At 45.3% G+C, this 72,089-nt stretch overlaps 1 protein-coding gene and 1 non-coding gene across 2 annotated transcripts; both read left to right on the top strand.

Annotated features, from left to right (window-relative positions):
- The first annotated feature begins 13,636 nt into the window (after positions 1 to 13,636).
- On the top strand, positions 13,637 to 45,101 carry LOC121835620 (leucine-rich repeat and immunoglobulin-like domain-containing nogo receptor-interacting protein 1). The gene is made up of 2 exons (XM_042290053.1): positions 13,637 to 14,585; positions 44,575 to 45,101. Exons 1-2 carry the CDS (start codon positions 13,637 to 13,639, stop codon positions 45,099 to 45,101), a joined length of 1,476 nt encoding a protein of 491 aa, XP_042145987.1.
- Positions 45,102 to 52,679: 7,578 nt separating this feature from the next.
- Positions 52,680 to 52,761, top strand: Trnal-aag. Its single transcript has one exon. It is a non-coding gene; the product is annotated as a tRNA-Leu (tRNA).
- The last annotated feature ends 19,328 nt before the right edge of the window (positions 52,762 to 72,089 follow it).

Genomic DNA, 72,089 nt, shown 5'->3' with positions numbered 1-72,089 from the left:
GAGCTGTCTCCGTAAGTTGCGGTGATTGGTTCTCCGAGTCTTGTGCGGGAAAGCAGATGCACGGGCTTTTTTTTTTAGAGTGCAGACAGGCGAGTACTTCGATGATCATGCACGCGAGCATGCCGCAGCCACGCAAGCAACCTCGCCGAGACACCGTGCCACTCACTGCAGTCGTTGCCCATGTGCCCCGTCATATAGCGGCCGGAGAGTTTTGGCTAGGTATCCAGATAGGTTTTCTAGACATCTACGTGAAGCTTTCGAAATTAAAGCAAAGGGTGATAAGTGTACAACTGACACGTAACTGACTTTATCCGCAAACGAGTATTATTGTTTTCTTGTTACGTGGTTTACACCGGAGTCAGCAGGGACTGTCTGTTTGGCCACGGCTATATATGAGCATCTTTTTAAGAAATAAACGTTAACTTCGAGTGCGACCTGTTTCATCTATTTCATTCTCCCTGTGCTTTTTAGTGCTTGGCTACGTGATTATGAACTGGCCCAAATAGGAACTTTAATTGAATGTTGTAATTGTTTTTCATTCCATTGTGTGCCATCCTTCAGATACTTGATTCGTAAATAAAACGGTTACGATACGGTCTAACTTAACCCAGTGGTCTAGTTAACAATTGAAAATTTGGCGCTCTCGTGCGAACAAAGCCCTGAACATCAGGCGCACGTATGATCCGAGTATGAAAAAGAATAGCCTATGCAGAAAGCTCCGCATACTCAAAGAAACGGCGCCGTCGACATGCGCCAATCCAAAACGCGGTTTGGGCTCGGCGAAAGAGCCGTTGCTACGACCCTAATGTTTTTTTGTTTTTTTTTGTTTTAACGATTGTGTTAACGACAGTTTTCGTGTTAACGATTTAGCAATTTTAGCGCTATCCCAGCTTTTTGATTTGACTTCGGGATATTTTCTAGTCCTCGGTCACTTCGGGCAGGTGAAATTTCTTCAAATGAATCCCACTGATTTATATATTATGTCTCGGTGAATTCAGCTAGCCGTTAGCGGGAGTATCTGGGCATTTACGGATAGTTAAGCGGACGACATTGGCCGAATGTGAATTGGGATACATGCAAAACACATTTGGCGAACCCCAACTCGCGGCAATTCCAAAGTATGGTCACTCTCTGCATTACGGCTGGGACGTAGGGTTATATGACGTGACGTCCGCTGCTTCTCATGGCAGAAACGATGTCTTCGTCCTTACGTTCGCTGCATAAAATGAGAGCTCGAGTGATGTGGTTGTTTCATTTCATACGCGAAGACATCACGGAATTCATGCGCGCGGCCAACTCATGGCATCTTTCGACTCTTCGGAGATCATTGTCGCTGACCGCGTGACGTTAGTTTTTCCCATTAAACACGGGAAAAAAAAAAAGAAGAAAAAAAGAAGCGAAGTCGCGTTTGTCGTTCCCTGCTCTCAGTGACTTGACAAAAAGTCAGTTCTTCAGTTATTTTCTATTTTTGCAATACTCCGTGTCAGACTAAGTCGGACCACACCCGACGCTACGATCCAATGAGGTCAATCAAGCAAACGCCAAAACTGCTTCGTCACACTTTGCTGTCGGTATCTGAACCAATCGCGCACAAAAAAAAAAAAAAAAGCGCAGGATTTTGGCGCAATCACTGCACGTGATCAGTTTATTCAATGGTAAAAGAAAAAAAAAGGCGATGGGTGACGTAACTATGGGCTTTTGACACCGCTTTATTGACCGCATCGGGTCGTAGCGTGGGCTGCTGTCGGACGTGAAACAGAGAATAGAAACATTCCAAGATGTATACATGTTTCCGAAGAAAATCCTTTGTGGAGAGCAAGTCGTCTGGTTCTTACGCAGGAGTTGCGGTAACGTCAGAACAATGCCGAGCTCTGATTGGCTTTGGTTGAAAGGATAGTGGGTAGACCTCAATGCTGGATGTCTCCAGGTTTGCCCACTATTCTTTTTTCAATCAGCCAATAAGAGCTCGGCGTTCTGACATCATCGCAACTCCCGTGCAAGAAGCAGACGAACTTTCGCTCGGCATAGGAACATGCCGGGCGTGGAAATGCTGCGTCTTAGATTATAAGAACGCCGAAAAAACGAACCACAAAGAAAGAAACGTGAACATAATAAGCCACGTCCCGCATTGCTTCGAGGGTAAATGACCGTATATGTAGTTCACCAGAAAAATGTTCCCGGGAAAGGCGGCAACGATATGTGGACGCATAAAATACATGCGTGTTACTCGGAACACAATCTGAAAAACAGCTGGCTCCCTTCCCGCCAGTCTTGTACACGTTACTAAAAAAAGTAATCGATTACAATTACTATTACTCTTGGCTAAAAAGTATTTGATTAGATTACTTGACTACTCGACGGCAAAAGTAATTGGACATTACTTAAAGAAGTAATCGTTACTTTTCCGATTACTTTATCGTGTGAAGACACATCTTTAGCGCTCATAACAATGAACTATACTTCCAACCTATATTTCACATTTGCACAAGTATTGAAGAAGAAAAACTGGCTCCCTCTTCGTGGTCGTTGCACCTTCACAATGCGGACACAAGCATAGAATTCGTTTGAAGACGTTTAATGATTTGGGCGTTCGCCAGTGTGTGTGTGTGTGGGGGGGGGGGGGGGGAGCGGAGGGGGTTCTAGATCTTGTTAAGCTTGAGCAAGGGTTGTCGCTCAAGGTTTGCGTCGCTCATTTTATTATTCACATGTGGATGAGCTCTCATGTTATACAAAAGAGCAGTAGCTCCAGGATTTGAAACGGATCATCTGTAGTATCCAATAGCGGAAAAGATCGCCACGACCACTTCTCAACTCGAAACATTGCTTGTCACAAAGACCACGTAGGGGAAATGGGGAAATATTTCAACTGCCTTTGTTATATTTTGCATCCGCTTTAGGCATTCTTCGGTTCTGGTTCTCCAACGGGCTGCGAGTAAATACCGTAAGCAGGATTTTTTTATTATTTTATTTCTGTGTGTGTGTGCGTGAGGGGGCTAGTTTGAACAAAGGACTCACAAAGCTACATTCTGCTTCCTCAAACTTCGCCCTGAATGGCCTTTGTCACGCACTGCGGCTTTCCTGGGGCTTCCCACTCCCAGTCCCAGCTGGAAAAAAAAAACGGACATTCCACAGAAACTGTACATAGAAAGAGATTGACCTCGTTGCCTACGGCTCCGCAAAAATCTTTTTTTTTTCCGTTCCAAAAAAAGAAGCAAATTTTATTTTTGTCATTTCATTAAAAAAAAGGCGTGTGCCCGGGGGGGGGGGGGGGGGGGCGTGGACAAAATGTAACGGTAACAAGTAATTTTATTACTTCAAAAAGTAATCATATTACTCTTGTGATTACTGCCTAATAAAAGCAATCGGCTGATTACAAAATTACTCCAAAAAGTAATCGATTACAAGTAATTTGATTACTTGTAATGCGTACGGTACAAGTCTGCTTCCCGCCAAGAAAAAAGAGAGCCAAGTGCTGCGATATACGAGGGGGGCACGGCAGCACTTGTCGAACGGCGTTTGTGCAGCTTTTTAGAGAGCAGCTCTTATAGGCGGCCGTTTCCGGCTTGAGCGGCGAAGCCGTCGTCATAACCATGCGTTGCGTTATGGGACGTTTCCCCATAATGACGTCACACGTGACGTCAGATGTGACGGCACGAGGACAAAATTTTCTGGCTAAATTTTTAGCGCTATTATCCGCTCAATTTAGCGGTACAAATTTTACCCTCGTAGCATCACACATGACGTCATGTGTGCCGTCACGTGACGACACACGTGACCCTCCCCTCCGTACTCTTTCTCTTCCCCCTCAAGAGCTGCGCTCTACTTCGACATTACAGGGAATTATAAACGTAAACGTATATATTCGTGAAGTTGACTGAAAATAAACATTATTATCATTGTAAGGCCGCTCGAGGCTGTCAGACACGTTCAGCCGTCAAATGCTCTTTGTACCTTCACACTGCATTACGTTCGACATGCTCGCGTGTCTTTCTCTGCTATTCCCCGAGCTCCATCGGCTGATCGCGGTAGCTCCACAGCCGATACGACTGCGGCCATTGCATAAAAGATCGTCGAAGAAACAATCACGTTGCAAGAAACTTGAACGTATGAAGCTGTTAGTGGCAATAGGTCGAGATACTCGCAGTTTGACGAAGACGTACTGCGGAAAGGACGCGAGTGAGATTTTTGCTGCCCCCAGGTGAACCTTCGCAAATCCTCCGCCCATCGTTGATTTACATTACTTTATTCTCGCTTTATCCTATTCCAAAAGTTTCTGGAGGATTACATAATATAGGGTGGAGTGAACAGCGGTTCGAATCGAATAGCACCGCGTCTTACATAGCCTTCACTGTACTGGGAAACCGATGAAATTTCATTGCAGTGATAAAGAAAAGAAGGACGCGATTCGAGTCGAACCCCTATTTGCCCACTCCCATTAAATACCGATTATTTGAAAGCAGAAAGAAAACTGGTAGTTTTGATTCGCGTAGGACCATTAGTAGGGCTTTGTCGGGAATGTTCCATCGAACACCGGCGGGTGACAGAACGCCAGTGCGGTGGGCGATCTAATCGGACGTCGTTCTGGCAGGCAATTACTCACCCCGAACAAAGAGAGAAAAAAAAAAAAAAAAAAACATCAACAAAAGCACCTGTGAAAATAACCTTATCACAAGGCCGGTCGGGTATTCTAACAAAGGTTAATATAGCCTTTAAGAGCTTAAGGGGTGTTCACACGGGAGAGAAATTCCTCCATTTGCTGCCCGGGATGCGCATCACGTGGTAACAACCTCACACCTTTGCGCGGAGCCTCGCTGACGTAGAGATCTCAGGGAAATGAGGGAGCTTTTGTTCGAGCTACACAAACGCCTTGGCTTGGGATCCCTTCGTAATTGGCGGTATTTTGTTCGCGTGTCTAGCAACTTTACAGATCTTGCTCGTGGTATACCGGCGGTGGCTTCGGGATCGCCTAACTTGTTGCAGCTGCTGCTGCTGCACTGTAAAAAAAAACAAGAGAAATAATGTAGCACCGGCGCGTTTTCCTCCGTTCTACTGACGCGTCCCCAAGCGGACACGAGAAGAAGGGAGGAACAAGACGTTTTTCTCCTCCAGGCAGACGGGAAGATAGTTCCGCCCTCCCGCCTCATCTTCTTACGGTTTCTTTTTCGTGCACGTAACGCGCATTGTTTAGTAAACGTTGTTGAGTTGGTTGAGCATTACCTTCAAATTCCCCGCTTCTGGGTTTTAATGACAAAAAGGCGTTTATCGCTTATGTCACTGAAACTGCCTCAGCAGTGAAGAACTGTACTGGCAGCCCGTTTTGGCCAAATGCATCAGATAAAACACACACCTTCTGCTCAGGGATCGCCGAACAGTACATGTTTTATCTGCCAACAGCAATGTTGGGCAAGATACTCTACAAATATATTTAAGATAAGTTACTAAATACCTCCTTCATAAATTATTTAGAGTACTACTCAGGTTATGCTCCTTGCAAAATGTCTTGAGTAGAGTCCAAATACTTAGAAATGTAATTCAATTACGGACGAAGTCACTTTCACATTACGTAATTTGTTTCGACTTCGAATTCTTTATTTCCAAGCAACAAATTCAAACGAAACAAAATTACAGTGAAATTATATGCAGCCCCAGTAGAGGAGTATTGTGATCACTGGTGCATGTTGCAAGATTCTATTTTTCAGACAAATGTGTAAAATAGGTTTTCTACCGGTGGAATTACTAAAAATCACAGATTCTGGCAGTTTTTCTTTTAAATTCACACATTGGAAGTACCGTTGCACTAGGCGCCGTAGTCGCTATACCCGAAGTGCACGCTAAAAAAAAACAAAAAGCAACAACATTATATACGCAAAATATGGAATTGTATAGCACGGCGGGCTCGGGTAAAGTAGGCGCGGCACTTGCCGTGCTTTCTTCAAGTAGGGCACACCAAACGCGGTATTCAGATATGAATAAACTCAACAAAGAAAGGTAGAATTGGACACAAAGAAGCACTGCTGCCTTTCTCGCGGTTGTCGACTTCTTCATTCCTTTCACCATACCGTGCTAAGGAGTCCGTTCAGAAAGGCGTATAACTTTGCGAGGACTATGCGTTTTGAGAGCTCATCTTGCTCGTAGCTATTTTCTACCTTGGTTTTGACAATCCTTTTCCCTATGAAAGGGTCGCGCTATCACGGTTCGCCCACAGACAGTTCCCTAAAGTAAGTGACAAAAAAAAAGTTAAGTCTTTTTCTGGTGCCCCTCCTCATTTCCTTCCAGATATTTTGTTCGTGGGATGTTGAGTCTGCATATTTTGTTGCTGGCTTGTTTCATGTTAAATTTTCGGTCGTTTCCGCTTCAAGTTTGCAATAGGTTTGACTCTGCGCTCGGGTATTCCCGTGCAATATTCTCGCAAAACATTTTTTTTTTGCAAATATTAAAAGTTACATTTGAGATAATGAGTACAATATACTGAGAAATGTAATTAAGATAGAGTAGCAAACACTCTCATTCAAATGTATTTGCAAGATACCATATTACTTCCAAAAGTAATTGAAATATAGTACATCGAGCAGAATATTGGAGATAGGCACAAGTCTGGTCAACAGTTAATAATATTTAAATCCACTTACCATTTAAATTATCCCATTAAAACTCCCCGCACCGTTACACTGTAAGAAAAATTAAAGAAAGTAGTCATAGTGGCCATCACTAGCTGTCAGCACTCCATATGCTTCAAAATTATTTTATTACAATGTTCGAAGTGTTTTTGCAAAGTACTCGATAAAAAATCTGTATGAACTATTCAGGAAGCGTGGTAAAAAATATGGCCTATCAATGAAAATTTTAAACAAAAAATAGTTTGGTACGAGTCTAACCATGCTTTGTCCATGTGAAGCGTCCTACCCAGTGCCATATCCCTGACTAAAGGGGAAAGTTTCTGAAGATATATACTAAACTAGGAGAACTTCCGCTACCAAATGGCCCTGGTAGTAGGAACCGGAGGGTTATTATAGCAGTGGCGGCAATATCTGATAGGAGACGTCAAGCCCAGTAGCGCGGTTCCAGATCTCCATGGCGATACCTTGCCGATTCGACCAAACTTTGTCGTGCCAGCGATCGCTCCGGTGTCTCTACAAAATACAGCTTGTAAACTAACGCTTCTACGAAAATAATTCCTTGAGAAGGGGAACAAGGTGGACAAAGGACAGACACAAATCTCCAAACACAGCTAGGTGACTGGTGCGTGACCGAAAAAATCCGCGTGGTCCTGGTATCGAACCATGGACCTCTCCATTTCTAGTGTAGTGCTGTACTAACTGAGCTTAAAGTTAGATGTCAGTAGAGCAAACGGGTTTTATCAGGTGCCTCGAGTCTGACACCAAAGAGGGTGAAAGGATTAAATTTTAAGAATATGATTATAATGCAATTACATGCAAAGGTGCAAGCGAGCTGGACAAGAATGACGAAAAAATGTCTGGAGAAGGGTAACAAGGGGGACGAAGGACAAACACAAATATCCACACAGAGCTAGATGACTGGTGCGTGGTGAAAAAATCCGCCTGGTCCTGGTAGCGAACCATGGACCTCTCCATTTCCATTGGGGTGCTCTTCCAACTTAGCTTAAGACCAGGAGTTAGACGTCAGTACAGCAGACGGGTTTTATCAGCTGCCACCAGTCTCACACCAACAAGGGTGAACGGCTTGCATTTTAAGGTTAATGATTTTAATGCAATTAAATGCAAATGTGCAATCGATCTGGACAAGAGTGACGAAAGTAATCCCTGGAGAAGGGGAACAAGGGGAGCAAATGAAAAACACAAGTCTTCAAGTACAGCTATAGGTGACTGATGCGAGACCGAAAAGATCCGCTTGGTCCTGGTATCGAGCCAGGGACTTCTTGTCCATCTCTCTTGCACCTTTCCATTTAATTGCATTTCAGTACTGGGGGATACCGCGACCCCCCGCTACGTCATCAAGTATTGCGAACGAGACATTGAAAGAAAACGCTCACTTTGCTCCTTGAAATTACACTGCAACAAAGAGGTAACTTGGACAATGGCGTTGCGTGCGAGTATACCTGGATTCCACTGGTGCCAATAAACTCGTGTAAAGTAAAAAAAAACAAAAAACATATCAAATGAATATCATTGCGCCACCCCTTTCAGGGTAAAAGGAGTATAGCCTGGTCTCAAACGCAGATGTCCACAAAACCTTCCGCGCAAAGGTATTGTATACTGTGGCCAAGAAACCGGAAAAATGTAGCTCATGTTTTTGCTGGGTCGTTGCGCAGGTTCGTCGTTTCGTTCTTCCAAATAGAAGCGCAAGATTACGGTCTTCATCAAAAAAAGGATGTTTGTTGACCCTGGGATACTCCAGGGCAAATTTGATTTTCCAGCAAAAGTTAAGGAATGCTCCGGGACCAAAGTGAAAGAAAACGCGACATTTTAGCATTCCAAGAAACATGTGCCTCTCCAGGTTTCTCGTCGGAAGGAAAACTCTCAAAAATGCACGACGGCTCTGCGTCGAGCGCATTTTATAGTCCTTGTTTAAGTGTGCGAGGCTTTAAGGGCGGAGGGCGAGGGAAAGATTCAAAGTTTTTTGGGGCTATTTAATGTCCTGCTTTTAACTCTTGCTATGGAACTGAAAGTCGTATGCCCACGAAGAAGAGCCGGCGAGGAACACCGATGTAACGAACCATTTAATGTGTTCCCATCTCTAAAACATGTGACGATAAACTTGTTGCGTTTTGAAAAGCCGGGCACCCGCCGAAACAACGCTGATGATGCTAAATGTAGATTCATTCATATTTTTAATTACAGGGATTCTGAACCACACATTTTAGTGTTCGTAATAAGTGGCGCACTATCTTTCCACGAATCAACAGCCGCGAGTGTGCGAGGGACACGCAACGAAATTCACATCATAATCCTCCATTCACGCTTAAAATGACAGTGAAATGTGGGGGCGCCGGGGAAACGGAGAATAGCGATAGGCTTTTCGTCTCCACCGTGGGGTCTGGTGTCAAAGGTAGATGATTAATTGGCGTAACAAGCACGTAACATTCACCTGTGGAGATGAAAAGCCTCTCTTTACTCTACTTTTCCCCGGAGCCCACACATTTCAGTCATCTTAAGCGTAAATGGAGGACTTTGACGTAAATATCGTTGCGTGTGCTCGCGCGCACCGGCGGCTCGTGGCTTGTGGAAAGATCGTGCACCTCTTTACATGAACACTAATACCCGTGCCACACGGGAAACTCGAATGTCATTTACAACGAATGACATTTGAACGATCGGCCAATCAGCGCGCGACACTCCGGGCGTGGCGCATTCCACGCGCGACAAATCGCGAGCCGATTCGTCGATCACACGAATGTCATTCGTTCTAAATGGCATTCAAGTTGCCCGTGTGGCACGGGTATAAAATGTTTGGTTTAGTATGCCTTTGAGCTAGATCAAGGCAAAACGATAAAAACTCCGCGGGAATCATTTCTTCTTCCATATCTCTCTCTTTCACCTTCCCCTCCCTCCCCTACTTTCAGTCAGTCGTTATTCTTCTGGGGAGGTTAAAGGGGCACTGACACCCCAAAGGTCGTATTTATTTTTATTGTCTAAAACGATGCAAGTTGCAGTCATAGACACGCAAAAAAAAACCGCATCGCGAAAAAAAAATTTCCCGCGCGCGCGCGCGCCTTTTTATTTTTGGCGTTTGATTTTCCCGCCTCTCGCCTCCTCGCTTCTTTTGATCGGTGACGTCAAAAATGAGGAAATTTAGAAGCTTTGTAGGCGACATCTCTATAACATTTAATTACGGCAATCCTAAAACATGTTTTTTAACGCAATTGCGAACGCACTACGGCCCTTCTTTTTGAAATACCAAAAATCGGGAGTTCGTTGTGGTGCCGTCTCCTGGATTTGTATCCTCCAACGGAAAACAGGCGACACCGCTCAAAACCGGTCCGCCGCAACGCCGCCGCTCACACCTTTCCTCCTCGCTTTGGGTCGCCATGGCAACAGCAGGGAGTGGTGAAAGAAAGTCGACTCTCAGGTCTCCGCAATTTTTGACGTCAAGGCACCGGCGCCGATCGCGCGGGAACTTCGAATTCGGCATTTGGAAATTGTTTTTTTACTTCACAAATACTCAATTCCCAAATTTCAAATTTTGAGGGTAATGTCCCAGCATCGTTTTCAATCGTTTCGGATAATAAAAAAAAATATGATATTGCTGTGACAGTGCCCCTTTAAAGGGATACTACAACGAAATTTCGGCGCTCATTTTTTGGTCTATATGTGTTCAAACGAGCAGTATCACATGGAACATACCAATATCTTGTTAAAAAGTCTCGAAAAGGAATTTTAAAACGAATTAAACGATTAGCAAAGAGCACCTGGTGGATGTCGCTAACGCCTCGTTTGTAATGCTCGTCTAGGAACCTTGACAGCTAGTGACGGAGGTTGTCTCGTCTCCGGCCACGACGAGAGAAGGGGGGAAGGAGGAACTCCCCTCTTCCCGAGAATCCCTTTTGCTCTTCCCGAGAATCCCTTTTGTGTGTCGCAGAAGTCGCTATTGTCCCCCTAGAAGATTATAGAAGATTAACCCGTCACTCAAAATTCGTACAAAAGCAGCCGCTTCGGTGGCTGGAACGACTAGGCGTCAGCCTCGCCGTAGCTTTGCTCGTCTTGAGACGACCTACGTCACGATTGCGTTGACTGTCACGTGCTCTAAGCTGAACCTTCTCCGAGCACTTGCCAGAGTGGGCCGTTTATAACGAAAAATACAGCCACCAGGCTCAAAATACAAACGTGCGATTGTCATTTACGGATATTGTGGATCATATTCAACCTATTTTTGAACACGACGGGAATATTTCAAATTTCGTTGAAGTATCCCTTTAAGTCGTCGGGAAGCCAGTGTGCTTTAAAATGGCGAGTAATGCATTTCTTCGAGATACGCAATTTGGACAGTGCTGCATACGACTGCTCATATGCTCACGCTCATATGTACTCTCTCGAACAATACCTACAGTGTTTTGTTGGCTTCCTGGTCTCACATAAAATCACTTTTACGTTCGCAGGCCAGCTCGTTTCTGTACGCATTCTAATCTCAAATAAAATGATTACGATGAATTATTGTCAATGGGGTCGTTAACGTGTACCATTGATCGGTGACTGTAGGAAACTAAACTGCGCGACACTGTTCACTTGAACACGACATCGACGTTTTCTTTTTGCTTGCTACTTAGTAAGAGTACTGACTAACATGAAACTGCAGGGCTTACCTTAGGTACCCGAATGAGCACTTTTCACCACACTACCAGCTTTGACGAGAGCTTTTAAAAATCACCTTTGAAAGGAATAGTAGTACCTGATTGTTTATAAGAGAATATACTCCAGGTCACACTTTTCGTTAAAAATGGTGCAATAAAAAAAAAAAAAAAACTTGCCGTGAGCCGTTTTTTTTTTTTTATATAATTCGCAGAACTTGATGTGTAGTTGGGTGATTTAAAGTACTTGCCTTTGTCGATTCTGCTCAAGTTATCAGGATGAAACCTTCACGAGACGCTTCATTTGGAGTTTACAAAGTGTGTAGTTAAGAAAATCCGCAATATTTTAGGTCGCAGTTTAAGAAGAAATAAAGCGGAGGATCAGCGTTTCCTACTGTGCCCCATGAAACGATGCCTTTGCGTCTACATTCCTGAAGAGCACGATAGTTGGCGTCAAAGTTTTGTGGCACTGACGTCAAAGCTATGGTAGCCCATGAACTCGCAGCTTGCACTCTTCACTGCTTCTGAAGTGTCACAATTAGTTGTTTCCAAAATATTTATGGAGGAAGCTCAGAGAATGCGAATGCCGGAAATACGTTTCGACTCATATGCCAAATCCACATACGCCGCGACACTGAGGCACAAACTCCTGGGAGTCGGTAGCATCTCGTGCCCTGTGTTGCATAGATTGATTAAGATTTCGGTAAATAAATATTTCTGACTGTGTCATTTGCCGCCTTTCCTCTTTAGATCAAATCGTTTGACTCTCTGAGATCTCTGCCGGTAGATATTGCTTTAAAGCCGTTCATATACCATATTACAGCACCCTCCAGAGCGGCTGGCGTTATTTGTTAAACTATAATAAAGTTTGTTATAGTTACCGACGCTTCAAGTACTGCTTCACTGCGTGAACATAGCACCCTTCATTTGTAGCAAGATAAATATTTTTTAGCAACGTTTATTGGCGTGTAGAGTGAAGTAACCTTTGCACCCTTCTAATGAATCCTCGCTGTGTCCTTCACTCTAATCCTTGCTCCGTTGTTACCATTTTATCTCGAAAATGACTCGCTAATTGCAAATCTGAAGGGGCTGCCTAATTTGTTCGAGATTTTGAGAAAAGTAGGTCGTCGAAAAGGAGGAAACACGAATAATTTAGTACGAAACCTGAACCTTAATAACAGGGTATTAGTAAGGATCGAACCAGCGAACAGTCTCTTGGTAAATCCTCTGAGCACCAATAAGGTTAATACTTTTCGCGAGCCTTCAACCACAAAAGCCGCAAGCTCCAAAAAGAACACTGGTATGTTACAGAAACCGAACGGTAACCTCGGAAAGTAAACCTTTCTATGACATAGAATTGACAGTAGCCGGAGTGGGGTTGCAATCACCGTGATTATTTTCGGACGAGACCATGCACAGCCAACATAACACTCCGAAGGCGCCAGAACTTCGCCGCAGTTTTCCCATCTAATTAGGCAAGACGGTGAGAAAATAGGCCATAAAACACGTCGGTTGTTGCCTCGTACTTTCCAATTAGCTTTCACATTCGATGCAGTTGGCCATCACACTTATTGCGGTCTTTTTCTGGAAGAAACTCCGAAGAAGGTCGTCCTCTTGGTACTATAGCTGAACAGTTGTAATGTTTCTGACTCTACGGGAATTTCAAGTACAGCCATCAAGTTAAAATGGGGCTCGAGCGGACGCTGTTCCCACCAAGTGCCGCCCGGTAATCATTTAAACCGCTGAGACTACAGTCGTGCTAAAACGTGGTTTCTTGGCAGCCCGCACTGTTTTGGTGAAACAGATGCAGGGTGCGAGCGTACCTCTAAAAACGCATCTAAATCGCAAACCTGCTCCATCAGCTCTGCATTTCATTGCACCTGTATTTCATAGTCCTCTTCATTATTGCTCGACATTTGCAAAGTTCCACCATAAATCGGAGCCATTAGCTCGCCACGTGATGTCGAGGGACGAACACTCTAAGAGGCTTCTGCATGTATATCGTACCGCGATGCACACGAGGCACAAATCTACCTCTAATTGGCTCAACCATTAAGAACTGCTATCCGTATAACACTCCAGTGGCTGGCGTCGGTGGAAAAATGAGAGAAGGTTCTTATGTAACTACGAGCTTAATGACCACAGGAGTGCCATTGACGACTGTGGTTTCGGATGCATCGTGGGTCAGGTTGCACTCAGGATGGTCTAAGAGTGTCAAAAAGAGCAGGGATATTTTCAACGTGTGTACGTATGATACGAATCCCACAGTTTGTTACGCCGATTCCTCGCAAATCCTTAGGCGGCGCAACACTGGTTCGCTTTTACAGGTTTCCGGTACTTTTCCTTTTGGGTCTGCTCACGGAGCCGCATACGATGACGGGAGCCACAGAAGAGCTGACCCCCAGTGTGTGCGAGCCCGCAGACCAGCCAATGTCCTGTCGCTGCGACGAAGTGCGGTACCCCGACATGGAGGGCGGCATGGAAGTGACGTGTTTCGTGGTCAGGACGTTGTCAGCCGACCATGCCGTCTTCAAGTCCCTGGAAAGGCTACAGTCGGTCGTGGCGGTCACCTTCACCGCTTTCGGAGAGAAGTACAAATTGGACTTCGTACCCAGTGTGTTCCTGCGTCGGAAACCGCTCCTCGAGCGCCTCAAATTCTCGCAGGCCGAGCTGGGCTCTCTGAAGAGTCACTCTTTCTACAACCTCTCCAAGCTCGCCGTTCTTTCTCTCGATTCCAACGGAATCACGCAGCTCCAGAAGGATTCTATCGCCCACTTACCACGGCTGAGGAAACTCGAATTGGGAGACAACAAACTCCAGCGGGTAACGACGCGCTCCTTCACCCACCTTCCCCTGCTGACCTACCTGTTCCTCGAACGGAACCAGATCGAGGTCATCGAGGATCTCGCCTTCGCGGGGCTCTCGAAGCTGAAAGAGCTCGACCTGAGCGACAACGCGATGACCAACCTGACCGAGCGCACGTTCGAGGGCCCCTCCCAGGTGAAGCGTCTGGACTTGTTCAGGAACAAGCTGCGGCGGCTGGACGCCCGGGTCTTCGGCGCCATGCCCCTCCTGTCCGAACTCGACCTCAAGTACAACGAGATCTCCGAGGTGGATCCGGTGGCCTTTGACGGACTCGCGCACCTGACGGTCCTGCACCTCTCCCACAACCGGCTGCGGGTCTTGCCTGCCAACATGTTCGTCGGGGCGCCCAATCTGGTGACCGTGGACCTTTCGCAGAACAGGCTGCTCACGCTTACCTGGAGGACAGTCGAGGACTTGAGGAAGATCGGCGCAGAGTCCTTCGACATGAGCCTCACTGGTGAGCACCTTTTAAGGAACCGTCAAGATATGTTGTATTTTGGTAGAACCATGAGAAGTAAGATCCAGAAACCGAACTGCGTTCGGTTTCTGGATGTACATATTATGTCTTGAAATATGGCGCTTATGGATACCTGTAATGTGAAATGAATAAAACATGTTAATTCATAAAAAGAAAAAAAATAACGTGCGTTACTTTTTATCGGTAACGTGAACGCGTCGCTTGTATATTAAGGTAACGTAGGTCGGTAACGCATTTCTTTTATTTGCAAGCAACAAGTAACGTATCCCAGGGGAAAAAAACAAAAAAAAACAAAAAAAAACAAAAAACAACTTCGAGACAAGAAACGAAAGAAAGGTGGTCAAACATAACATCGTCTCCATAATAACCCTGAGACGGAGGAAAAATAAAAAAACGGACAGTACAACGAAGTCTCTTTTAGAGACTTCGTTGTACTGTCCGTTTTTTTTATTTTTCCTTTGTCTCAGGCTTATTATGGATACCATTCACCAGCTCGCCTGTGTTTTGTACCTTTCTTCAATAACATCGTCTCTAGATTCCTTCGACATGAGCCTCACTGGTGAGCCCCTTTTAAAGCACCGTGAAGATATATTTTCTCTGGGCTAACTAGTGCTCAGAAGAGGCAGTTCACAAAGCGTAAAGCAGGAATCAGCGTTTGATGATTTGCACTGCCTTCTTTCTTTAAAAAAATGCATTTGTGAAATTCGCATTCGTTTTCCACTCCAACTTCAAATTTGTTTTGTCTCGACCCGGCAGTCTCGCAGTGTATTGAAAGTGAACAAGAGCATTATCTCCACTCTAGAACCATCAGCTTCGTCGGGCTTGCCAGAGGTTTAACACGACGAAGCCGTAAAAACTCAAAAATAGAAGAAAAGAAATAGAAAAACGTTGCAGCATACAGCCGCTTCGGACCATGAAGTGAGACAGGAAGGAGCCTTTGGCGCCTGTAACCACATAATACCGAACGGAAGAGAAGGGTCATCCGATTACCGGCCATCGGCTCCCGATTCGCGGACATTCTAAGTGTGTTTCGTTACTCGAACGCATCAAATAATTTGATTTTAACAGTCGCTATAAAGATTTTAAATTCTAGCTCTACGAGATTACAGTTCACGAACGTGACCGACACTGGTCGGTGTGATAAGTCGCACACTGGACGCCATACTAAAAAGTGAAAGCCGTTTATAACTCCCTGTAACGCCGAATTGGAGCGCAGCTCTTGAGGAGGAGGAGGGAAGGGTACTGAAGGGAGGGTAGTCCCCCCACGTGACCCCCTCCCCCCGAGGTCAGCTGACCCGAGGTCACCTGACCTCGGGGGGAGGGGGTCACGTGACCTCGGGGGTGGGGTTGTCGCGTGACTTCGGGGGGGGGGGGGGAGGGGGGGTCACGTGACCTCGAAGAGGGGGGCCACGTGACCTTTGGGGGTCACGTGACTTTGGGGCGTCACGTGGGGGTCCCCTTGGGGTCACGTGACCTTCGGGGTCACGTGGGGGTCACCTTGGGGGTCACGTGACCTTGAGGTGACCGTGGAAAGGGTCACGTGACCTTGGGAGGGGTCACGCGACCTCGGGGGTCACGCGACTTTGGGGTGACCTGGAGGTCACGTGACCTTGGGTGACCTTCGGAGGGGTCACGTGACCTGGGAGTTCAATTGGCCTGGGAGGGGTCACGTGGCCTTGGGGTGACCTTGGGGGTCACGTGACCTTGGGATAACCTTGGTTACGCCGACGGCGACGCCGCTCAAGCCGGAAACGGGCGCGTAAGAGTTGCGCTCTAAAACAAGAATCTATTGAAAGTCACAGTTGCATATATACTATCATATTTGCTACCAGGTCGTTGCAGGCCTCGTGACATGACAGTGCATTCCAAGGCCCTGTTATCACAGTAGAAAGAACCCTAAATAGAACTCTTAGAGGTCTCAGAGGCAGTGCATATGCTAAGGAAAGAAGTCTTACGTTTCTTATCAAAACGTCGGCTGCCACTCAGAGGCTTTTTGAAGTACTGTGTACGCCATTTTAGCTTCCACGCTACATTTAGCGATAATCTTCACGTCATGTGACATACGCCCCCATTCAGTTTCAGCCCTAAATTTAGGGGTAAACATCGATATCCCGTGATATGACGTCATAAGACATATGCACCAATCCAGTTTTCCTGCTAAATCTTGCAGAAAAATTCACGTCATGTGACCAAGGTCACGGCCGGAAGCCGTACACCAAATCAGTTTACCCGCTAGATTTGGCGGAGAAATTAATTTTACGCGACCAATGCACCCAAGTCAGTTTCCCCGCTGAAACTAGAGGGAAAATTTACATCACGTGACCCTGCTTCACATGAAATGTATAGACCAATTCCGTCTAGAAAATATGGCGAGACATTTGATGTCACATGACCAGTGCTGGCGGTAACGCGTTAGAGGTAACGGCGCTACCGATAACGAGTTCTTTTTCCTGTAACGTTGTAACGTACTCGCTGCATTTTTAAACCTTAACGGGTCACATACTTACGTTATTTATTTCGACCAATGTGTAATGTAGTTACGCTACCCGTTACACATTGATCCCAAGACTTGAAGTAATTTCACCATAAAAAATAAGGCAATTACCTTCATTCTCTGGATGTACATAACACTTCTTGAAATTTGGCGCTTATGCATATTTGTAATGTCTAGAGAGTGAAACGTGTTAATTTATAAATACAAAAAAGTAACGCTAAAGTAGCGTACACATCGCGACACTGTTAGCGCGAACACGACATCGGCGCATTTTCGCATTTTACTTCTAAATAGTATTAGCGAACACGAAATGTTTTCGCTTACATTATAGAACTAAATAAGCTCTTTCCGTAGCAATAATAACTTGGATGACATCCCTTGGTTTCAAAGAGAAAAATTGAAAAAAAACGGTGATCGCTTGTTCGCGCTAACAGTGTCGCGCTCTGTACGTTACTTCTTAACGGTAACGATAACGCGTTCCATTTATTTGAGCGAGTAACGTATTTCGCTACTTTTCTTCGGTAACGCCTAGAAAACTGCACATGACCTACGCAATATCAGTTCTCTGGTTAAATTTAGCGAGGATACTGATAAAGATATAGGTTATTTTTCACTCCTCGAAACGCCTGTTAAAGGTATTTAAAACAAATTTACGCGATCGCTGCTTCAAATGCTGCGTTTCACTCATTATCTTACTTTAGAGATAAATGTCACTGCCATTTCTTTTTACTATCTCAGTTTTTCGTTTCAAGTAGCACGTATATGAAAATATGATTCGATTTCTAAAGCTAAACGCAGGAACTTGCCACGGGAAGCCGGGTCTCGAGTCGCATCAGGGTCTGGAAACATCCAGCGGGTCATTGTATTCGTGAGCCTCTGTCTCGCTCCGAGCCGAACAAACGACTCTCTGGGGTTCGCTCAATGAGCCCGAACGATTTCAAGTGAGGCATGGCGGCGTTCTTTCGGGGCCTGATCGGTCCGACCTTGCGGACCCCTCCCCGAAATCTCTCGGGTCTTTCAACCAAACTCGAAAGGCGTCGTCGGCGCCCTCCCACTGGCCTCCCTCGGGGAGAGCTCCCGTGACGGAGTACTCGAACAACGGTGATCCACCTTCCACCTGGCGGAGCGGAATTTCTTCCGTATTCTGTGTTTCCGATAGAGAATACCAGCTTGTTATTGCTACGCGCTATACTGTCCGGAAAACAAAAGTTGACATTACTGCGAGTGTCACTGTCCTACCCGGAGATTTGTTATTTCAATTCGCAAGGGCCTGTACCGCGGTAGTTGTTATAGAAACCCATGAAATTAAGAAAAACTCATTAGTTCTCTGTAATCGTGAGTACATCCGCCTCAATATGACGTGGTAATTCGTGTCTCGTAAATATGGACTTTGATAGTGTGGAGAGCCAGTGATGCGGGAAAGACTGAGGGAGAGGAGATGATGCGAGCGCGCGGTGACCCGGAAAGCTGAGCTTTGGCTGGAATGATTAGTGAGTACATGTAAAGCTAGCTGCCCTTGTCTCTACTCACACTTCGAACGCATTCAAAGGTTGAGCAGATACAAAGGCAGCTGGCTTTGTGTCTACCCCTTAATCGTTTAACCAGAGCTCAGCGCTCTCGCGGCTTCGCGTACTATAATAATATCCACTCCCTCATTTCCTCCCCGTACATTGACGTATTTCTCGGGAACAAACTGGGAAAATGCATGGATTTTGTGTCTCAGTATTAAGGACGACTCATACTATGAATGATGTTTTGGGAACGGAGGTAGTCGAGACCGGTTATAACGAAGTCGGTTATAACAAAATAGGGGATATAGCGAAGTGATTTCCTATTCCTGTTGACTTCGTTATAACTGCTCTCGAGAACCTTATTAATGAAACATGACTCGAAGGCGAACGCTAAGCTAGTGTGTGCCAATCACCGGAACAGAGCGAAGCATGTTACAGCTCCCCACGGGAGTCTGGCTCGCTGACGCTACATCGTCACGTGCCTCGTTCCGGCGCTCTAATTGGCTCAGTACCTTTGGCCATTTGTCTTATACTGAAAGAAAGTATAGAACGTATTGAACTAGGAAGAGTGATTAATCACTGTCGGTTCTCCGAGGCGCGTCTTGTGAATAAGCAACACGCAACGACTGAGAGGCCACCCTTCGCATCTCCCTGCAGACAGGCATTTTGCTGGATGATATCGCAGAAATCAGCATGCAACAGTGCAGAAGAGCACGTTTACAATCACTAATTCAGAATTATTTCGTGCGTAATGAGCGTGAGTCACACTATAACAACGTGTAAAGCCGTGCCTTTTATCGTTCGACTATCAGGATTATTGACGCTTGAAACTGTGCCGTCACCACAATAATGCAACTGCACCCACATACATTTTTTTTTCAAATGCAGGTAACCAGGTTGAATTCTTTTAATACAAAACTTCCACCGAAGATAACTCTGATTTCTTCTTAAAATTTGAAGCACGTGTTACGGTCCAACGATGTTGGCCGGCTGCGAAATACCTGCGCCGCGATCTTCGCCGGCCGCTCGACGCAGGTGTAGTGAAAATTACAGGAGGACACTCAAGACTGCTTACCTGTAGGAATGCGAAAGCATTATAGTCTCGCGCGGTCGCATTACAGTCCACCACAGGAAGCACACAACGAGCACAGATGAAGTCCCAAGCGCATGCACCTTTCGCAGATGGCGCTCCGGCGGTGATATCACGAACCCCCATTGCGCAGGCGAGGCGCCTCGCCCTCTTCACCGCTTCTGTGACGAAACATCTGCGTTGTTGTGTTTTTCATTGTGTCTTATTTGTGAGGCGCGTCCGCTTTACTTTGAGCGGCACGTGCTCGATGACGTATTTTCATGTCAATCTTTCGGCCACAACGCCGACGTCACCTTTTCGTGTAACAGAACATATAAGGCCTTTCGCCTTAAAAAAAAAAAAAAGAAACAGAGGCAGAGTGGACTCGGAGATGCTTCGAGAATTCGCCAGCCGCAAAAGCTTCGAAAACAACAAGTTAACGGTCCAGAACGAGGACGTGGCGACCCCTGGCACAGCGTGGAAGGCTGAAACTGGAGTATATGTTATCGGCGTCCCTTGTAAAACGCGATTCTGCATATATTATGACGGCATTTTCGACACATTGAAATAAAACGGTAGTATTAATTTCACACATGGACAGGGTCACAATCTCTCTAGAAATGTCGGCTCTGTCACGTCACAAAATCTGGAATAATGAAGTGAAGACGTTCTTGCTACACTTTTGGAGACATCACCAATTGCGAGGGACGTGTGCCTCGGCGACTGAGGCAATAACTGGAGTGACTATCCGAATTACTAACCCCTGTAAGTGGCCTCAATCGTAGATACCCGTAGGCGTTAAACAAAAGGAAAGAGGGGCGCCAATTATGATCAGTGCTGATTGTTTACGTCACGACCGGAGTGGTCCGTCTTGTGTTTGGACGGGTCCGCCTCGCTCTCCCTTGAAGTCATAGGTTTCGTCTGGCAGAAGGTCTTGTTTATCGAGACGCACGTACTCAGGACCTCGTGCCCGTATGCCGCCTTGCGATGACCTCGGAACACCAATCACAGTTCTTCTTTTTCGGGGCCCATCGATTATCTATCTGTTTTTTTTTCTTTATTTGTGTGTGAGGGAAAGGGGGGTGGGTGGGCGGGGGATGGTTATTTTTATCTAATTTGATCTCGTTGCGATTTTTTGATAGTTTGTTGTATTGTCGGTTTATCGGTGTATTGCTAAATTCTGCTATAGCCCCAATGAGATAGATAGGTCTATCTAGAACTATTTATCTAAAAAAAGGGATTTCTATAAATATAGAAATCCCATTTTTTCTTTCGCTAACGCTGGGACCTATTTCTTAATATAATAATAATAATAATAATAAAAATAACTCTATTCACAGCATGTATACCCGTTGCTTCTGCGAATATTTACAAATATTCTGAAAATCGTGTGGTTGAGAAAAGAGAAATTCTTTTCGGGAACAAACTGCCAGTTTTGGCGGATCCAAAAAATTGCAAAAAAAATAATAATAATTTAAATAATTACCTAAAATGAGATAATTAGCTGTTGAATGAGGGCAAATAAACATATGGTTCCTGTTAGAAACTTGCTGAGCGTCATCGAAAATTCCCATAACAGTAAATTTTCGAAGTCGCAAGGCCGTACTTGCGCTTGCTGCACGAGTGGTACATGTAGCGTCCCTTCGCGCTTCTCCAGTCCTTCTAGTCGTTCTACAGTTGTTCGATATAGGGGATTTCGACGACACTCGAAACATTTCCAATTGGAACCATCTGTTTATTTTCCCAATTAAAAAATAAATAATTTTGCCGATTAGAATGCCCTTTGCAATCGTCCGCCGTGGTTTGCAGTTTGTTCCCGAAAAGTTTTTTATCTTCTCGAACACCCTATTTTTAGGGATGTTTGTAAGTCCTCGCAAAAATGTCCGGTATATACATATACGAAGATATGCATATGGCACAAAGCTGCACAGGCAACTTGACTGGTCCCCAGCGCTCTTGTAGAGACAGAGCGGTGCAAAAAATAATTTATATAAATATTCTTTGAAAAACGCAACAGCAATCAAAAAAAATATCAAGAAACAATAAGAGAGGAAAAAAACTTTGAGTGGCCATTACCTTTCATACGGATAAAAGAGTAACATACAAATGCCATAGAAGTTTATTGAATTTATCATAACTTCGAAGTGAAGGAAGCTAAGCAAGAAAAAGCAACACATCTTTATTTTGAAAGATGGCATTCACGAAGTTCACGTGAGCTAGAAGGTATCTTCTAAAAAAACGTAACATACATATTTTTTTCGCACGTCTTAGATTTGTAAGGCCAATCAACTGTGAGGCTCACATTCCTGTTCTTTTGACCACTTATTATCCCATGCAAGGGGGCGGTCCCAACCTTTTATTGATGCAAGTAAAAAAAAAAAACTCTTTTTACGATAATTTATCTCTCTTAAAGAGAATGTTGTCGTATGCCCACATTGAACCATGACGAGTCACAAAAGGAACTTGTAAATGTCGATTCACAAGTTTTCTTTTCTTTTTTCTTTTTGTGAGCTTGGAAGAAAAGGTGTAACTAGCCCTTTAAACCGAACTTGACAGGTGTGAGCCTTAAGGCCGGTTCTCACATGCAGTGTGGCGCTGATATAGCGTTGCTGATGTGTCATCAGCTACTTATTGCTGCCATGAGCAACCGTTTCGACGGACCGATACAAAGCTGGTGAACGCTCCCGTCAGCACGCGCCTAGCGCGGGGTCAGCGCTGAACTTGTAGCGCTGCGCTGCATGTGGGAGCAGGCCTTTACTGTTCGATTCGCCAAGGAGCACTATTACGTTTGCCGCCATGCGCCACCAGAGTCGCGCAATGGACGCATCGCAAGAGCTCGGGTCCTTTGCTTCTGACCTTCGAAAAACAAGCAAACATGTGGTTATTCCTGCATCACTTCGACTGAATTGCCAGCCGCTGTTTGTCTTATTAATATCAACACGCAAAACACGCTGATATCCCCGACACCATCGAATGCACCAACTGTGGCCGTAGGTCGGGTAGCGGAATCCAATAAAACAAAAAGAAAAGAGAAAGCAAAGGGTGCAGGCATGGAGTGCCTGCAACTGCTTTGCTGGCAGTTCATACCTGCGAAGCAGTTGACCTTACCGTTGACTGCGCTGAAGTTTACTTCAATATCCTTTTTGTTTACCAGAACTTGACCTACACAACCCAAGCACCTCGGGACACCAAAGATTACAATTAACGTTTCCTTTTCTCCAGTAAAACTACAACCAAACATTGCAACACGCAGCTTTGCGGGGGTGATTAAATTCTGTTTAAGGTAATCTCTACCGTAGCTGACCATATATGACTTAATTTCAATTTTTTATGCATGAAAATTTCACCAAGCGCTCAGGAAATCCATCTCAAGTCCGCAAAGACCGTTGGCTTGTGCATAAAAAAAAAATACGGCATTGGATATTATTTATTATTTAAATAACGCCCGAAATACAAATATTTTGGGTGTAACTATATCATGCTATTTTCGCTTCTCTTAGCACATTCAAAACTGCTATTCATTACCATTTCCAAAATTACGTATTCGTCGTCAAAAACACAAGAAAAGCATCACGGGGAGTATCGCGTTAAATTTCAAGCGTAATAATCCCTTGTGCGATCGAAGTTGGAACCTGCTAACATAGTTAGGAACCCGAGCACGAAATAAAAAAAAGCCCAAGCTAAATAAGGTAAAACAAGATGAGCTATTTATGGAAAGCATAAGACGCTAAATTTTACATCATCATAATTGGCAGCAAGGAAAAGAAAATATTCTGAGCAGCGTAGAAAGATGGGAAGATTCAACTTTTTCTGGTAATAAAACCCGAGACTCAGGATCACAGAAGGGGACGAACACATAATAAGCTGCCCATTGATTTTGTTTATATATGATTATCTTCTCGAAAATCCGGAAGTCGATCACTATTCTGTAGTGTCAATATTCGCTCGAACTAACATTTTCAAATAACCTTATTTCCCGCGCACATGCGCCCCAAGAAGACAGATTAATTGGCGAAAACCTTGCCAGGTTATAACAATATAAACACTTTCAATCAGTCAATCCCCCCCATACCTAAACGAATGAATGATTTCAAAAAAGCCCTCGAAACATTCAGAATCTCTTTATTTTGTGTTTTATATACGCCTTTTCCGATTCGGATGTTACAATATAAATGGTTGACTGATGATTGCTTATGCTGGCAATGTATTTATACAGTTATTTTGTTCCTGTTGCTTTTAGTGAGGCTTTTTATTTGAGTAAAAAAATAGTTGTAGAAATGTGTTTTTTGTTTTACATTTTCCGGTGTCTTACAGTTGCCTGGTTTTGAACTTCACACCTGCTGGTGAATACTCCAAAGACCTGCCGTACGTTCAAAATGCACATAAGTATGCAAAAACAAAATACACCTAAAGTATATTTAGTACATTTTTACTGCCCTTTATGTTGTAGTGATCTTCAGCGCGCTTCAGCCCAAGTTTGGGGTACTTAGGTCATTCTAAGCTTTATTAATTCCTGTTGAATTTCTTAATGGGTAAAAAGAGGTACCCCGAAAAAAAAGTCTGGTAAGTGCAGCCGCAGACGATACGAAAAAGTCCAGGCGAGTGCGTGGCTTAGACGATTCATCGAATAAAAGATGGCTGATTTATCATCGAGGCTATTGTGTACACGAGCGGCATTTATAACAGATTTTCGATTTCTGTATAAATCCTCCCCACTTGGTTGGCAAGCCATAACCATGTCAGCACCGATAGGAGGTGCGCTACGTGAAATAAAACAGAAATTGCTTACTGTAATTTCTCTTGCGAACGCATTATCTAACTTCCGAAAAATGATCACCCACCATGCCGGATCAGTGGATTTAGCCACGCTTAATTTCATTATTGGTTACGAAAGGCCATTATATTCGGCGAAATGAGCATCGATTCAGCGAGAACTGGTCAAGCGTGGAGGGACGACGAAACGGTCGCTGAAGCCACGTAATGGTTCAGCTATCTTCTGATAGATAGCGCGGCAGGCGTTGTGAGCCACATACTCGCCGGGTCTCTTAATATCATTCGCAACTGTATACTGCTCGGAAGTTGCTGAAACAAATATGCGAGTATAAAGATATGCTCTTGGATGTTGTTACTTTATTCAGAAGTTATTTTCTAAACATTCCGCAAATCAACAAAGGAGCACACAACCTCGCCTTTATCTTTTGCACGAGTTACTCGTTGTTTTCTGTAAGTCATTCACACGATGAAGGGAAGCCAGCTGTCCGGAACACGTGCGAATATCGAGAGACAAGTGATGAACACAGGAGGGCAATATGGAGTTTTAGCAGTTTTTCCGATATCTCCAATAGCAATACCCCATACACCCTGAGGCATTTGCGCATGCAGCGTATCGTCATAGGGTACCGTTGTCGTATTTATCGAAATGATTTTCTAATGCTTTACCACACCGGCCGGGATTACACCGAGTCTTCTTGGACGCTAAAAGCACATTTTTGATGTTAGTACACAGTAGGCTGAAAATATAGAGAAAAAAATTATACACGCTGTATTTGGGAGATGACTTTGGGCATATTTGATAGAGTGTTGTATTAGTTTTTACCGAGCCATAGCCTAACTAGATAAACCTCGAGCCAAACGGCATTGATTTCCAACTTATAAAAATCCAGGGAAGATGTCATTTATAGGGTTTTTTGGTTTCTGGAAAGAATTCCCCACTACGATGATCAGTGACACCTTGTCACAGAAAATGTTCGATGGAACAGACGTTGGCAAATGTTGTAAACAAGGCACATAAAAAACTGAATTACAAATGAAGGCAGCAACTGTCTTGCCTTTACTTCTACTTTTTTTCCTCAGGGGGGGGGGGGGGGGGGGGGGAGGGGGGGTTGTATGTTGTGTATAAAAGCGCACTCGGTGTGTTTGTATAAGCTGAGACTCAAGCACCGCTGGTTTGAAAATACCCGAATCTGCATCTCGCTCTATTTCGCAGCGGAAGCAGCTCTATACGGTTCGAGAACAATGGGCGTATTCTCGTTCCGCCGAGTCGAGATTTTTTTTAGGCTGAATGCTCACAGACAAAAGCGTGTGAAAGCGCGACTTTAAACAGCCGTGGTTCCTGCATGTACGCCCCTATTGTTCATTTGTAAGTTTGAACGGGATGAAGTAAGCAGCTATGGGTTCACGCTGCTTTGGCCAGCTGGTCGCCGAACCTCGCTCCTTTCAAAGAAGCTACTTGAATGCAAGGTTTGTATGAATAAAAGCAAACGTCGTGCGACGTAGAGAGCGACATGTGAAAACTATTTTGTTTCTGCTTCTATTAACTTTTGCGGCGAATGCAAGCACTAAAGTTCTGTGAACCTTGGCGGTTACAGAGCTATGCGAACTTCCGGAATGTTGGGCGGCGTGTTTCTTTCCCCAACGGAGAGTCAGCGCAGATCATTCGTTAAATTACTACTAAATTGCCAAGTTACAAACGCGTTTAGTGTTTTGCACGTGTCTAGGTGTTATCGTCTGCGAATGATAGCTCTTCACCCAAAACGAGTGAACTCAAGAAGCGCATTTCATTACGCTATTTTTCTTCATTCTTTAGTGGTTCCTCGAAGCGCAGAGTGCATAGATTTCCGGCTTGCACTCTCCGATGTTTCTGCGTGAGTGCTGGCTACTATATATTCTTCGAACGATAATATATATTTTTCGAGTAAGGAGCCGCGTCTGAAGTGTTGTCTGCGAACTACAAGCGAAGGGCAGCCCAAGTTCCATCCACCCGTCAGATAACATTGCTTTATTTTGCCGATGTATCGGTTTTTATTGAGTTTTATGCTGCATACTACCGATGCTCATATCTAACTGTCAAAAATACACGCGAAGATAAGTGTTGACTGTGTTGGTTTTGTGGGAAACTACTCCCCGGAAATGGCGACAGCGGGAAGCGAGGGAGAGCAGAGGCTCACTGGAGAAAGGTCAATTATTGGGATATATTTTGGGTAAACTTCACCAGTAATTATTGGCAAAAACAAAATGGGGTCTATACTTGCTATTGAAGCAGAAGCAGCATTGTCATTGGACCGGCACAGAGCGCTCCTCTTGTTGATTGAGTGACTAAATGAACACTTTAAATGTCTTTCAAGTGCACAGCGGGGTAGGATTCCTGTAGACAATTCTGAGAGTGTGTGTTGCCCTTCGTACGAAATTTATTTTGACAGACATAAGGCCGGACCTAAAAATTAAAAAAAAAAGTCCTCCTTAAAAAAAAAGGAAAAAATTAAACGCACTGTTCTTGCCGCAGGTGGGTAAACCTTTCTCGAGCCACAAGAAACAGTACTAACGAGATAAAGATCGAACTCTAGACGAGATAATAACAAGTGAAAGAAAAAGAAAGTATTCGAATCATGGAAAAACTCCGTACTGTTTTCTTTTTCGACAACACCCGCAGGGAGTTCGGTCACGGTAGCAGCATTCTCGGATGCTCTTGTCCCAGGTTTGAAGCGAATCCGCGAGGTGTTATTTTCTCGGACGCGGTGCTCGACGCAGAAACGTGGTCGGAATGTGGACAGTGCAGCCGAAATCAAAAAGAACTTGTGTCGCGATGCCACTTTCGACAACCACTGTACTCTCGAAAGTGACCCTTGTCGCCTCCCTTTTTTTTTCCTGACTCCTGGTGCCCTTTCCTGCCTCGATGGTGAAATGTCATCCGTGGTATTTCTTACATAAAATAAAAAGAAGCCCCGGGACAGTCCTCTGGAACATGCTTCCTCGCGCCAAGTTTTAAAGACGCACCTTTTCAAGAGGAACTTAAGTTTAACATATACCACTCAGAATTAATTCTTGGTGTTCATAAATAGCGAAATACAGGGTGTCCCAATCATTTACAGGGTTGTTTTCTCCGAAAAAAGGAACTGCGAATCACCGAACGCAATTCTCCGCCCAAATGTGACGCACGCGGTCCAAACGACACACCAGAGTTTCAAACTGACCGTCACCTTACACAAAGGTTATGAGTGATTCTTTTTTTTTTTTTTTCAAATTTTCTATGGGAAAATGGCAGCCGACGGAGCTTTCGAATACGTGGAGCTGAATGACGCCAGTTAGTGAAAAGAGGCAAAATCGGGCCATATTTTTGTATTCAAATTTTCGGGAGATCACTTATTGGTTTTCAATGACATAACGGTTAGTCTTTAAACTTTGGGATCTGGTTAGAACCGCTACCGCTACACTCCGGGCGGGAATGAGCTTTCGGCAAAGCGTAGTTTATTTGTTCGGTGAATAAAAACCCATAACTCTTTTATACCCTTTACGATTTTTTTTTTCTCCACGAAATGGCAATCATAAAGAAAAGGGAGGAGCGAGCAGCGTTTGCCCTTTCACCTTGCAAACAGAAGGGACCACGTAATCTGGCGCCTACTCCGCCAAGGTTGATCATAGCCACTCAATGGGATTGGAAGAGGACGGGCAACGGTGCCGAAATCGCTACATTGTTAAAGTTCGGCTATTTCCGTCTCCGCAGCGATTGGACGCCAGTCTCTACACAAATGTTTGCCGAGGCGTTGATTGCGAGGGACACACGTCGAGTGTTCACGCAATGCAGCTGTCCCATCAGAGTCGCTTTCTATGATAGCCGCCGGGTGGTGCACGAAAACATTCGATGTCAAAAGCCCCGTGTCATATGCCCCTCGGCTAACGCCCCGGCCCTTTTGCCCCACTTTAGAAAGCCCCAGTTTCAGAAGCCCATGACCGGAATTTTCCGTGTCAGGTGGCCGGGCCCTCAGCGCGAGGGCGGAGCATTCTGCTTTTAACTAAGAAAGAGCAGGTGTGCACGCGAGGTTGTGCAGCGTAGTCATGCCGTATCCGGGACTCAAGTAAGAAATAATTGGATAAAGCTTACCGTTCTTCAGGAGTACGCTATACACAATCGCGTCTTGTGACGTTACAAGGGAGAACCGGCAGAAAATATCAGTCACTGGCAAAACATTTAAAGTTACAGTTTTTATAAATAACCCTTATACCAAAGCTTTCGTTGACTCTGAAGCACACGCGGATACACAGTTCCAAAGGTTCTGTCGAAATTGTTAACCCGCAGCTCATGGCGCCGTACTTGTTACATATACAGCACCAGACGCCCCTTCCATTCTTACGTTGTCTTAAAAATATTTTTATCCATCTAGGTCGATGAAGTCTATAACTCTATGTCTGAGTATACTTCTATGAAAGCAGGGTGCATCGCTTTATTTTGCTGTTGATCGCATTTAAAGAGCCTTTGTAGACGCTAAAAGGATTAGGTAAATACATAGAGCAATGCTTTTCGAAGCGCGAAGAGGATGGGAAGGGGGCAATAAGGACGGGGCTCTTGGCACTTGGGGAATACGGGACGAGGTAAATGAAGGCGGGATTCTCGAAACGTAGGGATAATGGTGCGGGGCTTTTGCGACGGGTATTCTGCACGCGGGGCAATCGTGCTACCCCCCCCCCCCCCCCTCCCCCTGCACTTCCAGAGATTATACGCCTGCTCTGCGATACCCGTGACTACCGTAATATTGCGAAAGATAAAACACGCCTATTTTTAACGTGATTCTTTTTTAAAGTACAAAAAGACAGTATTTTTTTTACTAATGGTAGTGCCCCGGTAAAATGGTGACCTCGGCCGAAATGGGGTTAGTTAGCTACGGCGGGAGATAAGCGAACATTAATGACTGAGAAGGGCACTTGTGCATGCTCCATTGTCCCTCAATGTGAAAACAATTTTGTAAGGTCAACGCTCACCGAAAGTTAGCGCACTCCTGATTTTGACAGGATTTGCGCTCTCTTTTATTTTGGCTATCTCTCGGGATGATATTCTAGGTCAGCGAAATGCGCGGAGGAGAAACGAAATATATCTTTCAGTGGCGTTATGTGCCAGTATACTTGTACAAGCACTGTAGTGCCCGTAAGCTCGAATCAATTTGAAAACATTCCTATTCTATGTTATTACAGTGCTCTGGCGATAAAATTAATATGTAGTATATCAGTTTATTCAACAAAATCAGCTTCTGCACCTGTTCCCACAGTTGAGTATCACAGGGAGAACTATTAGAGAGAGGCTTTAAGAGCGCAACCTCAGAGAGATGACGTGAATATAAGCCGCACTGAGTTGTGGATCGCTCCCACCGGTGATAGTTAAATCACTCGACAGAGTGAAAATCGAGGAACCGAACATTTTTGCTGCTAGTAGAGTTTTCACGAGATAGATCTAGAATCTTGTTGGTTTCTAGTTGTAAGCGCCTTTTTCTACGGGCCTTATTGGAGAAAGCGCTCAAATACGTGTTGCCATTTCTGCTTTCCTCTGTGACCTATTGAGGCGGATTGACGACTTCAACTTACTGCGATCTACAGCGACGTAAGTTCCCCGATCAATGCAAGACACTGTTGTCATCAACGGGGGTCCGCAACAGACCCATAAGATATATATTTCGGGCTTCGCCAGCGACGCAAAGCTTGAGAAGCGCTGCTCTAGATTCGAAAGGGGTGGGAATTGCTCACTGCTGTCAGTGGGCGCTCCAACCAAGCTCCTCCACCCTTTCGTTGCCGGCCAGGGGCGCCGCAGCTCGGAGCACGTGGAGCGAAAGAACGCGCTGCAGAAACCAGAAATCCGGGGTTCAGTCCCCCCCCCCCCCCCCCCCCCCCCCCTGCCAGATTCGATCTGGATGAACATTGTCGTGCGGTCTTGAAGCCACAACTGCTTGATGCACGTTAAAACCTCGAGCTGCCTGCAGTACTGCGCGGGCTAAATTTCTCATCTACAGCAAAACCAGTGTCGCCGTACCTCAAAGAAAGGAAAACCTTATGATGTCTAAATACGTATGGTAAATGGTGACTGGTTTGTTGCCGGCAACCTCAGCGTGTGTTAGAGTACACCTTTAGCATAATTAGAACTCCGAGCCCCTCGAGGTCTTGCGTGGCAGGTCGGGCATCCATCACTCTTTCAGGTGTTTCTTGTATATGCTATAATTGTTACAACACATTGCGAGGGTCGGTGAACACAGTCACCGGTTGCAGTGTAAATTTTTAATGGCACGCCGTACTCAAGCGGCAGAGGTATCTGCACTCGAGGAACACAATCGTTTATTGACAACACAAAAAGGCTAACCTGCCGGTTCTCTTTTCAAGCTGGGAAAACGCGAATGAAAAATAACATTTAGTCATTTGGATAGTAAGTGCTCAAAGTAGCCTACAAAAGGAAAATGTATGAATGTCACGGGTAAAATAAGGGTCACATTAAAAATGATCCGATTATTAATATTTATAACCATTTCCCCTTAAATACGCAATTTATTACCTTTCTCTCCATCCACAATGAACAATAAGGACGGAAAATATACAGGTTGGTGCATTGCTTTCGACTTCATGATTCTTGCAAGATTTACTAACGAGAGCCTTAGTTATAATACCGATTATACCTAAAGATGAACAGCCAACTGCACATCTTCAACCGATAAACATGTTTGGCAAAGTGGTGGTGGTTCTCTCTCATTGGTTCTAAGTCACGTACGCAAAGACTTCTTGATGTTGGCAACAGGGTCTGGTGAGGTGTGATATGATCTTGTCGGTGCCGTTCTCGCGGTACACATGACTGGAGACTGGAATCGATTCCGTAAAGTCACAATGCACTTGTTGTCGTTTTAAGAGTTGAAACAATGGGAAGAGCGAATGGTGCTTCCGAGACAATGCAGAAAAAGTGTAATTGCACAAATTCTTACCTTTCGAGACAGCAAAATTTCCGTAAAGATTTACTTCATTTGTTCAAATTTTCTTTTTGATGTTTTGAAGTTTTGATGTTACTCTCTCAGATTGGATACCTTTTTTTCACTTTTAAGCCATTTTTTTACCACGACTATACACAAAAAGTTCATAATTTGCCGAAAAATGGGCGCTGTACCTAATTGGATAAGAAAAGAATAATGACGCAAAATGAAAAGGGGAGGGGGTTTACAAACCACAAGTAGAAACTTTTATCAGGGGCTAAAATTGCAGTGACTTTATAAAATTAATTAATGTCTACATTCCAGAAGTGCCAGTGCCTTTCACCAAATCCGCCCGTATAGTCAGCTAATAATACAACGCCCTAACTCTAATATTTTAGTTTATTCATCTTCTTTCTAAATACGTTTTCCGGGTGAGAACAGTCGTTCTATTTTGGTAACCAGTACAGATGACTTGGACAGAATGTCTGGAATGGGGAATGTAAGAAAATTAATTTGTACCATGTGTAATTGGGTTAAAAACGAAGAACGTTAAAACGAATACCTAAGATTTGACTCTCATAGGCAGCTTCAAGATGGAAAACGTTCTGTTAGACGACGGATATTTTGAGTACTAAGGCTACTCGATTCTGTGAAATAGTAATATATAAAACTATATGGGATCCACCTCCTGGCCGGGACTTCTGTACATGAAATTAGAACCCGAAAGCATTCGTAAATTACTATCGCTATGCATCTTTTTGATTCGCGAACAATCTGAAATATAGAAAGAAGAAAAAGACAAGTATGTCCAAAATCAGTGTTTTCTAGCACACTTAACTTCTACACAAAGAGTCTTCATGTATTGTCAAAAAGAGTGCAGGTACACCGTGTTTCAAACTACTACTCATAATGTTTTTCGCTGCAAACGTGTTTTTTTTTCGTATATGCTTATGATTGGTGCTTCCTAGCTTGAATGTCCTCTATTTTGTCTCCGTTTTTATTCTTTCATATTCACTTCAGTGCTCTCGTTTGTTTGTTCCAGTTCTGATGCCCGATTGCTGCTCTTCAATCTTCCGTTCAGGAGTGTGTGAATGCGCTGGTTTTACTTGCATATTTTGAAACCGTTAATACTTTGAAACATTTATGTATTTGTAATTTACGGCGCTTACCAAAACACTACTGCGGAAAGGCAATGTACCAACAAGTTATTAATGCAAGTGAGCAATTTATCCATTCATAGAAAGGTGCAAGACGTCAAAGGTGGAGTCAAAAATCAAGTTCACTGCGCGACAAAAAACAACAACAACAAAATAAAAGTAAATTAAGCAACCAAATCAAAACAATTAAGAAGCAAGGCAAATGAGTTAGAGAACAAGGTTCAATTTTGAGAATAATGAGCACAGTCTTCCTAAAAACCAAGCCAAATAAGCTTTGTCATTCCTAAAATTTGGAAAATGTTCGTTATGCACTTCTTGTTTAAAGCATTTGAGGAGTCACATAACGTAGTAGTTGACGTGTATCATTTCTAATATTTTCACTCTCTAGAGGCAAATTACGTTAAGAACACTTTGATATTGACTGGTATAAAGTATTTGACATCAGTTCACGCAAGGCTAACAGGGAAGTACAAATAGGACGCGTAGGCATTAGAGCAAAAGTCTCAAACACGCAGCCCGCGGCTTGCTGAGACGCGGCCCGCAATCATCCCGCGGCTGCGACGCCCGTTCCCTTGTCTCAAACGCTACACGTCTCATCGTTTCATGTCGTCCACTCATTTCCACTCGAAACGTAGCTCTGCTCTTACGATGTGTTAGCATCTTTTGCACTGTTCTGTCATATCTCTTTAATTGAGTATTGTTCGGTCCTAACTTTTGTTTCTCGGCTCTTCCTGATGGTCATCACCTGTACGGCAATCCCCCTCTAGGCTACAAACACGATCCTTTTGCTCATGACGCACCTCGAATTCACGAACACTCGCTAAGCAGGAAAAACTGCAAAAAATAAAGCACCAAGCGCACGCTTGTAACCGAGAGTAATTTCAATTACAATACAAATATTGTCTGATTCCCAAGTGAATTGAACGACAGGGAAGCGACAGTGAGCTTGCATCGAGTAATCATTATATGTGTGCGCCCACGGTAGATGATCAAAGCAAAATATATCAACGGCCAAAAGGATAATTTACAATAACCAACGAGCACGAGCTGCCCCCTTCTCTAAAAAAACAAAGACATCTGGAGTGTCATTCAGAGACGTAGCTCCTTTGCAACGTAAAACACCATTGCTTTTTTTTATGTTTTTAAATCTTTTTTTTTTTTTTTAAAGTTGGCTTTAGAGGTTTTTTTTGGGGTAGACTATCTGGCGCCCACACTTTAATGAGTTTGAGACCCCTGCATTAGAGTCTTTCAGGGCTAGAGAAAAGTGATCTTCCATTGGAATCGAAGGCGATTTGCAAGTTGCCTTCGGTTTCAACTAGCCAACTTTACAGGGTTAAACTCAACTTGCTTTGCAAGTTGAGTTGGAACCTCTAAAGAGCGAGGGAGAAGTTTTTGTTTTTCCCACTCTGGCTAACTGAACCATAGAATAAACAATTTTCTTACATAGAACGGGCGAAAAAGGAATTACTTTGTTGTTCGTTTACACGGGTAGTCTCTTGCTTTTCAAGATATATGTTAGCGATGTTCAAATTACTTTTTTTTTTTTTTTTTTTTATCAAGTTTTGTTTTTCACTTTGCCCGGACAAGGAAACGATTCCCTGACTGGGACAAATGATGCGTCTAGTAGCGCTTGCCGGGGGCTGAGATCAGAGCTTGCCGTAAGCCCCAGAGAATGCTACAGAGGAAAATAAAAACCGATAAAAGCCATAGCTGCTTTGGAACATAACGCACGACACAGGGGCTTCACATGGCACTGTGAGGTAACGCGACACCATGACGTCAAATGACACTGTGATGTCACATGACGTTGCATGTGACGTCCAGTGATGCGGATTGACGTCACGTCAAGTGGTCGCTCACGTGACGTAACGTCATGCTACGCCATGACGGCATAGATGACCCATAAATGTATGCATTTAGAACGCCTCTGGAATATGCAATTATTTTTTTTTTCATCTTAGTTGCTGTCGAATGTTCACCTTATTTCAACATTGATTTTAGTACAGTGATTTGTGGGGGTAGGTTGTGCATAACTATACTCGGCGACAACTTTTCTTGGCAATGCAGTGGAAGGTACAGGCCCGCATCCCCTCTCCCATTTTGAGTGTGCGCGGGCTCTCCTCCTCTCCCCGGAAATGGGGGAGGAGGAAAGCCTGCGTACACTAGAAATGGGAAAGGGGACGCGGGCCTGTGCCTTCCACTGCATTGCCAAGAAAAGTTGTCGCCGAGTATAGACACAAATAAAAAAGCGGAAAAGAAACAAAGCGAGTGGCTGCATGTCCCGCCTGCTCTTTTGTCTTTGTCTTTTTTTTCGTATTATATTTGTACCATATTTTTAAAAGTTTCTAGAGCCGTCTCTGATTTTTTTTTATTTGGCAATGCATCATTTTTACTTATTCCTAAGTAATACTGCTTCCCGTTTCTTCTGCGTATCGAGGCTTCTTTCGCTGTTGGTTGCGGATGTAGCGGGTGTTTCACTTCATTCATTGGAGGAATATTGTAGAACTTCCATCACTAAACGGCGAACATCACGTTCAGCAGAACACTATTACTTTCGTCGTTTTTGAAGCTCGCGTTCATTTTTCTAATTATCGTTTTTTGTCCCGTTTCCAGGTCACCCTTCGGCATTACCTTGAGTTTCTCTTTGTTTCTTTTTCGGTGGAGTTCGAAGGAAGAGAAGTATCTGGAAAGATTACGGCCCTGAGTCGGAAGAGACTATTTCGACGGCGACCCTTTCTCCTTCCAGCTGCCAATTATTCGTCCCTAATGAGAAGTGATGTTTCGCGCTTAGTGGACGGAGACGTGGCTTCTTCCGCCATTTTTATTTTTTGGTTTTGCCCTCTTATTTTGGCGAACATCACCGGGGGGGGGGGGGGGGCAGGGGGGGGGGAGGGGGGGGGGGGGGGCTAAAAGTAAGCTTACAGCCAGGTTCCCCTCCCCCCCGCCTTTTTTTTTCCCCCGAGAAAGAGAAAAGCCGGAACAAGACGAATGGGGGATTCTTGCGCCATTCCTCACACTCGCGAGCGAGGGGGAGAACGAGCATGCAAAAGTGGACTGGGAGAAAAACAAAAACAAGTAACGCCAACGAACCATGGTGTTTCGACACGGACGCCTCACCGTCGCGATATTGTTTATGGTTGGAGGAAAGCAGAGAAGTTGTCCCCGTTTGACAGTGCAAGCTGCATCCATCATCGCCGCTTGCCACGCCTGGCGGAGACTTGGAATTCGGAATTCGGTGACAGATGCGCCTGTCTGTCCCGCCTGAGGGATGATGGTCCTCACTCGGCCCGCTTCCATACTACGTCACGAAGACACAAGGATCGAGACAGGATGTAGGAAAATCTCCTGACAGTATTTTTGTTTTTCTGCCGACATGTTTTATTTGTTAAGAATATCCGACCATATTGTCGGGGGAATTGCCGAATACCTCTACGAAGATGAGAATGCCGAATCGAAAGGCTCAGGATTTTTTTCTTCGTGGAACACACGGTTCAGGGAGAATAGTTAAACCTCACATAAACAACAGAAAGTGCAAAAGAAGATGTAAAAAGTGGGCAACCCACAAAAAACGCACACACAAAATTGTAGTTTTTTCAGATTCTTGTTTGTTTCTTTTTGCTATTCCCCTTTTCTATTTTCTCCAATTATGCGCACTCCTAATTAGCGCTTAACTGGCTCCTTGCCATTAGAGCTTAGTGAAGTGCCTCACAAGCAGATTTGCACGAGGATATTGTTCAGCATGTTTATCGGAAAGTTTAACGCTCGAAAACGCGCAGTAACAACGATCTTGTACCGCAGCCTAGACCCAAATTGAAGACATGATGGTGCAATCGTTTCTGAGACGCACAGAATTGCAACCTGTCGTTGAAAGCTGGACTCGGTTGCGACACGCATCTCTTCTAGGCACACTTGATAAAGTGTTTCTCCTTTCCTCTTTTTTATTTGCTTAATTGTTGCGTCTTCTTGAACGGTGTGGGAGCCAGCGTGACATTCTATACGGAGTGCAAGTTCGTCTGCTTCATTTGCTAGGGGTTGTGGTGACGTCAGAACGCCGAGCTCCGATTGGTTCTGATCGAAGGATAGTGGGTAGACCTCAATGCAGCTTGCTTTCAGGTCTACTCACTATCCTTCAAGCAGAGCCAATCAGAGCTCGGCGTCTTTATGACGTCACCGCAACTCCTGCGTAAGAAGCAGACGACTTGCTCTCCACATTGCTCTCCCTCGTTCTCTGCTCTCGTTTCTTTCTTCTTGGCCCCCTGAAGGCTTCGCCCTAATCTGCTTGCGCCACCTCCTCAATATCATCCTTTTATTCCAATCGCAAAGCCCGTATAAACTAAGCCAGCGATAAAAACTCAAATACCGATTCGAATGATTCCCACCCCGCCAGAAGTAATGGCTATCTGTCTCTGCAAATCAACCTATCTCGATAAGTGGGGCACAGCGAGCCATTTTCGTTTAATTAAAAAAAGAACATCTAATTCTACTTTGTTTCCGTGGATTTCAATGCTTCACCTTGGACTATTTCACTGTTACTGTCGGCTTTGGAACCTATATACCAGTGCTTTTTTAACTACAAAAAATCCCCCCAAAAACTACACATTTAGTTTTAAAAATAAATTACGCAATGCCGTGCGCTCATTTTTCGCCCGAATGTAGCGTTAACGATTCAAACACAAAGCCAACGTTTCAGAAATAAACGTGATCTTAATAAAAATGATGCGATTTGTTGAAAATTTCAATTGAAATATGGCAGCCGACTGAATACGGCGGCCATTTTTTCAAAAAACGGGCCCCATTTTGCGTTGAAATTTTTAGCATAGCGTAGTTTTGGATTGAGATAACGGTTAGTTCTTGAACTTGCATCTAGTTCAGACAGACTAGTGCTACATTTTGGCGGAGAGTGAGCCTTAGGCAATGCGTAATAAAAATAAATAAATAAAAAAAAGTTTTGTAAAGTTGTTTTTGGGAACACCTCGTAGATAGCGCATCTTGTTCGGCAAGAGTAAAAAAAAGAAAGACTGAATTTTGATTCCGCGCACGTTTTTGTCCCATGGGTTTTAAAGGGTCAGTAATTCGTACGATATGCCAAGTATACTATAACCGATATTAAAAGCAAAAAAAGTGAGACTTCTCATTTATATACATATGTGCCTATTTGTCCTCCACTTATTTTTGTTATCCACTCCAGACTCATGTCAGTTCAGTTGAGGTTGTACGGTATAAAGCGCTTACGACCCTATTCTATGCAAAGGTATGTAGAGGCTATATTTTAAAACTACTTGGAAATTATCTTAGTAAGCTTAAATATTGCACGGTTGACAATCCTTTTCATGCCATTTTCGGTACGGACTAAAACAACCCATAGACATCGGGATGTAAACAACGATGAAAGTAAAAACTCACAAACACTATTGATTTAGGTGACATGAGGGCAGGTAGCTATTTAGGTTCCAAAGAGAACGAATACCGACGACCCCGCGATCCCTACGAAATAAAATATTAACGGTTCAGAACTTATCCTTCACGCAAACTGCTAGCCACCTCTGCCACGCCTCTAAACACTCGAATAGTACCGTTGCTTTAAGTGTTTGTAGATGACCCATCTAGCGTGACAATATATACTCAAAAAAAAAAAAAAATCTCAGCATGTTTTATATTCTAGTTTTATTCTGTTTTTATATCTTTCATGCTTCCGAAGCCAATGGTGCTGCGGCTGGAATCCATAGTTTAAGCAGCAGTTATGACCAGACTAAAATGTCAAACAATCGAGCCAGGAAAACCATATATCTCAAATTGCCCAGCAATTGTGTTGCGACGTGAAACATTCTTGGTGTAGCGCTAGTAAATTCCAGGCATTTCTTCTCGAGCTGTGCCTCCGGGTCTCTCCACACCCCTTCACTCCAGACCCCTTCACCCCCTGACTCCACCCACCACTCTCACCCTATTGGTTGCTCTCCACCCTATGGAGTCATTCACTCGTTGAGCATCGACTTTCCCTGTCGGGTCGGCTTGTGTCGGCAGAGTATGGGAGTGATGACTTGTTGCGTGAAAACTGATTTTATGTGTAGGTTACGTGACATCAATTTTCCCGCTATATTTAGCGGGGAAGCTGAATTGGAGTATAGATCACGTGACCATGTCACGTGACGTCAATGTTTTCTTTAAATCTAGAGGGGAAACTGATTTTGTGTTAAGACTGATGACTGGGCGAGATGGCGGCTCATATTGTCTAACGTTACAGTGCGGAAAAGGAAACAAACTCAAGGACACAGGCATACGTAAACAAAATCACAATCGCTCAGCGTTGTATTGATTATATTCTTCTTCTACGTACAAAGAGCAAACTTTGCACGTAGAAGATAATCAATACAAGCCAAGAGTTGAGTCTGCGCTGAGCGGTTGTGGTTTTTTTATTTTATTTTTTTATTTTTAGTGTGACTGTGTTTGTGAGTTTTGTTTTCTTCTGGTGCGCTGTGATGCTAAATAAGATCAAGTCGTGTACAGGTCACATGACACGAAGCACCGTGACGTCATATTTCCCCTTTAATTTAGCGGAGAAATTCGCGGTTATGCTTGTTGAGGCTTCACTTCACCTGAAAACCCAACCTATAAACGTTTCATGTTAAAAGAAAATAAATGCAAACGACAGAAGGCACAAACAGGTCACGAGGTGTCTGGAAAGATTGATCCAAAGACTCGGACGCTTATCATCGTCCCGGATGACTTGGCTCGGATGACACTCGGTGTCTGTTTCTCACGTCATGTCGCTGTCCGGGCCTCCCGAAAGGGCCGTCGTTGCAGACAATTAAACAACGAGTCAGCAAGTACTCGGACAACCGTGTAATCGATCGGAGCAAACAGAACGGGAGTATTCGATGCACGGCCTTCTAGGATTGCCTGCAACATCATGTGGGGGTTTGGTTTTAGAACCGGGCAATTAATAAAAGAAGTGAGCGCTTCCGCGGCCGCTGCTGATGAGACGTCAAAGCCCTTTGTTGGGCGAGACTTGTCGACAAAATGGCGATCTTTGTTCGCGAATGCGAGATTGGGATATTTTTGACGAGACCTTCTAATGTACAAACGGGTGCTGCCGGAGATAAGGCGAGCACTGAAGGGGTTGCCGTAAGGGATTTTATTATTATAATTAGTGCAGGCCTTTTCTTGAAGGCCATTACAGGAGAGGTTTAAAATTTAATGGGCAATTGCACGAAACCTGTAATGGCATAAACTTATTCTCAAAAATTACAAAAAAAAATGACATTTAAAATATTTTTCAAGAATGGATCAGCGGGTAGCTGTTTGTGCACAGGGGTAATGCCAATCGACATTTGCTCACAACTTGTGCGAAGCTTGCTTAGTGTCGACGCTAACAAGGCAATACACAGCCTCCAAATCTTCAATCTCCAAATTCGTTTCAACGGTTGTGCCGAAAAATATCAATAGACTTTTTCCAAAATCGAAGCGCCCCATCGCGGCGAGATACCAAGCTATGGGAACCAGTTGGCCACTCAGTTTCGGTTTCGATTAAGCAGCTTCATTTCATGCCATCGCGCCGTGACCGAATGCGCTGCTTGCGTTTTCGGTTATCTGACTTTTCACGAGTGTACCATGCACTCATTCTCGAGCGATAGAAAACAAAGACAGGGGTGCTTTCCTTAATTCCCGAAACACCGGATATTGTGTGTGCGTATGTAAACGTATGTAGTACGTAGCTTAGTCACCTCATCCCACGAGTACATCTTTGCGCTCAATTTCAATATTTCCGTCTAGTACCAGTGAACTACGAGTGAAATTTGTTCACCTTGAGCCTTATACGTATTTTGTTTGCCAAACGTCCGCTTCTTGTTACTTCATTGGGCGAAAAGCAAGCCGCATTTTCGCAGGAGTATCAATATTGAGCCCAGCGTTGACGCATGAACTTTTAAACTACTGCACAAAAGTTATTACGATGTCTTCCTCTTGTCATCATATATATCCCACTCAAACTTTATGGTGATAGGAGATTAACTTTTCACAAACACTGAGATCGGCGGAGGCCCCAACAAGCGTCCCCTACTTATCGCTAAGCCTTTTTGAATGAGCTGTTACTGACGCCCAAGATCTGTGTCTGAACGGTGTGTCTGAAATTATCTCGGTATACTCAGTCAGGAAGAAAGCAAACACATAACAAATATTATGGCCATTAACAACCGTCAAATGCGTTTTGTATAATTTCGTTCGTTTGGCGCACCGCATAGGGGTTCACGCCAGTCCGGCCCACTACCGGTGAACGTCGCGACATTCTTCACACACCTGCTCGACTTTATGTTTGCTTAGTAGAAGAGCGTGTTGGTTTAAGTCATGGATGAAGAAAGAATAAACAATTAAAACAGGGACAACACAACTACATCTTTCAACTAGCAACAGACGAGTAAATTTTCAACAGCGAGCAGCCGACTATACCCAGTAGGAGTAGGGGAGAGAAGGGGAGAGAAGGAAAGATAAAACACGCGAAGTGGAAGTCAGGGTGGTAGGGTTATCTCGGATTTTAAAAATTCAACCTCAGTTTTCGTCAGCAGGAGGGAAGGGTTTGACACGTTGTTTTTTGCTGTGGTCATGGCGAATGATTCTATGATTTCCCTGTCGAATCTGCTGTCATGCCCCCCAAGGATTTTTGTGCCATCAAAGAGGGGATGACAACTCAAACACGAACATGTTTGTGTGTGCGAATGTGCCTATATGATTGGCAGGATAACTTTATGCGCAAATGCGATGTTGAATATTGGAATGCAAGCTCGTGGGGACTTTGCTCCGTGCACTGCTGCGGGTCTGTACATATAATAGATAAAAAGTGTGTCCGATTTGAGCTTTTCAGTGGCGCCTCCAAATTTACTTTGCATATTCAGGCGTATTGAGAAAAACAGTAATTCCAAAACGTTATATTTCGTCTATGGACGCAAAAAAACAAACGAACTTCCTGACCAGCAACACGGTAAAGGTGCGAGCTCGATATATGCATACTTATTGGTTTTTACAGCTGTTTGACTCGTACACAAGCAAGATCCCCGAGCTTCGCAGCTTCGAGATTCCCAGCACTGGCTCCCACATACCTCGAAACGCTAACTGAACGGCTCGAGTACAAAAATAAAAAAAAAGCATGTGTTAAGAGTCAAGACAAGCTATACGTCTCGGGCTTGAGCTAAAGCTTCGAGATATGGTCATTGAGGTTAGTTTAGAGAACAAAAAATGACGCTCTCGGGACCAGAAAACATGAGATACGCTCTGTGTATAGTCTCTTGTCGACGTTTCGATCGAAACCGAAACCATGCCACTCTCCTCCCTGGCCCACTAGTTCCCAGAGTGCAACGCGCGCAGTGTTGCATGCAGGGCTTTATGGAAGTAGGCTATTCATAGCCTATGAACCATTTTTGACAGCGGATCTGTTAAGGGCTATTTTCCCGAGGATCGTGTCCGCCAGCAAACAAATGCCGACACAACACTCTGGACAGCTACCGCCATCTATGAGCGACGGCGCCACCCAGACAACCGGCTTGCCGGTTGTCTGGTTGCCGCTTACATTTATGAAGAACTACGTATCTAGTATTAGATAACTTTCTACACGGGCATGGTTAGTAGATTTATTGCTATCGTCCTTGTGTGTCGAAAGTTATTTCTGAAATCAATTCCTTACGTCTGCTGTCTCCTTGAATCTGCTATATTAACATGTGCACAGAAATTTTCTTCACTTTTTGATCGTGCGCATAAGTGCACACGGATATCCAGCCGGTTGTGTCCATGTCGAGGGCAACTTGTTGGAAATAAAGGGTATTATTTACGTAAAATAACGATTAATCTCAATGTTTCCTTCCATTGGCACGTTCGTGTCGCTTCGGGAAAACTGTAGAAGGATTGACTCTCTTCTTTGTTAGAATATTTTCTCGAGTGAAATAATTAATTTCGTTAGACAGGCAGTCATCGTGCGCCTGCAAGGGAGCACAATGAATGCCTGTGAGCCCTTGGCGGCGCCTGTCGGGTACAGCTGTGGGTGACGAGCAAGCGGTAACGATGCATGACGGCGTTGAAACTGTGCCGTCGTTCTCGGTCCGGTTCACATGTCACTGAGGAGTTTCAGGAGATCATGTTTGCGCTCCGATAGCGATACACGATAAAGAATACAACGCTTCCTCAAAGGCGCCGGGAAAGTATCGAATACAGTATTTCGGGATTATTGTTACGGTCTAATATTACTCCCTTTTATCTCGGGCCTCGGTTTCGTTGCTGTGATGTCGACTGCCTGGTTGTTCAAGATCGGGGGAGGAGGCGGGGGGGGGGGGGGGGGGGGGCGATCATTGGAGTTTTGGGCAGATCACAGCGCAGCGATAATAGATTGTAAGGCGTTGCTAAGAAAAGGATTGCAGGTTTAAGCGAGACAAATGTGGCGTATTTTTGCCGTAGCAACTGCATGTCGCCATGTTCTTACTTTTATATTTCGCATTGTAATGTTGAGTGCAGAAAGAAAAAAAGAATAGCCTCGAAAGGTCTTTCTCGCATGAAGGAGTCGCTACCCCGCGTGAAGACCGGAAACGATAAAAAAAGAGGGATCGGAAATTGAGTAGTTGTCCGATTTATGCGAACGAAGATTTAGGGCCGAACTCGGAGGGCGAATACGCCGCGGAGAAGCGAGTGAATTCCGCCCAGCGGCGTTCGCTGTGATGGCGCATTCGCACTGGCTGTTGAGATGCGTTTGCGAAGCGGTTGCGGATGCTAGAGTTCCTGTATAGCTCCCCCTTCGGGGGAGCATATCGAGGAACTCTAGCGGATGCGGATGTGGCTCATGAGAAACCCCGTTCAGACACACCGAGATACGGCTTGTTGTTTCTCGGACATCACTCGTGACCTTTCGAGACTTGGGTTTGACAACTTTGACAATCCAAAATACATTTTAAAGCAGGATCCGAAACCAAACTTTTGCCATTTTGCTATTGAAGGTTTTTTATCAGGATGTTCACTCGCAGCATGAGCTCAGGCAGCGAAAAAATAGACGTGGACCCGCAAAACGTGCCTTCGATTCTCTCGACTTCACACACAAGCAAAGCCCAGCCAGGCGCACATTGGTGACTCAGAAGGGGGGATGCCGCAGACCCTTTCTTCAGTGTGGGCCCTTCCCGCATGAATAGCTGACCTTGGTTTCGGGACAGAGGGCAAGCTTTGCCCCCGCGTTGTTCGTTTTTATCATTTTCGGAGTAGCGAGCGTCTCTGTTGGACCGTGGGGCGGGGGAATGTGTCCGCTACTAGCCGGTCGTGGTTTCGCTGGCGGCGGACTCTGCTCTCGTCACTCGCACGTCGATCGAGTCGGCTGTTTATTTATCGTTAAGCTAAAATAAACGCCGTTTAGAGTATCTGTGCATCGTCGCGTACCTACACTTTATTTCTTGAATAGAATCCCCTTATTTCTTTGTGTACTCGAAACGCTACAAGTCGAGCTAGCTCAGGTATACTCTGACAAATTTGGGGAAAGTAAATAAAGTATCTTTGAAATACCTGTACCTGTACGTGGGTACATTTTTAAGCGAGTACCTAGGTACGGATTAGGTACCCTTTCGTATGAGTAACTGTAGTTGTATCTTAGATACGTTTTTGAAGTAACTTTTACAACCCTGTTTAGGACTGCTGGGTTTGCGTCTGTTCAGGTGTCTCTCTTCCTCGGCGTTGGTCGAGCAACCAATCTATGAAGTAGACCAGGAGCTCTAAGCTGCACTCTCGAACCGCCGCAATAGCTGCAGCTGTGCTTGACCTTCGCGATGGCCAATCGCAGCGCGGCGCTGGTCATTCGCGGCTGTCAGCGATCTCGCCAACTTTTTCGCCGAGTATTCAATTTAGAGCTTCAGTAGTGCTCGACATTCGCTGTTGCCGCTTCTGATAAGTAAATGGAAACACGGAAGATTTCATCACCTGTTGGTGACCGTTTTTTTTTTTCGCAAAACAGCCTGCTCACTTGTCGAATAACGTGACTAATCCAGACCCTTCTCTCTCCCTTCTCTTCCCAGGCAACAAGTTCAGCTGCGACTGCCGCCTCGCCTGGGTCTTGCACCTGGAAAATGCCACCAGGAGCGACAAGTTCCGGCGCGAACTGCGACACGTCAAGTGCGACTTCGAAGCCCAGGGCAACCTGAGCAGGAGCAAGGTGTCCCGACTCAGTGCCAGTCAGCTGGGCTGCTCCGAGGACTACGTGAAACCCAGCTTCGGCACGGCATCGCGCGGCAAGGTTCCCCCGCGTCGTCCACCTGTCGAAGACAAGGGACAACGCGGCGACGACGACGAGGGAAACAAGATCGTCAACGAAGGCGCCGTTTCGAACGTTCCTGACACGGTGACCCAAAATGAACGCGACGAGGACGCGCAGTCGATGAACAACGACGTGGAAGTAATGCTCAGCCAGCAGAAGGCGCTGCGCAAACATACTTCTAGGTCTCAGAAGAGCAACGGGAGTGTGGCTCGGGTGGCGTTTGCTCTTCACACACTCCAATTTTTGGGACTGGTTGCGTTCTCCACGACACTGTCTACGTGTAGGTGATCTATGAAGTAGCTGGTTAGTGGTCCTTTTGTTAAAAAAAAATATATATTTGTGTTTGACGAGTGAGAGATCTGAGTGATAAGGAGATCGGATTAGTTGGAAGGCGGCGATCTCAGTTTTCTACGATTAGCGAATGGATGACGGATTGCCTTCTGTGCCACACGATTTTACTATCCCAGCCTCCAGCCAAGCAAGCCGGATCAAGCGTCCGATATACGGAGCTGTACAGTGAGAGTATCGCGCTAATTTAGTTTTGCGTCAAAGTTGTTGGTCACGGTGGCGTGGCCAGGAAATTTTAACGGGGGCGGCTGAGGTGCCTGGGATCTCCATGACTTGGGGTGCGGAGAAGGGGAGGTGGCGTCAAAATGCGCGTGTATATTATAGGGTCAGCTGGATTTAGGGGGGGGGGTTCAAACCACAAAAGCACCCCCCCCCCCCCCCCCGTCTACGACTCTGGGTGGTCACGCAGTAGCTCAATGATCAGCCGGTCGATCGAGTTTGCAATATAAAATAGTTGACTGCTCGCTTTGTGCAACAGTGGCGCGGCGGCGAATTATCATTAAACATTGAGGTCTTCCCGCAAAAGATATTTTAATGGCAGGCTGGAACATGCACCTCAGGGCTGAAAAAATACCGAAATCGGCGGTGCTTCGGCGCTGAGGCAAGGTCTGCGCTGTGTCTATCCATTAACACAGCGTTTACAAACAAGGCCGTGTTTGCCCACATCGGGTGTGGGGACTGAGCCTGCGCAGAAACCACATTCACCTGAGGCGAAGCATCTACGCATGCGCAGCACCGAGTGCAGCACCACCGCAGTGACGTGATGTCAGAAAGGGGAGTTGGTCTACAGCGCAGAGTTAGAGCTGTGGTTATTGCGCTGAATTGGCGCTGCGGCGTATGTTTGAACAGGCCTTAAGTCAAAGCTGCTTATTATCGGGTTTACCAATAAAAAAGAAAATAACTATTTCACGCGGTAAGACGCAACCGTAAGTCATAGTCGCCCTAAAATTAAATTTGGCAACACACATAAAAAAAAAGACCACTCCCTGGAAATGCAGCAATCGTAGTGGCTATGGCACAAAGTTATCGTGGCCCATTTGATTTATCACGCGTAAGGTTTTAATTGAGTGTTCATCGTGGCGTAGATAAAGTGTGAGTGCGTACTGTGTGTGGAGCAGTGAGATATGATGTACGGAGTGCGGCACAGTTAGCGGGAACACCCAAATCTTATCTTTCCTGCGCTTTTACTGCCCTTTAGGAGGTCTGATACAAAAAAACTGCATAGTAAACTCTCTTCAAGGCATCAATTTTCGGCGGTGAATATTGTTCGTTGCAATAGTGGATGAGTAAGATACGAGAAGTCAGGAATATTGTGCTCGTCCTCACCGTGCAGCGCAGTGTATATTTCACCTTGTATATAGTGCCCTCTGTTACATCACGTCCACGGAAATCTATAAGGGACAGATTCATGACCACGTCGGGTCAGCGTATGAGACTCAACCATCTCATCTCTGGTAGGGCCCATCTTTCAAAGCGCTTTTATCTCCATAACCTTTCTGATAAAATGTGAGGCTTTCTGTTTGCGCTAATATGCCTCGTCTGAGCGCTGTAGGAACATTTTCACGACATCGATCGCAAAAGTTTCGAGTGTGTTCTAAAGTATCTCATTTGGGCCATAAATCATACGAGTAAGAGGGGTGCAAATACCCGGCCAAGAGGAATGTCTGAAGGATATATCATCAAAGATCTAAGATGAAAACGTTTCTATAAGTTAAAAAAAAACAAAAAAACATCGGAAACCTTCCAGTGTCTGTGAACATTGAGCTAGTAATTATCTTACCGCAACGTCGTTTCCCAGTTTGCGTAATCCTGGATGTTCTGTTGGAAGTTCCTCCCTTCAACGTCGACTACCATCGTTCTCTGTATGTCTTTTGAAGCTTTAGTATATAAAAAAACAAGGTAAAATTAACTTTCAGCGTCGGGTATACATGGCCCATCTTAACTACTCGGCAGATATGAAACCATGACCCTTTTTAGTAAAAAAACCAAAGCATCGTCAAAAATGGTAATCGTATCTAGTCCTAATTATACGATTCTTGTTCTGAGGGTGACTCTATGAAACTCTTTCAACGTACTTTGAGTTTTTTTTTGTGCTATCGATCCCTTGCTTGACCGCGTTACCCGATCATCGAACTGCAGATATGGTACTCCTGATTTCGCCTTTATTTTGTGGTAAGTTTCCTTTACGAGTGAACAAAATTCGTAAATTTCCCGTTAATAGATGCGCAAAAAAATACATGTGATGAAATTTAGGACTGCGAATCTGTTTAAGCGATAATACGAGGGAGCTGGGCTGACTCATTTTGCCTTGAATTTGGACTGTATTTAAGAAATGTGCGCATGTTTCAGTGTTTTCTGTGTGTCCCTTGGCATGGTGTTCTAGAGTCACGTACTGTTGCGAGATTCGTCGAGCGGTACCAGTCGCTGTCACTAAGTGTACTTTTTGCACCTGCACAACAATTACGAGGGAGCTTCAGCTGATCGTTTTTTGCACTTTGATGAGAAATATCCGATACTGCTCCTACGCCGTCGAGCGTTCGCGAGAAAATGACAGACTTCGTACAAGAATACTTTCCGGTGCCGCCTGTCTGGAAATCTGGAATATCTGGAGTCTACCGATTGTCTTAATGTGGCTGATTGCAGTTTTTATTCGACTGCCTTGAATGTGTGCACCACGAATTATCCTAAACGACTCTTTTTTGAGTAATACTTTATGACACAATGAACTACCGTATACTCTTCTCAAGCGATATAATTACCGCTCCATGTTTTAACTGGTTTTCATTTGTCATTTAATCATTATAGCAGTGTGAGATACATGACCAAGCAGGGTGTCAGCAAAGTAGCCAACACGTTTACCCGCTAAATACGCGTTTTAAATATTTCTGAGAAATTTAACATACCTTTAGCTGATTCCCCCGCAATAGTTCAAAAACGAGACTGCTCAAGCTCCCAATTCTTGTAGAAAGGACTGCGGCCGGCCCTTGCCGATGTCTTGGCAATTCTTGACATTCTGTACAAATGAGGCACCATTCCGGAACAATATTCACTGTGCACAACACATGGAGAGTATTTTGCTGTCTTCGTTCAAAGCATTCTATTTTGACGACCATTATATTGAAGTGTACATATGCATGATACTCTACTACCCTCACAGCACTCTGTAAAGCATACTCCAGTTTGGTTTCCATGCAAAACACTATGAAACCAATGTCTATAGCATCTACCTTTTCCAAAGCACTCGTTCACAAAATTACTGCAACCACCGAAGTGAGCTGAACGAATGATGAGTCCAAAACATGAAAAGCATTGATCTAAATGTGCAGTCTGCGCTGTGAATGGGAGCATACGGTGAGTACCGTGAAAAGGGAGGCGCAGTGTCGCTGTGAAATTTTATCTCGTAGTACATTGTTATGACTCTGGGTTCTTTTGATTTACCTGCACCTCCTGCACCAGCTGCACTAGGTGCATACCGCCTTATTCGATTTACGAGTGCAGCCTATCTGAAAACACAACTTGAAGTATACATTTCCTTGCATTTTTCTGCACCGCTGCGGGCTGGTGCAGACCAATCGAATGAGCCCTGTGTCGTGTATTAATATGGGAGAGCTCAATTACACAATTCGTGGCCCAAGGTTTCAGAACTAATGCTACGGACTAGTAAATTTAGGCAATCACGTCTTAACTGATTTACGGAGTTCCATGCCTGTGTCAAGGTTTTCAATTTACTTTGGCCCGAAAAGTAGCAGGATATATGGTTTCCAAAACACCCTTTTTATACCTTGGATAAATGTATTTGTCCTCGCTGGAAAAAAAGTCTGTAGACTCCTGAACAGGCCACGTTTAAAAATAACAAACTAACTATAAACATTTCGAACAACGTTCGATCGAGCACATGGTCTATGGCACTGCACAGTATACAGCAAACGATTGGGCATTTGTTTTTGTGTAATCGAGTACGACTATTTGCTTAAATTAGTTCATTGTTACAGGCCTCTCGACTGGGCCAGATGCGCCCGTGATTGGCCGTCGGAACATGTCACGTAATGGAAAATGCTGCTTTTCATTGTGTCACCCCGTAGTCGCCTACAAAGGTGGTGTTGTAGCCACCCGATGAGATGTACCGACTATACATTTGCTAGATTACGTTTTGTATATAATGTCCTGCAGATTCCCTATTTTTATGATTCCGACAAACTGATAATTCTACCCCCCCCCCCCGCCCCTCTAATGCCTCCGGCATTGCGACTGAATTCGAAATAAAATATATGAAAACCTAACCCTTCTTATCCCAAGAGTCAATTCTTTCACACTAGGCCGTTCATGCGGCGAAACCCTATATCTTTTTTTATATATTTAAGGTATCACGAACCAGCGAACTTTTCCCATGCATTACGCAGCGTCATGTGCTTCAGATTTTGATGGGATACCTTCGGTTTCTGTTTCAAAGTGCAGCCACGAAATGTGGCTCAGGGATTGGCACAATTACTGGGTTGTTTTTGTTTGATCCGCGCTCTGATGCATCCAATGCGTAGACGGATGGTCTAGATTTATTCCTTTTTGACCAAACATGCGGGAATGGAAATCGCCGAACTCTAACCGAAGCCGAGCGCACGCAGTGAACAACGCCAAGTTAGGCACCTGGACCAAAATTGGCGGTACAATACCGGCGACAGAGGACGCGATGACTTGTTCTCGCGCTAACTGTTTCAGAAAAGACTCTGAACATTTCTGAGACACTTAACTCACAGAGCGAAAAGTCCCACGATGGGACCTTAAACTCGAAACTCGGCTCCCAGACACGTCCGATTTACGTCGTTAAAACATCGTTCTTGGAGTTTAGCGTGGTCAACTGACCTCAAAATATCCTGCCTGTGGATAAGGGACATGATCGACAGAAGCTTGTTCGGACAGTTCTAGCCAAAACGAATACTGTAAAACCCTCTATTTTCGCGGCCCCTATTTTTCGCGAGTCTGTCACATATGACATAATCGCGAGCACTAAATTTCGCGAATTTCAGGCGCCTGCATTGAAAATCTTCAAAACCAAAATTTTCGCGCGCCCTTAAATTTCGCGAATTCTTCAATTCGTGAAATTCGCGAAAATTAAGGGCTCGCGAACATTGAGGGTTTTACAGTATATTTTGTTCTCGGGGGATAAACAAATCCGTGTTTCTATTTAGTGGGAATAGGGCGTTCACGGACATCTTCGTTTCCTGAAAACATCGCCCATGATGGGAGTTTAACATGATAAGGGGACAAAAATCTACGCATATGGTCAATCCGTTCTCCAGTATTTTGTCTATAGTGCTGGGAATTCATATTAGCGGGCTCCATATTAACAAAACACAACTCGGCCAAAATTTAAAAAAAATGTAAAGTCAATGTGTCTTTGATATATTGGCAAGCAGAGGCAAAGAAATAAGACAAAAATTAGAGTTGTCACGTGAGTACCCGAATCGAGAAGCACGCGACTCATTAAAGAGGCCTTTTTCTGCTGCCTCCTCGTCGTGAGTAACGACCACTCGGGAGAAGCCCCGTCGTCACGTTGGAGCGTGGCCCCGGCCTAATGCGACCTGTCGGCGGCACACAATGCCGAGACGGTGCTCAAGTCCAAGCTGCTTCCTGTCTGACGGCCGCTTCTTCGGCGATTGCGGTTAATGAATCGCTGGGGTCAGCCGCTCAAGCATCGATCCGAGGTCGACTTTTTAACGTAGCACATCTCTCTCTCCTTCTGTCCGGAGCTTCCATCTTGTGTGTGGCGAAGCTCGTCGTTCTTGTTGATTAATTCCCGACGAATATGGCGAGTGTTGATCGATACCGTTCGCTCGTTACTCAAAAATTAAAAGTACAACTCCAGCGAGTATTGAGTTCTTGATCGTATCTCGTTGTTCTTTAACGTTTATACTTTTTTTAAAGACAAAGGGGTTTGGCTCGACGCTACGCAAAGGCAGTTAGCTGTACCTGATCACACAGGCGATAGTAAATTTGGTAAATTTTATAAGACCGAAACAAATGTGAAAAGAGGAAACGAAACTTGAATAATGATGTAAGAACGATGTATTGAGACCCCTTAGAGTTTGTGGCGTTTTTACCCGCACTCTCGGGGTTGGTGTCATGTTCATGCGTAATTCAACGCGAAAAAAGTTTCGCTATTTAACAATTTATTGAGGACAGAACCCTTTAAGTAGGGTTTAAAAAATGAAAAAAATATTAGGGAACCCTTCTTCACACCACCTCTCTCAACAAAAGATACGACAATTTCCTCCTTTCTTTCTTCAACCCTATATAAAGGGTTCTGTCCTCGATAAAGTTTTAGCTGTGTTTGAGACGTTCTCCTTCTCTTCCTTGTCGTCGTCTGTCAATACTTCAGTCTCGGGTTTTTCACTAAAATGTTTGATATACACTTGCGCCCTTACGTTCTGCTCATTTCGCTATTTGTTGAAATAAGGGAAGAAAATACGGGTGAGCGTAGGAACTTTCACATATCATGAAAACCCGTGACTGAGGAAGAAAAGATTGGACGACACACACACGAAGGTCTCAAACTCAGCTGTGACGTTTATTTTCTCTTCCTAGTTTGTCAGGAGGACTCACAACCGGCCTTTAGGGGTTCAAAGTCCATTTCTCGCCATACCACTAAATCTCTCGAGATGTTCACCCGCACCTACTCGCAACGGGTAACAGCCATTGAGTGCACCCAGAAACAAAGGACCGAACCAGCTCCAATTATTCCCCGCCTGACGATCATCCCTCCCGCACGAAATCCGCTCTTCCAAGCACCGATATTTGTAGAGCCTTCACCCCTTACAGCCCATCGAAACGTCCTGACTAAATTTTTATTACTTACCTTTCTGCACCCAGCAGACTTTGAAGCCAAATTCATACGTACACCGGTAATCGAGAAACTCAAATAAAGTTTAGCAACCATAAACAGAAACAATTTAGAGAGTTCTAAAATGGAAATAATCGCCTAAACCCCCGTGTCGCAAAAGAAAAAAAAAATTGACCGTATCTTCACGTGGTGAATGATGTTGATTGGGGTGAAGCTCAGGACCTCTAAACTCGTGAAACACAAAGTTAGGGCTGAATTTGACGGAGCGCACCAATTGGTCTATCACGACGATGACTTCGCGCTTTTTTCGCTGACGTCCAATCGGCGCGTTCCACGAACTTTCTGCTCAAACTTTGTGGTTGACGAGTTTAGGGCCCCTGGTGGTGCTTGTCTGCGTAGACGCTGAGCCGCAGCATGCCGAGCCTTTCGTTCGTTTTCATCCATGTCAGAAAGAGAATGTGCGGTACGGAACGTGGTTATATACGCAATTGAGCATTTGACCGCAGCGCCCTCTCATCTATAAACGTTGAGCCAATGCATGCAAAGTTTAACGCGATTATATGTACGCATTTGACCGCAGCGCCCTCTCCTGTATAGACGTTGAGCGGCTACATGCAACGTTTCATCCATGACATCCCCAGCTCTTGGGTTACTACCACATCTCAGAGCCCCCTACTCGTCCCGCAGTCGTGGCCGAGTGGTTAAGGCGATGGACTAAGAATCCATTGGGGTCTTTCCGCACAGATTAGAATCCTGTCGACTGCGCAAACATTTCTTTTTCTTTTTTTTTCTTTCTTGCCTTACACGAGCACGTGAGCACGTGAGCTCGCGAGCACGAGCACCAGCAAGATCGATGTGAGCACGGACGCCGGACGGACCAGGCTAGACTCTAAAGGGGTATTCACACGAGGAAGAAATCCCGGAGATTTCTCCACGGCACTCGCATCCCGCGACGAAAATGTCAGGCTTTGTGATGTGCAAAAGCCTCGCGTTTCCGTCTCGTGATGCGCGCGTGCCGGGGAGAAATCCCGGGGATTTCTCCAAGGCACGCGCATCCCGCGACGAAAACGTCAGGCTTTGCGATGTGCAAAAGCCTCGCGGTTTCGTCTAGTGATGCGCGCGTGCCGGGGAGAAATCTCCGGGATTTCTCCATGGCACGCGCATCCCGCGACGAAAACGTCAGGCTTTGCGATGTGCAAAAGACTCGCGGTTTCGTCTAGTGATGCGCGCGTGCCGGGGAGAAATCTCCGGGATTTCTCCATGGCACGCGCATCCCGCGACGAAAACGTCAGGCTTTGCGATGTGAAAAAGCCTCGCGGTTTCGTCTAGTGATGCGCGCGTGCCGGGGAGAAATCCCGGGGATTTCTCCATGGCACGCGCATCCCGCGACCAAAACGTCAGGCTTTGCGATGTGCAAAAGCCTCGCGGTTTCGTCTAGTGATGCGCGCGTGCCGGGGAGAAATCTCCGGGATTTCTCCATGGCACGCGCATCCCGCGACGAAAACGTCAGGCTTTGCGATGTGAAAAAGCCTCGCGGTTTCGTCTAGTGATGCGCGGGTGCCGGGGAGAAATCCCGGGGATTTCTCCATGGCACGCGCATCCCGCGACGAAAACGTCAGGCTTTGCGATGTGCAAAAGCCTCGCGGTTTCGTCTAGTGATGCGCGCGTGCCGGGGAGAAATCTCCGGGATTTCTCCCTCGTGTGAATAACCCTTAAGGAGCTTCGCCCTTAAAAACAACGAGACCTTATGTAGCCACTTAAGCCAAAGTTCCACTTCTCATACATCATGTCATGCATCACGTCGTTACTCGTGGTGTTGGCGGTGGGCATGCGGAAAGAATTATCTGCGGATACGCGCCAATCATGTTCGACTCATGTTTGTTGCATTCAGGCTTCGAACATCTCTGCAGGCAGTTTTTCTATGGCCAATGTGACTTTCATACGAGGAATTCCTCAGACATTGTCGGTACACTGTCTTTTCTATTACATAGGGCAGTGTGAGTCCGACCTTAGGAAGCAATTGAAAAAAAAGCGATGCCGCAATGTTAGCGATGGAAAACAAACTAAGGACTACCTTAGTTTCCTAGTTAACAACTGTGAACGGATGTACGAGCAATTTAATATTGTCCCTTTCCTTAGCTAATACGGTTGTCTTATGGAAAACCGAGAAACAGTCTTTGCATTTCGTGAAATGACTTATTTTTCAAATTTTGAGGTTTTGAAGCTACTTGGCTTTTATATTCAGCAATGCGGGCTTTTGCACATAACTAACATTGAGGGGTCAACTTTTAAAGGGGCCATGAAAGGATTTTTCAACTTCTTTTTCCTTAGCTTTCCTTCTGAACTCAAAAGCGAAACTAGAACTCACCTGGTCGTGACGTGCTAGGGGTGATCAGTGCCGTCACAGAACTCACTGGCCACGAACGCGGATTCGAATATTCGCCGACGAGTTTATTATTGACGAGCTGACGTGTCTTGGATACGGCAAACATGCTGCTGTGAAAAAGTGGAAAGCTTTCGAAGGAAAGGAGGCACGAAATAGTCCGATATATTTTGGAAATTTCGTACCGAAAAACAGGTTTTTGACTTTCTACTCCCTTTCTTTTGGCCTACTAAACGATATGCTATTAGTAAGATTCCAACTTAAAATTATTTATCCCAGCCCAAAATTCATTGCTGTCCTCTTTAAAGTAATCAGTAATCACGCCTGGGTCAGGAAAAATGACAGATGTTTTCACCGTGAATCTGTTGTCCTTGTAATGCCCCACCTCCGCACCCCTTGCTCCCCCAACACCATTTCCCAAGCTGAAGAGGGTTGTTAGGGGCGTGAATCGATGAGAAAAGTCTTGGCAGAGCCTATATTGATTATAGTTTTCCTCTCCTCGTGGTTGATGGGCAATCCCCATACACAGACACATCCACACCCCAAAGAAAAGCATGAAAGAATAAATTTTTACTTTCGTAAACCGCAAAACCGAGGATTCTTATTCCTTTCTAGAGTACACGAAACCGCAATAAAAAGACACATATATTTTAGAAAGCACTCAAATAAAAAAAGATCACCCAGCATAAGAACATGAGGCACACATAAAAAAGGCACGCAAAATTAAAGAAAAACAAAAAATCGAACTCGCGTTTGCGAACTCCTTCTCACGCGCAGCTGTCAGATCCGGCTACGAACAGCGATTTCTGGTACAAGCAGAACGTGCGGTGATTTTTGTCGTACCTCGTAATTCCGGATAATATCTACGCTTCCGACATTGCCCAACCCCAAAATGGACTGGCTGGCTTCGGATCCTGACAGGAGGAAGGACTGCGCCTGACTTCTTGGAGAAAGGAAATCTCGGGCCCCGAGAGGACCGTGGCAGCTGGGCAGTCTCGCGAGATGCGGTCTAATTACCGAGACGTTGGGAGATCCGTCGTAGCTAAATTGCTGTTCTTAGGGACGATATATAACCTTGGTTGGCACTCCTGCATGGAGCATCTGATATATATATAGAGATTGGCCGCTGAAACAGGCCGCTGAAACAAGCCAAAGAAACAAGCATAACATTTTACGTTTGTGTTTAGTCAGCCTAAGGTTGGTCTACCTTAAGCTGCGGCGACACTGGTTTACGCTCTAGATAAAAAATTTAGCCAGTGCAGTACGACTGCTAGCCTGGGGTCTTTAACGTGCACCACGCAGTAGCGATACGCGACCCCACGCCGGTACGATGCTCATCTAGAACGAAACGGGCAGAGTTGGGGATAGGACCCAGCACTCCTGGATTCAGCAGCGCGGCCTCTCGCTCTATGTGCTCTGGGCTGCGGTGCGTAATACACTCGACCCCTCCCCTTCCCCTTCCCCGCTTCCCACCCCCTAGCAGGGACCACGAAAGCGGCATGGCCACCACAAGCGATAGCGATGAAATATCTTGCAGTCATTATTTCTGTCGGGTGTGTGCAAAGACGACCTATGTAAGGCTCTGCGTGAAAAACATCGGCGTGCGTACGGACTCCATATTGTTTAACAATAACGCGCGAACGCCAATTGACCGGTAGATCAGCGCCTTATCGCGGCGTGAAACAGCATGTCAGCGAGACTACGCGCTTCTGGCCGAAGGCACACGCATAGCCTCACTGACTTGCTGTTTCAAGCCACGATAAGGCGCTGATCTACCGGCCGGTTTGTTGTTTGCGCGTTATTGTTGAAAAATCTAGAGGCTGTACATTAGGCTGAACTCGTTATTTAGCATATTTTCAAAGTTCTACTTTCTCTGCAAATTGAAAAATTTGAAACCTCACGTTCAACAGGCGTTGATGTGCCACCGGTGACAGAATTTTGAACATGACGTTCAGCGCAATCGGGAAGCATACGGGCATCCGTGTACCAATGACGATGAGGTGGTTGCTGAGTCGTTTGCATCAAAAGGCGTGTATTCATGCACAAAAGTAACATTATTTTGACCTCGCGTGATTTTAGTCAGGGGTTTATTTCTAATAGAGTTCGTAAAGTTTTACATATTCTTGTAATTGGGGTGCATTTTACTCCAATATTACCCAAATACACCCCTTTTGTTAACAGTGTGACACAGCAATAGGCGACACAGTCCTTCGTGAAAGGCTTGATCGAGAACGTTAGAGGGAGAGGAAAGTCTTAACTTATGCAAGAAATAAAAGTGAACCAGGAACACTGCCTCGGGGTGATATAACGGGAAGGCAGCCTGATTTGACCTGACCAAGATGAACAGACTGTTTACGTATATGAACGATTTCAAGCAGGACACCTTACGGCCGCCATACCTGCTCATGTGGGCAAGTACGAGCAATTTCAAGCTTGACAAAGCTACGTTCACGCGCACGCCGGACGGGCTCGACTAATGAGACACCAGGCGGGCACCATGGTTGCAACTGTCTATAGACGATTGCAAGCTGGGCGACTGGCCGCCGCCATGTCTCTGCTCGAGCAGGCACGCCCGTGCGATTACGAGCTTGCCAAAGCTACGTTCACCCGCGCGTTGCACGCGCTTGCACGCATGGGACACCACTTGTGGCGCCATGCTTGCAATTGTCTATAGGGCGTATAGACTGGACACCATATTTGAGGGTGCTGTTTAGAGCGCATGCTCAGAACGAGCTTACATTAATAGACTGATACGACCGGCAATCTTGATGGTCTGGAACGCACGTTGCAAAAAGCTATGGAAGCTCAACAACAGCACGCGTTCAGCATTCGCGCACACAGCTATGGCCGCCAGTAAATACTCACAACACGGGGTATACACTGGACGCCATATTTGAGGGAGCTGCTTAAAGCGCGTGCTCAGAACGAGATCACGTTATTAGGCTGCTCAGAACTGGCCATTGTGATGGTGTGGAATGCAATAATAATAATAATTGGGTTGTGTGTGTGTTTATACAGCCTAGAACTTGGTCTGCCTCACAGGGGCGACGAGTCTCCCAGCTGTAGATGAGAAATTTAGCCAGTGCGGTACAGCCGCTAGCCTGGGGTCTTTAACGTGCATCACGCAGTAGTGATACACGACCGCACGCCGGTACGATGCTCATCCAGATCGAAACGGGCAGGGGTGGGGCTCGAACCCAGGATCCCTGGGTTCTGCAGCGCGAGCTTTCGCTCCACGTGTTCCGAGCTGGTGTGCGCTAGACCACTCGGCCACCGATCCCCTGTGTGGAATGCACGTTGCAAAACAACTGTGTAAGCTCGCCTTCAGCACGCGCTCAGCAGTCGCGCATGCAGCTATGGCCGCCAGTGAATACTCCCTACGCACATTTCCCACAAGGGCGCAGCTACCTTGAATGTCTTCACTTCTAACGTGCGTTAAACTATTGTTTTGATTTATCCACGACGCTTGAATGTGTACATGAAAAATTCATGAATGTCAGAGATTCTTGTTTTGCCCCACCTAGAGTTTCTCGCATATTCCAAGTTGAAAAATCTCTTCCTATTTTTTCGTCCCGCATACTAGATACGGAACCCACGTGACTGAGAACGGGAGGAAACGAAGGAAGTCTATAGTTCGAAGATAGGCGCCGAAAGAACAAGGGCGAGAAGGGGCGTAAACACTGGTGCTTATCTTCGATCTTAAGCCAACTGGCCCAAATTGCCATCTTAATAAAGTCAAACTGACCGAATGAAAACGGCAGGACGTATGTTTCGAACGCCCGGCCTCCATCACGCGCTCTACACATTCCTCGGCGCCTCGGCTGCGCATGCGCGCTCGAGGTGCAAGAAAAGCCGAAGCGTTGTCGAAGGTGCGACAACTCGCTTCTTCTTCGTCTTCTCCGTCTTGTTTTTCTTCTTTGTCTTTCTCTTCGACGTCTTCTTCTCTATCTTTGTCTCTCCTTTTTTTTTCTTCTTATCCTTCCTCTTCGTCTTATTCTTCTCATTCTTCCTTCCCTTCTTCTTTTTCTTGTTGTCCTCCTCCTCCTCCTCCTCCTTCTTCTTCTACTTCTTTTTCTTTTTCATCGTTTTGTTCATCGTCGTCTTCACTGTCATCTTCATTGTTGTCTTCACCTTCTTGTTTTCTTCTTCTTCATGTTCTTTTTGTTCTTAATATTACTGTTATTAAAGGGCTACGGAAACGAACTTTTTGCTATTATTTCTATGTTTAGATATTAACCATGTTATGGCGGAATCCCAGAAACAGTCTAGACTATTGTTTCTGGGCTGCCGGGAGAACATTTAAGAAAACTGATTTTAAAACGAAGGAACAGATTTCGAGATTGCGCCTGATGGCGGCCTGTAGAGCTCCGTTGGTATGCCGCCAAGTCATCGGGATCTAAGAAGCAGCGCCAGTTTGCCGCAGTATGGCTCTCTCGTGGAGTTACTTAGTCTTGAATATGACCTGGGCCGGTTTTCTCGAAGCGATGGTAAACCCATTTCGGTAAACCACGGTACCTAGGAAGGAAAAAGTACCTAGGTTCTGTAATAAACGGCTGGATATAAAACCACAATAATTATTTTAGAGCGCAGCTCTTAGGGGCCCGTTCCCGGCTTGAGCGGCGTCGCCGTCGGCGTCGGCGTCGGCGTAACCAAGGTCATCCAAAGGTCACGTGACCCCCAAGGTCACGTGACCCCTCCCAAGGTCATCTCAAGGTCACGTGACCCCTCGAGGTCACGTGACCCCTTCCAAGGTCATCTCAAGGTCACGTGACCCCAAGATGACCCCACGTGACCCTTTGAAGGTCACGTGACCCCCAAGTCACGTGACCCCTCTGAGGTCACGTGACCCCCGAGGTCACGTGGTCGCCTCCCCAAGGTCACGTGACCCCCGAGGTCACGTGACCCCCAAGGTCACGTGACCCCTTCCAAGGTCATCTCAAGGTGACGTGACCCCACGTGACCCCCAGGTCACGTGACCCCTCTGAGGTCACGTGACCCCCCTGAGGTCACGTGACCCCTCCAGGTCACGTGACCCTCAAGGTCACGTGGGGGTCACCTTTGGGGTCACGTGGCCTTGAGGTCACCCCCAGGTCACGCCTCCCCGAGGTCACGTGACCCCCTCCCCGAAGTCACGTGACACCCCCCCCGGAGCATATTAAAGAATGAGGGGAGGAGGAGGAGAAGGGGGAGGGGTCTACCCTCCCCTCAGTACCCTTCACTCCTCCTCCTCAAGAGCTGCGCTCCAATTCGGCGTTACAGGGATTTGTAAACGGCTTTCACTTTTTTGATTGGGCAGTAAGATGCGTCGTCTATCGGTGAAACAAGCCAGTCATTTTGTTTATTCTCTCTTTCGGCTGGTTGTTATCGCTCTAGTATGGTATTTTAAATCAAAATATAGTAATGTTGTACTTGAAGACCAATTTATTTGCTTCAGATGCTACGAAGAAATTTTAGCTACCATGCTAGAGTTTGTCGACGAATATTTGAAAACGTAAGAAACATTTCCTTCAATATGTTTCGCCATAAACAACGCATAACTTTCCCGTGTCCCTTCCAGTCTGCCAACGCCGCTGTAGTCTCGTTTTTGTTCCCTGCGACGCACGTTTCTACGATTCTTGCTGATCTCAACTGTTTGCCCTCTCTTCCGTTTGCCCAACCGATCCACCGATTAGCCCACCGACCGACTGCGGACTTACTAACAACTGATTTGCGGACCTATTTGTACTTTGATAACGGAAACGATGTCGAACGGGACGAGGCGTCGACGTCGACGAGACCGCGCGTACGCGCAGTACGCTGTCGTCATGCTGGGACGACAACGTGTGTTCCGGGACCGCCTCAATCCGCTGGAAGAATTCGACGAGGATGCGCTGCAGCAACGATTCCGGTTTGGTCGCGCAGGAATTATGTTTCTCGCGGAGACGCTACGCCCGGACTTGGAGCGGTCGGCGCGCCGCAGCTGCGCCCTGTCCGCAGAGCAGCAGGTGATCGTCGCTCTGCAATTCTACGCCACAGCCAACTTCCTCATCACTGCAGGCGGCTACGTCCACGTGCAAGTCTCTGGTGCTTCACGGTCCGTGAGGCAGGTCATCGTAGCTCTGGCACGTCGTGCAACGGACTTCATACGGTAAGACTTCATACGGTAAAGAGTTCCTGAACGTTCCGTGTCAAAAAAAAAAAAAAAAAAGAAGAAAGGTTAGATTGTGTTGAGTTTGTTTATGAGTAAAGCTATACGCACTTCGTCGTGCACCTCGGCCGGAAAGGGCTATACGCACTACGCGAAACTGCCCTCCAGAGAAAAGGGAAAGAAGGAGCTACCCTCTTATCAGGATCCTCCTTTGTGCCTCCCGGGTTTGCACAGGCGTTGCTATTTTCCTGCCAGATGATTAGAGAAGATTAACCCGTTACTCAACATTCTTACAAAGGCAGTTTCCCTCTCCTCCTTTTACTTGGTGTTCAAAAGTATGCGATGTGACGTCAGTGCAAGGAGCCTATAACACGAATGGTTACAACGTGTTTTATAAGCGGTCGCATAGCATGGGGTTAAAAAAAAAAAAAAGATGGCATAGCATAGGGGCATACACCGTACTTAGGGGGGTAAGGTGTCTGCTTCATCCATAAGTGGACACGGGTTCGATCCGCGGTGTGGGCCCACTTTTGTTTTCTCCAACATTTTGTTTTGTCGAGGCATTTGGCAATATTTACGACATTTCTTTTTTACGATGAACACTGAAAACAGAAAAAAAAAACGAATGTTGTCGGCTAAACTTTGCAGAAATGTGCATGCTACGGTATTGTGCTGTAAATTAACTTGTGAATGTATTGACAATGCTGGTGGCCTGACGTCGCAGAGAGTGCTGCCTTGCAGGAGCAGTTCTTTGACGTAGCCGGGCTCCCTTGTGTCGTGGGTGCTGTTGATGGCACCCACATTCGAATCCAGGGACCGCGCGTGCACGAGGAGGTGTACGTGAACCACCACCTGTACCATTCCATCAACGTACAGGTGGTAGTTGACGCATCCTGCCGCATACGCAATGTGGTTGGGAGATGGCCAGGAAGCACGCACAACTCCCGGATTTTCACCGAGAGCACACTATTAGTCAAGCCGGACGATGGCGTCTACGATGGCCTATCGCTCGGCGACAGCGGCAACACCTGCCAGCCGTGGCTGATGACGCCCTTCCTGTCGCCATCATCAGCAGCAGAAGTCAGGTACAACACGGCACACACCACGACAAGGTGTATTGTTGAAAGGTAAGACAAGGTCACGCATCGTGGTGGGTTACTGGGCTGCTATATTGAAAAGAATGCCACTAGACAACGTAACGTTTTGTTGTCATAGCACAGACGACACTGTTAAATGTAACGCCCCTACATACAGTTTTGTGCTCTCTAGACCAAGCAGAAAACAGTGGTTGTACGGAACCTAAAGATAGAAGAAAGAAAATACTATCCCAAGAATTTATATTTATTTATTGTACTTTTCCAGTGCCCCTATACAGCCCGAGGGCCTGCGTAAGGGTGCACCGTAGACACATATATGCAGTGTTGCATAAAAAGCAGACACGCAAAACGCATGCATAGTATCAACAAATAAAAACGTGAAATATTCTCCAACATATTTTTTGGAGAACATATCACATTGTTCGTTTGTTAGGGGCAGGATTTGTTGCATACGTGTGAAAGGCAATATTTTGGTTAAACCTGGATACAGAAGAGCAAAAAGATACAAATGCAAAGCCGTGTTTTTTTTCCGGCCCCACCTTTACAGAAATTACACGCCTACTTGTCATACATTCTAAAATATTCCACACTGCTGGGACTCGCCGTAAAAATGGGACAAATTGCACCGGGCTCGGGTTGCTATAGGGAAGCCGTTGACAGCCATCTTCGGACTGCTAATGTTAACGACTGTTTGTATGAAACTGTGTTTCGCTTACACTCAGCTATGAGGAACATTTGTCGAGGGAAGTTTAATATGGTGTACATGTAAACATACTGTTATATAATATGGGCAATGATAAGAAATGATTGCCGGGTTTTCGGTAGGCTACAGCATTCAGAAACTATGAAATAGTCTCAGCCCTAATATATTAGTGTAATTTAAATAAATAATACTCATTCTGTTCATATGATGCACGCAGGACAATAGGCCAGCTGAAGCGCAGGTTCCACTGCCTGCACGCCGAGCTGTGCATGGAGCCAAGCAGATGCTGCGACATCATCGTGGCATGCTGCGTGCTCCACAATCTCGCCAAGAGATACCCCTGCGCGATGCCAGAGACTGCCATCCCGCCTGAGGTTCCTGTGGAGCCCATGGCAGCCGGCCGTGGAGAAAGCAACGAGGCCCGGCGTGCCCTTGTCGACCAGTTCTTCTGTTGAGCGTAGGTATGTGGGTATGTGGTCTTTTCAATTCAAACTGATTTTCTTGAATGCGAGAAACATACAGAGATATTGTCCTCCCTGTGTGTTTACGAGGCTCCGTAAATGGATAACCATAATAACAAGTTGAATGTGGCATGCGATTTCATATAATAAATTTTCTTGAATGCTTCGTGGCATCTTTTGACTGTGGGTTTACCAGCAGCTAATATAAGGGGCTGAACCAACCCCAACATATTCCTTGGAGAACATAGATATTTTAAATCTTTATTAAGCACTCTTCATGTATGGTTTCAATACGAGGGTAAACAGGCTTTGCGAAATTCACTCGTTGCAAAAGAATGGAAGCCTTGGCAGATATTAGAGCATGCAGATCTTGTGCTGCGACTGCTATCCACCTTTATTTGCAAAAGCGTTGCTTGAGACGATGCAGCGCCCGTCGTATGCCGCTCAGGCGTCCACCCTCATATTGAAGACGTCTGTACCCTTTCCTGATTCCGAACATTGTAGCAGAAAGAGTGCCTCAAGCATTGCAAACCATATTGCCTCGCAAACCCTCTTCATTGCAGCATGTTTTTTGTTGGTTGAAACAATTACATGCAGTTAAGATGTAATGTGGCGGTGTCCAAACAAGGTAACGCTTCTGAACAGCATTGCAGGCACGGATCAGAATCATTCTCGCCTCATCCAGTTTCGGTATGTAGTAACAAATGCCCAAACATTGATTGACATATCTTGCAGCGTACCTCATTGTAAAAGGTTAGAGTTGGTCAAGCAGCATAATTGCAACTGCGTTTAACAGTGAAATTGCTGCATGACCCATAAAACCACATACGCAAAAGTCCTGCAATATATTGCTGTTGTGTGCCTCGGTCAACAGTGCGTGCGGCTTTTGTGCGAAAAGCTTCGGCCCACTTCTGCGTGTTGGTCATCGTGCTTGTCTTCGTACTTCAGGCTACGCGAACATCAATGCCCTCAGTGCGAGTAATTATGGGGTTGAGCGAAATAATAGCCTTAAAAATAATACCATTTCATTTTATTGCTCCTCTGTCCAATAAGTTGTTACCATCATTATCATATTTAAAAGTATTCTACTGGTGAGAGGAGTCAACCTGTATGCGTCACAGTAGTGGCCTGATTTTAACAGCCACTAATGGGTCATGTACATAAGAGGAATAATTCTGTCATTGGCTATTTCACTTAGTAAAAGAGTAAAGGGTGTATAAAATCGCTGCCGAACAACGTTGAAGTATGGTAATCCCTGTTTACTTCGGGAAGTGAACAAAGATAGTACAGAGTTCCTGAACGGTGTAAATTCCGCGACACACTCTCCTCGAACAAATCAGGCACACCGAGTGGTCACACCAGTAACATGCATTTAAACGCATAATCACTGTTTGCGCCGTGCAGGCACTTCCTAGGTTATTTGCTTACTTGCTGTTTTGTGTTGTGGAGGGTCGAATTGTTAAGCTTCTTTCTTTAGTGCCCAACAATGATGTTTTTGACGTGTCGACAGGCTTGCGCACATGTATGGAAACTCAGCTGGTTAGATTGTCGCTGGTGTCGGATACCAATGTGGTGCTCTGGAATACTGGGGAGGCGATAAAAATATTTCATTATTCGTTAAAATTACTTGCACCATCTTACTGGCTGTCGCATAGGGTCGAGTGTTTTTCTCCAGGGACGACTACCCCATAACATACTGAGGTTTTCACAAATCCTCGCATTTCAAAATGTACTTTATTATTTCATCATCTACCCTTGCTTCGTAAATCTAAAAAAAAAAAAAAAATCCTTGAACTTAATCCCCCCCCCCCCCTTGGTCTGTTCTGATTACTCCTTTCCCAATTGTTTTTTTCAAAAGCTCAATTTGAAGTTCAGCCTGCAAGGTTTGTAGCCTTAGCATTTCAGTGTAATAGTGTTTAGCAGCATCTGCTGCAGCGATTTGTGCATTGGAGGCATCTATGGCTATTTTTGTTGCCTCCCTATCCAACAGGAGGTTCTCCGCTTCCATCCGCTGCTGGTCCTCAGCTTGCTGCTGATAACTCTGCGCAGCTTCCCGGCACCAACGTCTCGTCTGCAAGACACGAGGAGCTGCTGCCCACTCTTCTGCTGCTGCCACCCTTTGGCCGCTTCCTGACGCCCGAGGCTGCGGCGCTGCCGTTTGCCTCAAGCTATCGCTGTGACAAATGGATATGCAAGAAGTGATTTGCTGTAGTTATTAGAAGTTCTGGCAACATACGTATAACATATAGTGTTTGTGACCCCGACATGTTGCTGGAATTTTGCCACAGTGTACTAACTGTAGAACAGAAACTCTCTGATGCTTCAAGCATCTCCGAGTGGACCACACACATGGTGCTCATGCAGAAATCTATGCTCAACGTAATATCCCGAGAAATTGCCCACCCAAAACTGAGAGCACATTAGGCAAAAATAAGGGGTAGGCTAACATTCGGTGTTCACAAGGTAGCTCAACTTGAGCCATTGAAAAATAGAAAGTCCTGCTACAAATCAGGATGGGCTATCTGTTGGGGATGGGTCGTCTCTCGGGATATTACGGTAATATTCCTTGCACCGGTTGCAACTTTCAGTATTTCATTACCTTTAGCTTTCTTATAAATTTCTTAACCTTGCCGTTTATTTCACCTAAGGATGTTGTGAAACCAAACATTCAAGTCTCGTTGTTTACGAAATCCACGATGCTACAAAAGAGTCTTCGCTTGGCTATGTATAGAGTCAATCTCGCTATGGCTTTCGATCCTCCTGTTAAACCGATAACTGATGCCATCAATGCTACCTCTTTCCTTTTTGCGATCCGCACTAGTTCGTCACAGCATAAACAATGAGTTTATTCACTCATTCAACAACTCATCAAATATCATGCGTAACAACAGGGGTGTACCTCTTTTCTTTTTCAAAAGGAAGCATATTGTCTTACATGTTGCACCTGTTGCTTAAGCGGTTAGAACTAAATATCACCACCTTGCATTCCTTCAACCATCAAAAAGTGTACTACAACTCTTCTTTGTTCGGATATCTGGCTTTGGTACATCGGTAGTTATGTTGTCTGGTTGTTAGCTATGTTAGTAATGAGCAGATTTTGCTGCATATCCTTCTGTGTGTGTGTTTTTTTGCAGGTTGTTTGTAGAGCAATTATGCAGCCCTATGAGTAAAATGAAGAGAAATTCACGATTACATGCTTGTCATAAGTGACCCAAAGGCAGTGCAGTATGTCCGGTAGCCTGGGCTCCCTATCCCTAACCTGATTCACGCAGTAGTGATACATGAAAGTGCGCTGATTTCCAATTAGATACTGTGTGTATGGCACTATGACAATTTTTACAATCTCCCTGTTCTCACATCAGTTTCTTAGGGTCCCACCATTAATAACACAGCTGTTCTGCATGCCCGGCACCCAGTGCTGTTGACTTGTCATACAGACTGATGTAAGAGTAATCCACTCACTCTTCCGTGTCACCCTCAATGACATCGAGCCCACACAGGTTCGGCGAGTCGACGCCAATCACGTCGAGAACTGCCTGAATTAGGGGCGTCAGTTCATGGGGGTTCGGGCCGGCACCTACCAAATGAATGCACATTATTTTCATTCCGTATTCACCCAGGCCCCAGAGGCATTGAAGAGTGGAGGGGGATCAATAACCAACTACCAAGCTAGAATATAAACAGCAGAAATCCAACGGCATTATGAAGCATCAAATGGAAGCATAGTAATTGATACTGTGTGGCAGAAATGTAACTTCTTAATATTGCAGTGGAGTGATCTCGCAACAGTGTCCTTCCAACATGCACATCGCTGCGTGCAATTGTGCTGCAGTCAACTTTGTACATAGTGCTTTCTGTGTGCCTTGAGGATGCAGTAGTGTAGGGTATTCAAAGACGTGTTCGATGAACAACTATGCCCTAAGTTTTAGGACTGTTTTCTTAAAAACAACAGAAAAGGCACAGTTTAGGTGGTGTGCTTTCAACATTTTGATCTCCTCTGTCTCAGGTCTACCACACTTTTTGCTGTTTCATGTGTGTCTCGGTTACTAAAGCACGGTTAAAGGAAATTTCAATAAATTGTGTTGAGATGTTGCCTCTTTTGGTTTTATTACTGTTTTCGAACAGGGACAAGAATGTAGTGGAAAGTTACACGTCAACACTCACTTTTAAATCTGTCATCAGTCATGCCATAAAAAAATTAAATGCTAACACGGCATTATAATCCATGGCAGAAAAGGTTCTGTTTATTTTTTGTGTACCTGCCCCCCCCCCCCCCCCCCCCCCACTCATCTTTAAAGCGAACAATTGAAAACTAGTTTGTTTTTCGAAATATGCGAATTCCTCCGACTCACCTGTGCGCCCTTCATGCTTCTTGTAGGCGCTGTAGACCTTTCTGCATTTTTTCATGAGGTTTTGCCGCGCCTCCTTCAGCTGCTTTGTGGTCCTCTGAGCTCCCTGCTCATTCATTGCATCGGCAATGTCGAGCCACGCCTGCTGTCTCGTGTGTGCAGTTACTGCAGGACCGAATTTTCCCATAATTTGTTCCCTTCTTGCCCCAACTTCCCGAATTAACTTCAATCTCTCGTCTAATGTCATAATTTTTTGCCTCTGTTCGCAAACCCTCGATACTGACGCTTGGTTCATTTTCAACCGACGTTTGCGGAAAGGACACTATCGTCTGCTACCTTGGTTTCTCTACCCTCACACTTGCGTTTTGCTATATATCGCAATAAGACGCAAAATAATCCTAATATCACTTTTAAAAACGAAAAACAAAACGAAAGGATGATCTCGTCAACTTTCTTTGTGGTAAGCGTTTGTTTATTTCTCGTTTCTGCGACTTCTGCAGATGACATATGCAAGGTTGATTCGTATACCGCGCTTGTACTATCTTTTCCATTGGTGGATGCATCGACCGACCGTCGCGGTCAGAACCAGACGCAGCGGCACTGCTTCAGCGTAAAGCTAAGGTTCTCGTCACCGTTGAATTGCTGGCCACCGGGGATATGTAGAAACCTCGATGCTGTCGGCATACTGTCGGCGCACTCCGAACAAAAAAAAAACAAAACAAACAAAAAAAAACGGTGCAATGTCCCAGCTGTTTACTCGGAACGAAGACTTTATCGAAGATAGCCCCCTTTCTCCGCAAAGTCATCGCTGCTCGCGAGTTGGCGTGCATAGTGTAACAAATTAAACCTGTTCGTATACCAACGCTTGTTCGCAAAACATTTTTTACTCACCATAAAAACACTTGCAAGGCTGATGTACCGTCATATGTCCTGGGTCCCGGACTGGTGAAGAGTGATGCGTTCGCGGAATGCTTCCGTCGGTTAGCTTAGTTGTCCCTCTGAACTACCGCTTTGCTTGACATGCTCATAGGTTGATGGTGCGTCATTAATATAACAGCCGGATCGAAATGAATGTCCGGCAGAACAAAGCAGAACTATTAGCCCTCATTAAGCGACGTCGCGGCCATTTTGCTTGTAGGTACTGCTTCTCCCTCGGCGCCCCTGCTCGCCCAGTCACGTGACCTAAAATTCCCCGTTCTAGGGACAAAAGTTAACTTTAAACCACGGTTTGCGTTCGAGAAAACGAACGCTGGGCCCGTTTTCTTGAACGGGAACCGTGGGTTAAAGTTAACTATAGTCGGATGCAACCTGAGAAAAATCTTTTAGCTCCACCCACAAGCGCATTGCGCCCATCTGAAGTGCCTCCGCCGCCGAGAAAGTAGTTCGCTAGCAACGTTGCTTTTTCTTCCTCCAGGAAACGTGTCTTAAACTACTACAATATGTATTTAATTCGTTTAGGACATTTAAATAAGTTAGAATACGTTTTTGTCAACGAAATAGCTCTTTAGTAAATAAAGAAAGTCATGTCCAATGTACCGTCTTCCCAATTCATTTTCTGTCCAAGATACTGTCTAACATACCCTCTTCCAGCGCCTTCGATTGAGGGAAAGCGAAGCACTTATAGTTCCTGCAAATAATAAATATTTAGTGATTTACTTAGTTTTGTGGGCTTTGCGCACAAAATGTGTGCCTTTATTTTGTTGGATGAATAGAAAACAAGAATAATTATACTTTTCGGGTTTTGACAAATCGGCACCCTCCCAAGTCATCGACACCACCACCGCGCCCCGCTCTCTTTGTCTTCTGTCATGGATCCCACGGAGGTGACATCGGAAAGCGATTCCCCTGATTCTTCTTGGACGATACAGCCTGGTGCAGCCTTACCGGCGACACCAAAGCGGTTCTTCAAGAAGCACAAGCGAGGTCGGGTTTTGAACAGCGGCCAGCAGTGCTAAGCCTCGCGCCCGCTTCGAAATTTTCGTTGGCGATAGCGTCGCTGTATTTTCACATTGTCGCGCAAAAACTGCTGCAAACGCAAGCCGATACCATTAAGATTTTGTGGCGTAACCTCGGGCACGTAAAACACGGTGCAAAAAAGCTGAATAATTGTCACGAGAAACTAGCGTCGCGTTGCTAAGGCCAGCAGCCATGTTGAGCTTTTTTTTTTTCAGAAGGATCGCGATTGGTCCACGGAATTGTGACGTCATGAAAACGATTGGCTGGCGTTTCTCGGCGTAGGATTACATTTCCCTTTGAGAGGCATTTCCGGTTTTTTCTTAGCTTGCAACCGACTATAGTGTCCCTAAAGGGGGAATCCTAGGTCACGTGACTGGGAGAGCAGGGGCGCCTAGGGAGGCGCAGTACCTGCAAGCAAAATGGCCGCGACGTCGCTTAATGAGGGCTAATAGTTCTTCTTGGTTCTGCTGAACATTCATTTCGATCCAGCTGTTATATTAATTACGCACCATCAACCTATTAGCACGTCAAGCAAAGCGGTAGTTCAGAGGGTCTACTAAACTAACCGACGGCAGCATTCCGCGAACGCATCACTCTTCAGCAGTCCGGGATCCAAGACATACGACGGTACATAAGCCTTGCAAGTGTTTTTATGGTGAGTAAAAAAAAATGTTTTGCGAACGAGTGTTGGTATACATTTATGCTAACACGTTTAATTTGTTACAGTGTGCACGCCAACTCGTGAGCAGGGATTACTTTGCGGAGAAAGGGGATTATCCTCGATAAAGTCTTCGTTCCCGGTGAACAGCTGGGACATTGTACTGTTTTTTTGTTCGCAGTGCGCCGACAGTATGCCGACAGAATCTAGGTTTCTACATATCCCCGGTGGCCAACAATTCAACCGTTTGCCCAACCGATCCACCGGTGAAGAGAAGCTAAGCTTCTCGTCACCGGTGGATCGGTTGGGCAAACGAAGAGAAGGCAAACAGTTCAGATCAGCAGGAATCGCAGAAACGTGCGTCGCAAGGAACAAAAACGAGACTATACAGCACCGGCGTTGCCAGACTGGAAGGCACACGGGAAAGTTATGCGTAGTTTATGGCGAAACATATTGAAGGAAATGTTTCTTACATTTTCGAATATTCGTCGACAAAGTCTAGCATAGTAGCTAAAATTTCTTCGTACCATCTGAAGCAAATAAATTGGTCTTCAAGTACAACATTACTATATTTTGACTTAAAATACCATACTAGACCGATAAAAACCAGCGGAAAAAAAGGATAAACAAAATGACTGGCTTGTTTCACCGATAGATGGCGTATCTTACTGCCCAATCAAAAATAATAATTGTTGTTGTATATCCAGCCGTTTATTACAATACATAGGTACTTTTTCCTTCCTAGGCACCGTAGTTTACCAAAATGGGTTTACCATCACTTCGAGAAAACCGGCCCTGGTGGAGAACGCTAACGAGTCTACTACGCTGTGTTAGCCTCAACAGTGTTTCCTCAACGCGTATTCCACACCATCGAGATCGCCGTTCTTTGCAGACGTTAGGTAGGAGCTTGATCTGAAGATGCAAGGACCTCTGCCAGGCCGACCATACCACTCTCCCCCTTCCCCTGGCGATGCGCTGTGAGCAACGCGCTCAAATATGGCACCCAGTGAATACCTTGCGTAGAGAGCTTGAAAGTGTCACAATTGCTGGGTAATGACGGTTCTTTCCAGTTACTGGTTCCCTCGAGCTGCGGTGTGAAACTAAGAGGGGAGTACCGAACGCTCATGGCGCATGAAATGCCGGCATGACCGCGAATGACGTTACGGGCAAGCTATGTAAAGGGCATAGGGCATACAGTCCTGAGATATTACTACTAGACGAGATTGTCACGGCGTTTACATCACAAGGTGCAGCGCTCGCAACAACAGTACCTTTGGCCGTGCAGGAGCCATTGACGTCACAAGCGCAATACGGATTGGGCTTCCCGCTGCCCATTTTGAAGCGAGAGGTAGTGAGCTCTCGGCTACGTCATTTTGTTTCTGTACCCCTTTAAAATTAGTGGGTCCATTACTTTCCGCGTCAATATTTGCAGCGCTAGGAAGTACTAGGACTAATTATGCCTTATATTTTATTCTTTGAAAGATATTGGTGATATTTCGGTCTCAAGGAGTATCAGCTGTTTATGTTGATCCGCTCTTACTACATCCCGATCGAGATTGTTCTCGCAGTTATTCTGGCAAGGCAGGCTGTGGTGTTGGAATATTCGTATAAGAGGCATGGGCTACAGAGCATCTGGATGTTACTTTTGTCCACGCAGAATGTATTGCGAATAAAAAAAAAGTCACTCAATATTCTCTGTTACGTTATTTGCATGTTATCACCCCTCATCCGATAGCGTTTCAAATTTTCTGGATGAACTCAGGACATGCCTGGCTGACTTTCAAACTGCAGAGCAGCTTTGCGTGGTTCGTGGCTTAAACATTGATAATCCGAAACCCCCGAAACAAGTGCAAGGGTTTGTCTAAACGTAATTTCAGAATTCGGTTTTGAAAACGCCACTCAAGCCCCTACCAGGGAGAAAATTTTAAATGTCCACGATTTTTTTCTGCTTGTCTAGATCACATGGATATACGGGTCATGGACTTTCAGTTAACTCTACTATGGTTTTGCAGACACTAGCAGACCACTACCTCACCGCAGTTTAGATGCCCGTATTCAACGCACCTGTACTGAATAAGTACAGATAGAAGTGATCGATCGGAACTTATTCGACAAATTATTTTCTTCTTCTAACTGGGATAGTTTATTACGATTTCAGAGTCAAAACGAGCTTTACTCAAACTTCATTCACCCTGGGCAAAATTTTACACAAGGCAATAAGAAAGTCATTAGTGTTAAAAGGGGTCACATTGAATATAGCATATTACTGAATAATTTTATAATCGCCGCTATTAAAGACTCTTGTGGGCGCACTACCGTCACTCTCTCGACAATACTGATGTGCGGATTAAATTCAAAA

Source organism: Ixodes scapularis, unplaced genomic scaffold, assembly GCF_016920785.2.
Source record: "Ixodes scapularis isolate PalLabHiFi unplaced genomic scaffold, ASM1692078v2 PGA_scaffold15__6_contigs__length_5221840, whole genome shotgun sequence".
Classification (NCBI taxonomy): Eukaryota; Metazoa; Arthropoda; class Arachnida; order Ixodida; family Ixodidae; genus Ixodes; species Ixodes scapularis.
Note: the sequence above shows the minus strand (reverse complement) of the source record. Positions and strands in the feature narration are given on the sequence as shown.

Excerpts from the sequence above, each read along its gene's own strand:
- LOC121835620 (XM_042290053.1), top strand. The coding sequence starts at position 13,637 with ATGACGGGAGCCACAGAAGAGCTGACCCCCAGTGTGTGCGAGCCCGCA. Across the intron at positions 14,586-44,574 it reads CTTCGACATGAGCCTCACTG|GCAACAAGTTCAGCTGCGAC; the intron begins GTGAGCACCTTT and ends TTCTCTTCCCAG.